We start from the raw sequence: 72,089 nt of genomic DNA on the forward strand, positions 1-72,089 counted from the left end.
GTATTGTGCAAATATTTCGCATCCAGCTTAACAGGAGAAGCATTAAAATGGTTTTAAGGTTTACCAAATAATACAATAACCTCCTTCAATCATTTGCAGACCACATTCTTGGGAGCATATATAAGTAATAATTCCTCACGACCTGGTATAGAAGATGTGTTTGGATTAAAACAAAGGATTGGCGAAAGTTTGAAACACTTGACTAAAAGATGGAGAACTATGTGTAACGAAATGGTTGTCCATGTAGATGAGAGATATCTCATATTATCATTTATCAATGCTATGTTTGCAACAAACCTATTGTATGTCCAAATTTCCAGAGTCAAGAATACGATTACAATGACGGAATTGCGAGAACTTCAAGAAGAATACATTGCTTTAGAGGAAAGGCAAAATGAAATGGAATCATATCCAGTTGCGAACACCAGTTCACAAACAACGAATGCAAGCTTATTACCCAAGCTAATAAACACAGTGGCGAATACTTCGCAAGTACAACAACAGAAGGTGACAAGTAACAATTAGCAGAAATTGGTAGCTATGGGGAGCCGAGATCAAGAAGAGTATGAAAGAGAAATAAATTTCTACAATCGTGGAGGAAATAACAATATTCAAAGGCTCGATCAACCGCAAGAAACTTATGGAGGTCAAAGACAAAACTATAATAAAGGACAAGGAAGTCACAAGGTAATATGGGAAGAAATTAAGATGCCACATTTAAATGCAAGTGTGGAGAAGATGTGGGAAGCTATAATATTGATGGAAAATATACCAACACCGTGGAACATGGGAACGTAACCACCTCCAAACCACAGGAGTCATGAATTTTGTTCTTATCATCATTTTCATGGACACACCACAAATGATTGCAGAAATGTAAAAAGAATTATTTTGAGAATGATAGATCAAGGAAAACTAAACGATTTTATGGTAGGGCATCCGCAATCTCAACCATTACCACCGCCACCAGAACATCACAAAGTGAATACGATGAAAAAGAAAGAAACATTCTTCATAGAAGTTGGTGCAAAAGAAAAAAATCTATTTTGTCACTCTGTCGTACATTCATATAAGACAATTGAATATTTTCATGATAATGTTTTGAGTAGAGTGTTCGCAAGAAATAATGATAGAAGAGAAATTATGAATATTGCGAAAATCTCGCCACTAGAGGAATGGCAGAAACAGATTATTTCTTTTACTGCAGAAGAAATTCCAGAAGGAGAAGAGGTGCATGACAATCCATTGGTAATAAAATTAGAAATTAATCCAAAACCGAAAGAAGATGAGGATGATGAAGCTGAAGATTCATGGGCAATCAATAGAATTCTAGTCGATACTGGAAGCTCTATGAACATCTTATTTTATCATACTTATAAAACCATGGGTGGAAGAGATGATGATCTTATACCATCAACATACAAGATATATGGTTTTAATGGTACTGCTAACAAGTCTAAAGGGGAGGTTACTATGCGAATCCCATTGAAGGGAATATCTTCTGAAATTTCATTCTGTGTCGTTTATGTAGAATCACCTTACAATGCGTTAATTGGTCGACCTTGGCTACATGGGATTCTAGGTGTAGCTTCAACTTTCCACCAGTGCATCAAATTCCCTCACCCCAATGGTGTAGGAATCATAAAGGGAGATTGGGTCGAAGGAAAGAGTTGTTACGAAACTGAGATAGAATCTTGCGAAGGAAGAGCAAACAAGAAGGAAAACTGGCGACACAAAATCAAAGATGTACAAAGAAGTGAGAGGTTGATGATGGATACAATTGAAAGGAAAGGAGAAGAGATGTTGCGAAATTAATGCTAGCTCAGAATAAAAATGATGAATGTACCACTACCAAGGAAGCGGTAACAGAAAATAATAAAGAAGCAGAGGATGACAAAGGTAATAAAAACAAGAAATGTATGAATGATTAAGTTGTTGCGATACTCTCGCAATAAGTAAAATTCTCAAAAATACATTTGATAGAACAACAAAATTGAGATTGCGAAATTCAAATACAATATAATGATTTGCGAGACTTTCGCAGAGATAATGAATTTTACAGAAAATAATCAGAGAGGAATGACAAAAGAGAAAGAGGCGAACCTTTATGGCGCACACCCTAGTTCGCGAATACAATTTCGCAAGAGGCAAATGTAAGACCTAAAGTACGTCATATAAGGGGGTACCTGTTGCATGGCTCAGGGAAAGGCTACACCACCCCCGGAACCTGAGTCATGGAGATTTGGGGTCAATGAAGCCCATCCGGGAGAGACACCTTGGATTCTCAACTTAAGCATATGAATTGGGTTGGGCGACTAAGGTAATAAGGACTCTCCCAAGGAGTGCAGATATGATCAAGGCGTCGAGGTACACGGTTGAGTCAAGAGTGCCAGTGACGTCTGAAGCGTACCTTGCCATTATTGACAAGTCTTGGCTTATACTGCACTCAGCCTGAAGAAAACCCCACTTAGGGTGCAGTCTTGTAACCTTGTATGGTATAAGTACGCCTCCTTGAAGGGGCGACCAAGGGGGAGATAAGGGTGGCACCCTCCATTAGGGAGTTGATAAGTGTCTTAAGACGCAAATGTCATGAGACTTTTTATTCGCAAGGATATTAAGACTTGCCATATTTGTGCAACAATCCTGAAGAGGCAATAATACAAAAGAAAAAGATAAGACGAGATCAATGGGTTTTTGCATGAAAGTGCAAAGACGTCCTGCGATTTCGTCGCAAGACGACAATGTCATGGGGCTTTATTTTCGCAAGAATATTTAGGCCTATCATATTTTCGCAACATTCCTGAAGAGGTCATAATACAAAAGAAAAAGTTAAGGCAAAATCAATGGGTTTTTGCATGAACGTGCAAGGACGTCCTGCGATTTTGTCGCAATGATAAGAGGTGACATAATAAGACCTTTAATTAGGAAGGCAAAATAAGACCACACATGAATGAGATTTTGAAAAGAAACAAAATTTACTTCGCACAAGATTGCAAAGTTATACAATAAGATTTTTTTTATGAAATCTCTCATTTGGATTCAAATAACAGAGGCAAGTATGGGAATGTATGAAATTAGAAAAGGTTATTTGCTTCCATATGATAGATTTACTCAAAGATTCAAGAATTAATGATTATATTGATTAACTGTATTGCAAAGAAGAATTGTTTTAATTAATGCAGGTCAAAATGAAAGAAACACAAATATACAGAAAGAAGAAATAAATGTACAAGTATTACAAAGAATCAAAGAAAGAAGTAAAGACTATTTCCTGGTTAATCCTTCATTATCTTCACCAGACTTGTTTCCTTCTTCGTCTGCGTCAGAATCTTCATCACCATCAGAACTTCCATCACTATCAGATTCTTCATCGTCAGCTTCACTATCAGAGATAATCAAACTGGGAGTATTCTGTGGGATTTCATCTAAAAGGAAAGGATAATCAGAATGTGGGATATTATGATCATCACAAACCATTTGGATGGTTTGATTGCGAAAATGCATAGCGTCATTCTTAAAATTCGCAACAGTGATCTTGATTTGATTCTTTAATCTAGAATACTTGTCGTTGCGAGAAGAAAGATTCTTTGCGAGTTCCTCCTTTTCAGCTTCAAGTTCTTCAATCTTTTCACGATATTTATTTTCAGAATATGCGAACAAAAGATAATCAATTATTAACTTGATGAAAATTCATAGAAGCAAAAGATTAGTAAAGAAGAGCAATTAGCAACCTTCTCTGTCAGAAATCATATCTCTAATCAAGGTTGTATGTTCAACTTGGAGACTAACATTTACGCCTAAATCTTTTATAGCATCATCTAAAATTTTCGCAGCCCAAACAAATTCATCCTCACTACTTATGAGAAGACGAGAACGAATTTGATTTTCCTTTTCGCATAGTTCGATATTCTTGCGGTTAGCTTCATTTCATTCAAGTTGAACTTCAAGGAGAGCTTCTTGGAATTTCGCCAAAGCCTTCGCGCCTTGATCAGAGATACGATCCTTATCATCTATGAGACCGCTAATTTTGGTTCTTAACTCATTGGTTTTCTCTTTGGAATCAATAAGGAGACGCTTAAATCTGTTGGCTAAGACTAAACTGGATCTATGATCAATTTCTAAGAGGCGAAATTTAGATCTAAGTTCATTTAGAGAAAGAGATGAAATTCTATCATTTGAGAAGCTATTTAAGGAATTGTTAAGACGTTCAAGAAGGGTATCATTATCCAAGGCATTAGGAAATGAGCGAAGAAGGGTAGCTTCATCAGAAAGACCATAAATGTCTGCAAAAAGGATCATTTAAATAAGATAAAACAACAGGATGAATGAATAAAGGGAAAAGAGAAAAGTAACATACCTTAAAGCTGATTATTAGCTTGCTGAAGACTAGAGATTTTGTTCTTATACGAAGAAGAATCAATTTCTAATTGTCTATTTTTCTCGCGAAGACCTTTAACTTCAGCTTCCAATTCTTCATTCTTTTTGCGAAATTGAAGATTCTTCTTTTCAAGATTTTCGCGTCTTCTCTCTAGATCTGAGGCAACAACAAAAGAAGCTTTTCCAGCTTGCGAAAAGATATAAAAAAAAATTAATGTAAAAAGAAATTTTGAGTTATAACAATGAAGAAGTAAAAGGATAAAAGTATACCAGACTATTGAGAGAATGCAAGAAGTCGGGAGTCAGTGATCTAGAAACTCCACGAAGAGAGCTATCACCATCTAGTAAAGGGACATCGCAAAGGGTAGCGAGAGCTTTGCAAGTATTTGCGAATTGGCTATCTCCCATTCCTTGTAGAGAATCATAAAAGAGGCCAGAAAGCTTAGCCATAGAAGATTCAGGTGGAGAATCTTCAGTTGCAGCAAAATCATCGTTGTCCTCATCACCCTTGTCACTTTCGGAATTTTCGTTAGGAGGAACATTTGAAGGAGAAGAAGAACGAACTTTCCTTTTATTTGGAGGAGGACCAGTTGATTTTTCCTTGCGAAGAGCACCTTTACCTTTATAACCAATCTTCGCAACATCGGCAGATTCTTCTACTTCAGCAATAATCTTCACACACAGACATAAATAAGAAATGGAAGCATGGAAGTACCAGTACACTATTTAAAATCAAAAGAGAAAGTTGAAGAAAATTTAAAATCATAAGAGAAAATTTCTTACCTCATCCGTGTAGGAGCGAAGAGCTAACAGAGTACTAGATTTCCTAGTCCTGTTATAACTATCTTTCAGTTTTTGGATCTGCGGAATGCCGCAAGAGTTAGCGAACAGAATAATAAAAATCAATAAAGAAATTTAAAGTGAGTTATATGAGAAGAAACATACCTCTTTCTCCTTTTCGGGCCAAGAGAAAACCCAAGGTTGATATGCAGCGAGATTCGCAGGAAGAACATTTGACCCAGCAATGTAGGGTCCCTTTAGCATTAAAGGAAAAACACACCATTTATCATCTTTAGATTGGCGAGGAGTCGTGTTTTTACCAGAATGCCAGTCAATATCCTACATGAGAACTTTTGCTTCATCAATGTTATCTTTCCTTTTTAAACGAATACCCCAGCGAGTATTCTCTTTCTCCATGGAAATAAGTTCATAGTTCTCAAAGAAATTCGCTACTGTGTATTTCTCAGCAACTATCTCTAGATCTGCGAATTTAGGATCCCTAAGTTCTTTGGAGTAAAGAGATCCTCTATCAGCACCACGATTAGCGAATTCTAACATCAGACGGATGCAATCCCCACTCAGTTGGAAGATAGCTCGCGAAAATCCCGAGTGAGCGAGAATTTCATAAAATAAAGGAAGCTCTGGGTTATAAAGAGGAATAGGGAGACCTGCGAGAATCTGACCTAGAGAAATTATGATTGATTGATCATCACAATACTGATCAGAGAAAAGATTGACAGAAAGAATTGATTTGGCATTTTCACCAGGAATGGTGGAGAGTATGAAACCTTTATCAGCAAGATATTTTTGGACATCTTGTAAATTCTTTTCATATCTATGACCACTTGGAGCCATGTTTGAATATAGAGTATGGGAATGAATACAAAATAAGAGGATCGTAAGAGGAAAAGGTTACAACAGCAGAACTTGCAGAAGAATAACAGAATTGCAGAGACGAGAGAATAACAATAGAAGAGAAAGTAAAAAGAAAAATAGAAAGAAGAGTGAGAAGAGTATATAAAGGAGATTTTTTTTACTCGAAGAAATAAACACCATTAAGACTAAGAGACGTGAGTCATAGACACATTTTTGTGTCTAATTTGTCTCGATTCTATATATTGATAGTGCTCATTTTTGTACTTATTATGGTGTTTTATGTGTGTGTAGGTATTTTTTGCCAATAAACATTTTTGGAAAAATCTGCTCGAAAAGTTGCGCGGGGCACCCCCGGAGGACATTTGCTATTCATACTCTCACCATGGATAAGGGGTGACCTAATTACTAAGGGGCATCCCTGCAGGGCAACTACTATTCGCACTCCCACTCTGGATAGGGGGAGACCACTTTCTTCTCAAAAATTCAAAAAAATTGGCGGGAAAAAAGTCCAACGTAGGAACCAGAGTTAGGGTTGGATTTCTAGGGTGTTTCAGGGAGATTCAATCGCTGATTTTTGCTTGGATGGACTTGAATCAACTAAACAGGCCTGGTATGGGTGATTGAATCGATCAAATTGGGCTGGATAATTCGGAAGAAGGAAACAGAGGTTGAGTTGTACACGGAAACTGTATGGAATTATTTTAGGAATTTCAGGGAGACTAAAGGCGTGATATTGTTTCCTAAGATGAGATTCTATCTAAGGAAGAGTTTCAGATGATTTGGAAGTCTTAGAAACGCGCAAGGAAGTCGGCAGAGAAGATTATTGCCGTGGCTTGCACGAAAAGAAAAAGAGAAATTTAATCGCTATTTTTAGGTTTGTGAGTAGTATAAAAGGTGTGTTCGAGTCCCAGGGAGGGTTACGAAGTTATTGGAGCAGTCGCAGATAAGTTTGTAACACTACAGAGCTGAGAAGATCAAGTTGCAGGAAAACCCGTGTTTCTGCTGCTGCTGCTGAAGAACAAGCGTTGCAAATAAGAACAGCGTCTCAAATTCGTAATGCTGCTACAGTGATTTCTTTGTAACTGTCGTCCATTGTTTTTGCAACACCACTACACCGTTGCAAACAATCAGTGTTATAGTTTTTCATCTTTTAATCAACTTTTGAACCATAAACAAATATTTTGAGCAAGTGATTAATATGAGGAGCTAAACCCCATTGCTGAGGCGATAGAGGAAGCTATTTTTCCAACAAGAAGTTGTATATTCTATTTTATTTATTTATTTGAAATTATTTTATGATTATTTTTCTTGGTTGAAAATTGTTTGAATGATTCTAGTTAAGCAATTGTTATTTCTTTTGATAGAGCATACTTGGACCTAGGTTTTTGATGTTCTATGCTTCGGATTTACACTTGTTATTTTGAGAATCTACTTATTGCAATAGTTAGAATCAAAATGAACGAGAAAATTGCATAAATATAAATATTGGGATTAAATCACTTTGAACTTGGAAAATAATGGAATCTTAGCCTCAGTGTTCTTTTAATATTGATATCATCTTTGGTTGAGTTTGCTACAATTTTTAGTTTGTTTTCTATTTTAGTTTTAGAATTTAAGTCTATATTTTATCCTTCGCAAGTCTGAGAATCGAACCACTTTTACCACTATCTATAAAATACATCAATTTTTGGCGCCGCCGACGCGGATTTGTATTAGGTTTTAGGTTTTAGATTTATTTTATTTCTTTTAGAATTTTTATTCTCTTTTACGCCTTTGGTACTTTTTGATTCTTTTCAGATTGGAGCGAAGCTACAAGGAAAGAAAAAGTACTATAAAAGGAAAGCATCGCCAAAGAAGGAAAGAAAAGAGGAATCCAAAAGGAGTGAAGAAGAAGATTTTGTATATAGTTATTTTGTTTTATTTTTAGAAACTGTAAATAGGGTTTTATTTTTTGTAATTTTTCTTTTTCTTTTTGGACACTTTTTGGACTTTATTTTTGGACTGGGACATTATTATTTTTAAACCCTAAGGAAGGGTTGGTTTAAATAAAAACTGTGTGCAGAGAAGGACGATTACGATATTTCCTCGTCCCCTCGGGTTCGTACATGACATAGGAGTCGTGGCCCGAGTCGACTTCAGCGGTTCTTCGCACGTCTGGTACGGGAGGTAAGTTTTTCGAAACACCCGCGAATCCCCTATCAGCGGGTTTACTGTATTCTTTCGTTTGCATATATGTTGAGGACTTGAAAACGACTGCTTTAATTTCCTAGTAAAGGGCAAGGACTGGCCATACAAGATAAGGGTTCGGATTTCATCACCGTTCTCTTCTTGCCCGTCTTAGGAAAACGAAACCAAACGCGAACCTAGGCCTAAAATTTTGACTAGAACGAGACCGATAGGTTAACGAGCTTAATAGGAAAGTCGTTCGAAAAATATTGGTTACTCTTTTGAGCATACTTCTAAGTTCATGATGGTTTCTGTGAGTTGAATGCGTGACTGCGCCGCCTTGTAACCGGTGAGGCCTTGGGTATCAAAGCTCCACTGAGCTTCTCTCGCCTCGATTCAACTTACTTTGACTCAGATTGTTCCAGAGGGGTTTTCTCAGATTGTAACGAGTTCCTTTTCGAAAGAATAGAAGCTGGTCTAGAAACAATCTAAGTGGAACCATCATGCTTTTTGTTTGCTAGAAAATTAGGTTTGATTTGGTTGAGTCAACCTTGTTTTGTGATTGCATAGAATCCCAAATATCCCGATAGTGCCAGAAATGGCAACTTTAAAAGCTTTGTTGAACCCTACTAGGACTACTCGTCCCTCCTGTATCAGATTAGATGAAACTGAAGCAAATTATGAACTTAGGCATGGGACCCTACAGATGCTCCCAATCTTTTTAGGGAAAGAAAATGAAAACCCATACTTCCATGTTAGGGACTTTGAAGAAATTTGTAGTACCCTAAAAATTAGAAACCTTGATGATGATGCTTTGAAACTCAGGTTATTCCCCTTTTCCTTAAAAGATAAAGCCAAGTCGTGGTTGTATAGTTTGGCTTCCGAATAAATCGAAACATATGAACAACTTACATCTGCCTTTTTGAAAAAGTTTTTCCCTAGGCACAAAACATCGTCTATTAGGACGCAAATCTGCACATTTTCTCAACAGGAGGGAGAGTCTTTGTATAGGTATTTGGAAAGGTTCAATGACTTATTATTCCAATGTCCTCATCATGATTTAGAAAAGGTTAGGCTAGTTCAAATCCTTTATGAGGGTTTAGATTATTCGATAACAACCATGGTTGAGTCTCTATGCACTGGTGGTTTTGAAAACCAAACTGTTGATGCGGCGATGGAATTTTTGAATGAAATCGCCGAAAAGACCCAGCAATGGGAATATAGTAGGGAACCCAAGAAAACAATTCTTCTAGGTAGAGGAAACGTTAATATGGTAGAAGGAGGCTATGAATCAGATGCCAAAATTGTTGCTATAGCAAAAAGGTTAGAAGCCTTAGAATTGGGTCATACTAATGGTATAATAGAGCCTTTTTGGGAAGGCCAGAATAATGAAGAGCAAACCAATTCTCTCTATAATAACACTAGGTTTGATAACCGTCAGAAGTTTGACCCATATTCAGAAACCTATAATCCTGGTTGGAGAAACCATCCGAACCTTTCATGGTCTAAGGGCCAGAGTCTAGGTCAGTTTAGTAATTCTAATGCTCCCCCATATTTTGGTTACACTAAGAATTCATCATGCCCAGAAAATAAAACGACTAGCTTAGAGAAATCTATTAAGATGTTATCAAAGACTCAGGATATGTTAGCACAGAGCCAAATTAGTTTTCAGCAGGAAACCAAGCAGAACTTTCAAAATAATGCTCAGAGCCTTGCTAATCTAGAACTTCAGGTCGGCCAAATAGCTAAGACCTTAAGTGAGAGAGATAACGGAAGGCTCCATAGTCAGACTACCCCCAACCCTAGATGAGTTCATGAAGTAGGTGCAAAACCATTTAATCAAGTGAATTCTGTCACAACTCTCAGGAGTGGTAAAACGGTAGACAATAGGGTAGCCAAGCCTAATAGTGGACATACTGTAGATCCACCTTCTAGTTCCCAAGATGAGCCCCAGAAGGAGCCACTAACTGAAGAAACCGATAAAATTTCTAGTGATGCCAATGTGGTTCCCGACTGGTCTCATTTTGTACCCAAAGCCCCATATCCACAGTTGTTAGCTCCAACAAAGAGAGAGTCGACTTTCAACGAAATATTAGAGATATTTAAGCAGGTAAACATTAACATCCCTTTATTAGAAGCAATTAGGAAAATGCCTGCTTATGCCAAGTTCCTTAAGGACCTTTGTACACGAAAGCGTAAGCTTAATGTCCATAAGAAAGCCTTTTTAGCTGGTCAGGTAAGTTCAATCCTTCTGAACCAAACATCCCCTAAGTATAAAGATCCTGGATGCCCCACCATATCTTGCGTGATCGGTGATTATTCAGTAGATAAGGCATTGCTTGTCTTAGGAGCTAGTGTGAACTTACTCCCTTATCATGTACACAACCAACTAGGTCTTGGAAAGTTGAAACCGACTAAAATGACATTGCAATTAGCTGATAGGTCTGTCAAAGTACCTCGTGGTGTCATAGAGGATGTTCTGATTGAGGTTGATAAATTTATTTATCCAGTGGATTTCGTTGTTCTAGATACTCAGCCTGTTCAGGATCCTAGTGCTCAAATACCGGTGATTTTAGGTTGCCCATTTTTAGCCACAGCTAACGCTGTCATCAACTGTAGGACCGGACTTATGAACATCTCCTTTGGTAATATGACCACTGAACTAAATGTCTTTAATGTTAATATACAACCTTCTGACGATTTAGAGGAAGTGAATATGATTAGCACTTTAGTTCAGGATCTAACTCAGGATAATTGGGACGACACTTTATTTGGTGATTCCTTAGATGAACTTGAAGAGAAAATTCTCTTTAAGTCAGTTAGGTGACCAAACTTTTGAACTAGAAGAAGCTCTTGAGTATTTTAAAGACTCTGAGGATCCAGAAATTCAAGCAATAGTTAGAGGTTTGTCCGAGAATACTGACTACCCTAAGTTTGGGGGTAGTAATGGTCAATTATCCCCATTAGAAGTCCCTAACTTGGGATTCGAGCCTAGTGTACCTGAGGTATTACTTGAGTCACTTCCGACTCTGCAACCGGATCCTTCTGATATTGTCCAGGAGGAAATTCTAAAGACTTGTTGTTCGAATGAGTCAATTTGTCAAGACACTCATATGAAGCCCAAATGGGCACAACAAAAAAACCCAGTTGTCTTGCAGGAAACCTTGGATGAGGATGTGCTATGTCTGTTCATTTTTATGATCTGGTGCAGTTGTCTGATAATTGTGGCAATTTTATTTGCTTTTGTTGACCCACAGTTGTTTCGACTATTGATATATTATTTGAAAGGTAATTAGCCATTTTGTGGTATTTGACGTCTGGCTGAAGACTTTAAATTTAGCACTTTTTGGGAGGTAACCCAATCTCATGCAACATGGTAATATCTTTCCTTATCTCTTTTGCTTCAAATGGTAACCGTTTCTCCTTGTTCATGCTTTTAATTTTATCTTTAGAACATTGAGGACAATGTTAGATTTAAGTTTGGGGGTATGGGAGAAACTTTTTAGTTGCAGTATGAATAAATAAACTCCAGAACCTAGAAATTTATGCCTATTGAGGATTGCACTAACTAATCTAAGTGGATGGAAGCATTTTGATCGTAGGAGTTGAGGAACCAATCTGATTAGATGGAAACATCTAGAAGAGTCTATTCATAAAAGAACATAGCTCAGGTGTTAGAAATAACATGATAGTTTCACCATATCTCGTTGAGTCCTTTTCACTTCTATTTTTATTTTATTTTGTTTTAAAACCATGTTTCTCTAAGTGATAGGTGGGGCCCACTATTCAAGTTGTTACCAATGCTAGAGTGAATTAGAGTGATTGAGTTACAAAAAAAAAAAAAAGACCAGACCAATTAGACCAAACGGATCAAAAATAAATAAAATAAAAAAAATTAGTGAATAAAGTCGACCACTGGTTCCCTTGTATATGCCAGTTGTATTGAACTAGAATTAGGATTATCGATCGCTGGTTCCCTTGTATATGCCAGTTGTGTTGATATTAGTCAGACCAGTATCTCAATCCATTAGGATAGGTTCATTTTGGCGGAGGCCTTCAGACAGATATGGGAAACGCCGTTCACTTAGTAAACATCAAAACCATCTATGTTTTTCTATATCCATCTTCTTGATCTATCCATGTGATTAGTTTTGACTCAGGATATTGATGTCCATAGTGCGACTATCTGAGTAGAGCTCTGTCACTTATATATGAATTTTAGTATGCTTGAGTGCAAACTCGTGTACAACAATTGGAATTTCGCATCAGGGTACTTCCTCTTATAGTCAATAAGTATGCCAACCAAGGAGATTCTTTAGTGCCTTCCAAGGTTCTGCGTGGATAGCTAGGATCTGGAGTGTAAAGGTTTTGTGGGTATATCTCTTGTAAGCCCTCCCGAGACTATAACTCGGCCACTAGGGCCACCTAGGGGTTTAAAGGCTTATTGCATACGCTAAATGCAATCGACGATGCCTGCGACAGTGAGTTAGGATTTTTTTTTATTTTATTTTGCTCGAGGACTAGCAAATAATAGGTTTAGGGGTATTTGATAGACACGTTTTTGTGTCTAATTTGTCTCGATTCTATATATTGATAGTGCTCATTTTTGTACTTATTATGGTGTTTTATGTGTGTAGGTATTTTTGTCCAATAAATTTTTTTGGAAAAATCTGCTCGAAAAGTTGCGCGGGGCACCCCCGGAGGACATTTGCTATTCAGACTCTCACCATGGATAAGGGGTGACCTAATTACTAAGGGGCATCCCTGCAGGGCATCTACTATTCGCACTCCCACTCTGGATAGGGGGAGACCACTTTCTTCTCAAAATTCAAAAAAATTGGCAGGAAAAAAGTCCAGCGTAGGAACCAGAGTTAGGGTTGGATTTCTAGGGTGTTGTAGGGAGATTCAATCGCTGATTTTTGCTTGGATGGACTTGAATCAACTAAACAGGCCTGGTATGGGTGATTGAATCGATGAAATTGGGCTGGATAATCCGGAAGAAGGAAATAGAGGTTGAGTTGTACACGGAAACTGTATGGAATTATTTTAGGAATTTCAGGGAGACTAAAGGCGTGATATTGTTTCCTAAGATGAGATTCTATCTAAGGAAGACTTTCGGATGATTTGGAGGTCTTAGAAACGCGTAAGGAAGTCGGCAGAGAAGATTATTGTCGTGGCTTGCACGAAAAGAAAAAGAGAAATTTAATCGCTATTTTTAGGTTTCTGAGCAGTATAAAATGTGTGTTCGAGTCCCAAGGAGGGTTACGAAGTTATTGGAGCAGTCGCAGAGAAGTTTGTAACACTACAGAGATGAGAAGATCAAGTTGCAGGAAAACCCGTGTTTCTGCTGCTGCTGCTGAAGAACAAGCGTTGCAAATAAGAACAACGTCTCAAATTCGTAACGTTGCTACAGTGATTTCTTTGTAACAGTCGTCCATTGTTTTTGCAATGCCACTACACCGTTGCAAACAATCAGTGTTATAGTTTTTCATCTTTTAATCAACTTTTGAACCATAAACAAATATTTTGAGCAAGTGATTAATATGAGGAGCTAAACCCCATTGTTGAGGCGATAGAGGAAGCTATTTTTCCAACAAGAAGTGGTATATTCTATTTTATTTATTTATTTGCAATTATTTTATGATTATTTGGCTTGGTTGAAAATTGTTTGAATGATTCTTGTTAAGCAATTGTTATTTCTTTTGATAGAGCATACTTGGACCTAGGTTTTTGATGTTCTATGCTTCGGATTTACACTTGTTATTTTGAGAATCTACTTATTGCAATAGTTAGAATCAAATTGAACGAGAAAATTGCATAAATATAAATATCGGGATTAAATCACTTTGAACTTGGAAAATAGTGGAATCTTAGCCTCAGTGTTCTTTTGATATTGATATCATCTTTGGTTGAGTTTGCTACAATTTTTAGTTTGTTTTCTATTTTAGTTTTAGAATTTAAGTTTATATTTTATCATTCGCAAGTCTGAGAATCGAACCACTTTTACCACTATCTATAAAATACATCAGTGAGCGGTTGAAAAATAGCGGTTACAGAAGACGTGTCAAGAAACAAATGGACGAAAGAATACGTGTGATAAATACAGAATATGAAAAGATGAGCAGCTGCGACATTTCTCACATCGTTCTCTACTTTGCAGAGAAGATATGAGAAGAGGCAAGATGTAGGATCAAAATCCGCAATGACAATGTTTCAGCGAAATTATCAATGACACAGCACAACAGCCCCGCAGAACAATTTCAGAAATGATAAAATAAATGACGTCAACTAAGATCACGAGAAAGATATGATAGTCCTGCGAAAATTAGAGAGTTTGCGAAATTAACATTTGTAAGGTTGCGAGAATGTCGCAAACCATACCCGAAAATAAAGGACAGATTAGCTGTCATCCACTATGTATTTCCTTATAAATAGTCGTTCGAGTTGTAAAGAAAAGGGGGAGATCTTTTTTGAGAAAGAAATAAGTAAAGAGGAGAGAGAAAATTTAGAGCAAAGATCATTCTTGAGTTCTTTATCTTTTCTTGTAAGAACATCCAAAGATTAATCAATAAAATTAAGAATATAAATTTAAAATGAGTTGATTAATAATGAAATTACATGAAGAGTGTAATGTAGGATTTCCTGCAACTACACCTAACATCATATTGGATGTCAGTATCTACTGCACCTCCCGCTGTAGTAACAGACATCTTTTCCTAACACCACGGATAAGCAATCAATTTACCATTATATAAATTCATTCTCTACACGATATAACATTCACTCTCAATCCGGTCAAAATTTTCAGTCGGTTTATTTTGAGAACTATACATACTTAAGTGTAAAGCCATGGTCTAGAAAAAACAAAGTAAATTCAGCGACAAACACATAAATAAGTGTAAAGCAAAGAAATAATTAGTAATTTATTATTTACAGAATTGAAATAACCATGAAAAACCCATGGAATTGGTTCTCCAATTCTAAAATAAACACACAAATAAGTATAAAACAACGAAATAACTAGTAATTTATTACTTCCAGAATTGAAATAACCATGAAAAATCCATAGATTCAGATATTGGACGAGTGTTAAAATAAGTTTAAGGAAAAGATTTTACCAGTGCCGAAAACCCAAAACCCTAGACAGAATCCAAACAAAAAGCAAAAGTTAGGAAAACATACAAAAAAAACCTGAAATTAGAGTTGCGGTCGCGGTAGGGATGGAGTTTAGCTTACGTTTAATGAACTCAATGGGTGAAAGCACGTATGTCGCCGTATAATTTGCACCAATCGCACTAGGTTTGAAGCTCTCCATTGGGAGATACTCGCCCAATATTTGAAGAGAGAGAAACAGGATGGTAAAATGCAGTACCAGGTATATTTATATGGGCCATTGAACCGCGACATACGTGCGACATATTTTTTGGGACACATTCGTCATTCGCTAATTAGATACTACCCGGCTCCGGTATATTGGAAAATTGGGGGTAGTTTATATAAGTATTTGGAAGCCGTGGTATTGAGTATAAATATACCCCTAGATGTGCCTTCCAAACACAATTCTACCATGATAATCTTGAATCACTATATAAATTACGAACAATTAAATTGTCCCTAACTGAAATTCATCAAGTATGAACAAATGTTCATTAAGCTTAGTCATATATTTCGAGAAGTTCCTTAACTTGGTAATTAGTTCTCGACTCGAAATTTTCGATATGCTTACGATAGTCTAATTAGTTGTGCGACATCGTCTCATATATAGAAAGATGAATATAAATTGAGAAATAGGTGGTTCAGTCTTCACTTACCTTTTGTTGAATAAGTTCTCCAAAAGCTGCGGTTGATCTTCGCCTTCAAGCGGTAGAACGCAATGATGACTGCCATGATGTCCGTTTCTCAACTACATCTTCTATTCTAATCCGAGACTTGGGTAATTGTAGACTATAAATCAAGATATAATTTTGACAACTAAATTTGAAAACAAACTTGAGATAGCAACACTTGTGAGTTCGACCGAGCGATGCTCTTAACACATGGCACCGCGAGACATTAGAGGAACCTATTCAGAAGTTTTCCTAACACCATAAGAAACTGAACGTGAAGTAGTCCGTGAAACACTACTATGGACTAAAGCTTTACAATTGAAGCACATGTTGAGTTAGTCATAAAAAAATCTATAACCGAAGACGTATCCTGTACAAAATGGCACCACGGGAACATTATCAAGAAAATAAGCATATTAGTCTTTATTTCGATCATTGCATTTTTTTTCTTATATTATTAGTAGAAACGACAATCAAGTTGTCGATAAAATCTCTAAACTAGTTAAAGATTTCTTATGGCAATTTCCCTTCAGCTATATGTAATTATGTACGCCCTTAAGCAATCTTTCTCCAATGGACGGCCTATTAGGGGTGAGCGTTTTCTCCGTAATCCGCGAATTTAACCGGGATCAACCGTATTTGTGCGGATGGATGCCCGGACCGTTCGTTAATGGGTTGGACGTGGATGAAATTTTTGAAATGCAATAGATTGCGGATTAGATCCCGATGCAACCTTGAAAATCCGTTGGACATCATACCCGTTAAATTAAGGGTATTCATATAGTTTCTAGAAAATATATGAATAGTTTTAGAATTTTTAGGTGTTTGCTTGGAGTGTTGTCCATGACACTTTTATATTTATATACATATATAAAATGTGTATGTTCTATAAGAAGTCATCTATATATGTTTTAGATTATCCGCACCCAATCAAGGTTTTATCAAAGCCTACCACTTAAGACAACAACTAGAAAGCCCATGTATGAAATAAACAGTCAGATTTTGAATCGAAAAGATACGACGATACGGGTGCCTGTCGTTGTAGATACGTCCTTACAGAAATAATAACCGTCGAATTCAAACCCCTTCCCAAAGGGAGGGAAAGTAACCGCCTACTTTACAAATTCTATATAATTGGGAAGTTTGATTCTTCAGAGTTTTCGCTCTCAACACCCTTTGATTAAAATGGATAGGAGAGAAAATATTGATAATAATCAGAGTCATCCTCTTCTTACTTCTTCTCCTGATCAAGAACATGCAGAACCTACAAATCTAGAAAATGAAGAAAGCATGTCAAGAAGTCAGGATCATGCAGAAGAAGGGGTGTTAGTAATCTCTCAAGGGAATGGGGATGTAGGTTTCCCGACAAGGTCACCAGGTCCTGTTGAACCAAATTCTTCAAGACCTGATGTAAATGTCGAAGATGGATTGGGTCAATCGACTACCGCGATACCAGAAGGTGATGTTGCAGTCGGTTTGCCTAGGTGTTTTGTCCAAGGTGAATCATCAAGTGCACCAACACCAGGAAATGTTGCCGAGATTGATCAAGCAAGTTTGGTTTTTCACCCCGGTCTTTCTTCAAAATCGGGTAAAAAGACCAGAAAGAATAAGAAAGTTCAAGGCATCAGAATTGGTATGGAGGGTCAGCCAAGTAACCCATTACCAGACCTGAATCGCTTTCCATTTTGTTATGAATGTAAAAAGGAATTTTTTTCATGGAAAGCTGTACATGGGCACATGCGGACGCATCCAGAGCGTGAATGGCGTGGTACTGTTCCACCACCCAATGTTGCACGGCCATCTATTCCAGTAGCAGCACATGAAAACAGGGAATCACCAGCACCGGAAACTAATCAAGGTTTACTGTTGCTATCATTCGCTAATAGCCGTGGTGTGCTGGTATCTTCTGCAAACAATTCACAAGAGCAAGAGCCTCAGGGTCAAGACATGTGAATGAGAACTCGGCATCGAGTTCTAATGCGCGATATGAGTGCTCTGTTTGCAAGAAGGTGTTCCCCACTCACCAAGGGTTGGGTGGTCATCGTGCAAGCCACAAGAGTGTGAAGGGTTGTCATGCTGTCGACAACACTGCTGCAGAACATCAGTCTGCAGAAAGAAATGGCTCTGATGCAACGGGTACTGGAAATATCTTTGGATGCCACATCTGTTTGAGGCGTTTCGCGAGTGGGAAAGCACTGGGTGGCCATATGAGGCGGCATCCAGAGAGAAGGGAAGAAGCGTCGTCGTCAGTGCAGGACTCAAACGTAGATTCTACGTCTTTGAGACGAATTGGCTTGGTGGTGGATTTAAACCTTCCCCTTCCTCCTAATCTCCCCCTTCCTCCTTATTTGCCTTTGCCTACAGAGAACGACGAAGATTCATCAGCATCATCTTCATCTTCATCTTCATCTTCATCATCACCATCACCATCTCCCGATGCCAGTTTGGACCTGCACTTGTGAGTTTGACGAAAGCAAGACTCGCTTATTATATGTTTAATTTAAGGGTGTGTATATGTGATACTATATATCTATCTATCTATCATCTCCCATTCTATCAATTTGTGACTGTTTGTTACAGTTGATGTGTGCATGTTTTAATAAATGGGAGGAGCGTAACAATGTAATGAAATGTGGGAAACCTTATTCTCTGTAATGTATTGTTATTTATTTATTATTATTAATTAATAATTATCTATAATCTTTTGATTTTTTTTTTTGTGTTTTTGAACATCATGTAGTAGCGTTTTGATTTTCGTGTTCTCATTGTTTTCTTTGTAATTCTTTTTTTTTCTTCTCTTGATTGCAGTAATGTAGTGATATCGGATAACAAGAAATAAATAATGTTATCTACTTATCACGGGTTTTGTTATGCACAAAATAATACCCGGTCATTGCATCCCGAAGATGCAGAAATAAATATAAAAATAGGATAGATGTTTTCTTGCATTACAGATCGCAAAACTTTACTCCCAATAAATGCGCATTTGTTAAATTTATGTTAATTTCTCCAATGCAAATTTATACCATTTTTTTTGCTTTTTCTTTTGATGCATCGAAAAGACTTTTTTTTCTTATTGGTTCACCAAGTCGGCACCACTCTCTATTTCGTCCGTTTCTAATATAGTTTCCTCCTTTTCTGCGCATGGCACTTCATTGTTAAGTTTAACACACAATACTATAAAAATACACTGGACAGTTTCATAAGAAATTTATTTACCACAGTATAAAAAGCAACTAAAAGTCTGATACTTGATTTAAAAATTAATAATGCAAGTAGTACTTTAAGAGAAAAAAAACGTCAACGTGAACGCCATACTCCAATCAATCCAGAAACTTTGTTTCGATCTTCTTATCCCCCTCTCTGGAAATATCTCCTTTCTGGAAAACTTCGTAGCTGCTTCACATCTATAGTTAGACCATGGATCCTTACAGGGTGCAATAATCTACACTTTCATTTCAATTTATTTATGTTTTTTTTCTTTTTGTTTCTGTACCCTGATTAGCTACTTGTAATAAGATAAGATCATTATTTTCTTTCTATTTTTGGTTCTTAGTTGAATTTGATTCATCAAAATTGATTTTGATTGCTTCACTTTCTGTGTATTGGAATTTGATCTACTGATTCTGTCTGGGTATAATGATCTTATAGTGTAATATATTTTTCTTGTGCTTGGTTGGAGCAGCATCGCCCATCAAGCGCTCATAATTCGCCTTTCATGACCACAAATTCCGGGGCACCGGTCTATAACAACAACTCATCTCTCACTGTTGGACCCAGAGGTAACTGATTTTGTCTATTATTGGGTTTTCTCATTTTTGAGCTTTATTGGTAAAATTGAGGGAATCTTTAGCTGATACATTTTTGTTTTATGGTAGAATTCACTTAGCTTGTTCAATCCACAACTACTTTACAGGATTATGCTTGCTAGTTGCATTTCGAAACTCGTATGTTGTTTTAATTGGGGTAGTCTATTGACATCTTTTGATTTTGTTGACGGCATTACTAATTAGGGCAGTGACTTTCGGTGTGTTGTTACTAGTAGTATGCACGACCTGTATGTGGTGAATAATGGATGTACTCACCCAAACCATAGTGTAGGTATTTTGCGATTTTTTTCATTTGAGCATTACTTCAAGTTCAACAATCAAAGAGTTAAATTCTACTACTCTTTGCTTTTGGCAGGTCCAATTCTTCTCGAGGAATACCATTTAGTAGAAAAGCTTGCTAATTTTGATCGTGAGCGTATCCCAGAGCGTGTTGTTCATGCTAGGGGAGCCAGTGCCAAGGGTTTCTTCGAGGTCACCCATGATATTTCTCACCTTACATGTGCTGATTTCCTTAGAGCACCAGGGGTCCAAACCCCAGTCATTGTTAGGTTCTCTACTGTTATCCATGAGCGTGGTAGCCCCGAAACTCTGAGAGATCCTCGTGGTTTTGCTGTGAAGTTTTACACCAGAGAGGTAATTGTCATTGTTTAGTTGAGTTTTCTTCTGTCACTGTCATACTTGTACACTTGTTCTTCTGGTAAATGCCAAATATCAATTGTTCATTAAACAAGTATCAATAATTCATTACATGGAAAGAAAGTCTTGCATATCCGTGTCTTGTGATTGCAGTCTGTAAATCTCAACTTTTCTGTATTTACAATATAAATAGTAGATTTGATATCTGCTATTTATATTGATGTGATCCAAAATGTTTGTAATCATTGCTCGACATTTGACTCTTTTGCTGATGTTGTTGTTGACCTCAGGGTAATTTTGATCTAGTTGGAAACAATTTCCCAGTCTTCTTCATCCGTGATGGAATGAAATTCCCTGACATGGTTCATGCTCTGAAGCCCAACCCAAAGTCCCATATTCAGGAGAAATGGAGAATCCTCGACTTTTTCTCCCATCATCCAGAGAGCTTGCACATGTTTACGTTTCTGTTCGACGATATTGGTGTCCCACAGGACTACAGACACATGGAAGGTTCTGGTGTTCATGCATATACTCTCATTAACAAGGCTGGAAAATCACTATATGTGAAGTTTCACTGGAAACCAACTTGTGGGGTTAAGTCACTGTTGGAAGATGAGTGCATCAAAGTTGGAGGTGCCAATCACAGTCATGCTACTCAGGATCTCTATGACTCGATCAATGCAGGAAACTATCCTGAGTGGAAACTTTTTATCCAGACAATGGATCCGGATCACGAACACAAGTTTGACTTTGACCCTCTTGATGTCACCAAGACATGGCCGGAGGATATTATCCCTCTACAGCCAGTTGGACGACTGGTGTTGAACAAGAATATCGATAACTTCTTTGCGGAAAACGAGCAACTTGCTTTCTGCCCTGCTGTTATCGTCCCAGGTATCTACTATTCTGACGATAAGATGCTCCAGACTCGTATATTTTCCTATGCCGATACCCAAAGGTATCGTCTTGGTCCAAACTACTTGCAGCTTCCAGCAAACGCTCCCAAGTGTGCTCACCATAACAATCATCATGATGGTGCCATGAATTTTATGCATAGGGATGAGGAGGTAGTCTTTCTTCCTAAGTCAATCTTCTTATGAATTATGACCAGCTAGGTCAATATTAGCTTATTTCAATGTCCTTATTGGATTATTCCCTGATGAGTAAGTTTGTTTCTAGGTGAATTACTTCCCTTCTAGGTACGACAGTGTTCGCCATGCAGATGCTTATCCTATTCCATCGACAATATGCTCAGGGAAACGTGATAGGGTTAGTTTCTTGTTTGCTAAGAAATGGCAGAACTCCACTTATTGGTCTTTTATTGATTAACATCTGTTCAATAGATAGGTATCTGAAACATTTAATCTGCTAGCTAATACTTATTCCTCTTGTTTTCGCAGTGCATTATTGAGAAGGAGAACAACTTCAAGCAACCTGGTGAAAGATACCGGTCCTTTACACCTGAAAGGTATCTAAGTTCACTTCTTTGACATAAACTTTATGAACTATTAAATGTGAGCTTTCTTTTTTACCAGCTTGTTTTTATTCTTTCTCAGGCAAGAGAGGTTTATATGCCGATGAATTGATGCTTTATCCGATCCAAAGGTCATCCACGAAATCCGCAGCATCTGGGTGTCCTACTGGTCTCAAGTACGAAACTCAAACTTTAGTCTTGTTATTATTTAGCAGATTTAACCTCAGTATAAACAGATATGTAATTTGACAAGCTAGTGAAGAAGATTACGTGTCATCTTATTACTGTAAATTTTACTGACATGTATGCTATCTTGTGGTATTGTGGTAATTTACAGGCTGACAAGTCTTTAGGTCAGAAGCTTGCTTCTCGGCTCAGCGTGAAGCCAAGCATTTGAAACTGGAATGCACGAAGAATGTTGTAAATGAATGCATGAGCATAAAAGAAGGGTGTTCAATTTTATGATCTTGTATTTTGTGTTCTGTAATCTTGCTTTTATTACGAATGATTTATCAGATGATAGTCATGATTAGTCATGTGGTAAATTTGAATTACGAAGAACTCTTGTATTCAACTTATAATAAATGAAGCCATCTGAAAAGTTGCAGTATATTTATTCCTTGCTATTTTTTTTCTTCTGGCAAGTATGAAAGGAATTGAGTGCTCTAATGCAACACACTGCGCAACAGTGGCAAACTCTTTTGCAGGTACACCTCTTTCTTTGCCGGCTGCAGGGAAGTTTTAGGAGTCATATGGGTGCTTTGCTTTGGAGATTGATAGTTATATACGATTGCAGTTCACAAAGAGTGACAGCATGACTCCAAGAAAATTGATGCAGTAATTCTGTCAGAACTGTAATATTGGACAAAGAAAACATTCCTTTTCTTTCCTATACCGGTACAATTACAAGGCTTTGCTGAAATCAGGATTTGAAACCAGTCACTTTGCATGAAATTCCATTGATATCTGTCTTTCATTCGACAAAAGAGATAAAAAAATTAGCGGGACAACGATATAAATCCATTAAAAATTCAAAGTAGCTTCTTTTTCTTCTCCAAGTTATGCTGAACTCGTTGGAAATTCAAGACCACCCATATCAAGTGCCATAAAGAGATATCCGGCCAAAGGGCTGCAGGTGAATACAAATACGTGTGCGCAGATTGCCATAGAAGAAAATTGCTAAGTCGCTTTGCACCTGAAGTACGGATTAAAATGTCAGGTTCAGGGGTCACAGCCATGTACATATGTTTCTCTAGGTCTGATAACATAGCTGCACACTCGTGATCATTCTCACGACTACAATCAACCGATCTAATTTCATCACTACCACAGCCACTTGAGTCCAATCCTTGTAATTTACACCACTTGTTTTTATATGATTTTTGCACGGCGTTGACGACCTCATCAGTGGAAGAATATGCTATGCAGATAACTAACACTAGGTTGTTGTTCATTGCAGTGGCTGTCATTGCTCTCTCAGCTGCTGCCCTGGTAGTAGCATTTAAGAGCTTCAAGTTTCCTATGAAATGTAACCGAACCCCAAATTTACTTACAATGCTACCTTCCATGAGTAATTCCTCAATCTTCTCCTCCATCAGAGTCATCATGTATTGAACTTCCTTTGGTTCTCGGTTGAAATTATCGACACTGAAGGCGTATACCGTCACATACTTCACCCTTAGCTCGTAACAGTACTTCAACATTGACATAAGAGCAAAGAGTCCAATTCTGTGGCGAGCCCCTTCTTTCAGTTTATGTTTCCGAGCGTACCTCCGGTTTCCATCCATGATGAAGGCAATATGAGTAGGGATCGGACCTACAGAAACCACGCTGAAGATGAACTTCCGGAATACACGAAAACAATTTTCAAAGAACCCACCTAAAATCATCTTAATTCTCTGCATATTTACCGACGCCGGAGAAATTTAAAATCAGATATCAATCAATCAACTGTTTAAGGAAAATAAAAGTCAGTCAGTATCAATATGCATGATTTAATCTACATGCATGGAAAAGGAGGTCCTTCAAAACCTGCAGACATCTTAATAAACAACGTAAAAATGTGTAGCTGGCAACTGGCTACAAAGAAGAAAAGATCAAAGAAATTTATCTTACGTAAATGAAGTTTGTTTCTACTTGACGAGATTCCTGTTTTTTTCAATTGGGTGGATATGATATTGGGGCTCTGAACTAATTACAAGAAATATGCTATATTGGAGGAAAGTTCAGATGAGCTTTTAGAGTGTCATGCACTTTGAATTTGCAATTTTTAAGGAGAGCATGAAAACTTACAGAGAATGGATAACCAACACCCCTTTTTTGTTCAGTACAGTCATGAATATTGAACTGCTTAAATTAAACTACCTGTACGTTTGACAAGGTTGTTTTAACATGTCTAACTTTGATATATTCTTTAAACAAAGTAAATAAATAAGTATATAGTACTTTTTTTGGGCTTTCAAAAGAAGACACAATTGGGAGATGTTCACAAAAAAAAAAAAAAAAAAAAAAAAAAAAGAAAAAAAAAAAAAAAACTAAAAATAAAGTAATTTGAAGAACCCTTGTCCAAATAAATTCGGTAATGGCTAAACCTTGATAAATTATCATAACTAAAGCAATGCCGACGGCAACGCATTCATACTTCGAGCAATACCGATTTCTGCTGTCGGTATTGTACTCAACAATCAAGCAATGCCGGATGTTTATGTGTGATTTCAATTTGATCATCCTCTTCGTCTTTCTCTCGTTGATTTGGCAGTTGAGAAGAAGAGGGCGTACATGATTTTTTTTATTTTTTTTTTAATTGGATAAAGGGCACTGTAGTCATTTCATCACTAACAAAATTAACCCCTTAGCCTACATCATGCCCCATATAATTTATGGAGGTATCCCCAAATGCGGGTTCTTTAAAAACCCATAAGTTATTAATTTACTTCATTAAGATTGAGGTTCAAAAGATACATAGTGGTGGAGAATCGCAATTACACCAACTGGAATCATGATAACATGATGATTCGAGTACATCATAATAATACAACATAAAAAATTCAAAATATAATGTATCCCGATTTTTGAATTACAACAATTATATAAAATAGCTGATCAAGGAGATAAATGATGTAACCAAACATGGTCTTCTCTTTAAACTTTAATCATTTAATAACTTCTTCTTCATTAAGATATAATCCTTCATAAAAAGAATGATCTGATCCAAATATCATCATAATTACAATCCATTCCCGTACCATTGATCAACTTTGTAAAAATTCTGATCATCTTCGCGCCAGAGTTGGTCGTCTTCGAAAATATACTAGAATATACCATCGGACTCCATTAGAAAACCGAAAGGGCAAAAATAAATCGATGTGATAGCGAATCGAAACATCATATGACAAAGACTTGTCATGATATTATTTATTGAAAACATAAAGGGAATACATAAAATCATACCTAATTTCGCAAAAAAGAATGATACGACTTTATTTATTTAAACGAGATCTAGTAATACTATCTAAATTTTCCGGGAAGATTTGAAAGATGAAGAAAAATAGGATTAATTTTCTGGGGAAAACGGTTTTAGCAGAAAAAGAGAGAGAAAGTTTTAAGTATATAATGCTAGATGACCGCCCACTTGCCACAACGAGGGATTGACTTGAACAATTGTAATGAAATTTTTAATAAATTACAGTAAGTTTATGGTGAAATTGGAAGACTTTAAATTTTTTTGATAGAATTTGGCTTAGGTTTGATGAAACTAAACTTCAATCAAAACTTCTGAAATGTTGGTTATGGAATTCATCAAACTCAACAGTCATCTGAAGAAATTGTATTGAAATTTCGAGTATATTTCAGTGAGTTTTTAGTAAAATTTGAAAATTTTGGAGGACTTTTTGTTAGAAAAATTGGCTTAGGTGAAGCAGTAGTAAAAACTTGTAATTTAGGGGTGGGCGGGGTGGAGTAGATATTCTACTTTAATTTAAAAGAAACCATCTCTAACCATTATAAATAGTGCTAGAATTAATAATTAATAACGAGATAAAATGAAATTATATGTATTTTGCTCAATTATTAATTGAGTAGTTTTTATGAAGAGGGAAACACTGATCGTTCTGCAACTCAATGAAAATTATGTTAGACATATGAATATGTTGACCTTATGATAAGATCCTCTAGCTACACCTTCGAAACAATAAAACTCTTAGTCAATGCCTCTGAAATACAACTATCTTAACAAAACTCGAATAATATTTTTTAAAGTTTTTTTCAAGTTGAATCTAATAAATGAAGATTGTGAAGAACCAAAAAAACATAGTCGTGTTTTATATGAAAGAAAGAAGAGAGATATATCTGCTACGCACATTTGTACAAAAGATTATGAGAAGGACAGGAAATTTTCCAAACTATAATAGATTCTAACAGAAAAAGAACTAACTAACTAACTCAAGTCGAAATGGGATGGATAAAAGACACTCAATTTTTCATGTTAAAAGTCAAAACGGGAAGAATACAATTCTTTAACATGAGAATCAATAACTAACAAATGTAATAGAGATTGATAGAGTTAGAGTAATCCAATTCATGAATTAAATGGAACTTAGCAAAAACATGCTTCATTTAATTATAATATATGATTTGAGGTAAATGTGATTTGAGCTAAGATTATTACTACAAATACTTGGGGTTTTATGCATAAAAATATGATTTCCCTTCAACAATTGACCTACTCACATAACCTCAATTGCATCCTGAAAAAGAGACTTGTATTTAGTAGATGACTTGTCAACAACTATCTGCTTCTTAGAAGATCAGGAAATTGGATAGAACAGAAACACACTTGTCATCAGACTTACAATCCGGATCAACATCTTTGGAAGGATTGAAACAATCAAACCTCTCTTGAGAAGAAATCTAAATCCAATGTTCCCTTAGGATATCTCATAATCCGTTTTACAACAACCTTGTGTGTTATAGTTGCATAATCTAGACAACACACCCAAGCATAACAATATAGAAGGAAGTAAGAAAAAGTAGAGGAAATATTTATTTTTAAACGAAAATAAAACTCGAAGCTTGAGTCAGGATGAGTTAATGAGAGATAATGTCTGAGGATCGGCTCCCAACTCGGTGCATTAATCATTTTTTCTCTTCGATTTCATCGCAAATTCTTCAAAAAATCTATGCAAATAATTAGTTCTTCAGGTATATTTTAGTTTGTTCTAGTAATTATGAGCAATAACTAGTAAATTTAGTTGTAATAAGATGGAGTTTGATGAGATCCATGAATCAAATAGGGTTTCATCGATAGTAGATATTTCAGATTCTTCAACAACAACAAAAACAGGCTTCAATTACCTTAATTGATGATCAAAATAGTGATCGTATGTTGTATGGAGATTCTCATTGATTGGTCACCTTGATTTTATTCGTATCAAGTTTGTGGATGCTTCAATAATTTTAAAAAATCAATGAAATCTTGTTGGTCAATGCCAACTCATTCCTTTAGGAAAAAGGTTTTTCAGAATCAAATTATATACTGAAGAGGATAAGCAATACACCAAATCTGAGAGATAAGAAGTTTTTGATCAAGTTTTGAGAATCAGAAATTTGATTCCAAGTTTTAGGCCATAAAGTCAAAGAATATCATTAGCAATGGCTTGGGTTTCTTTTCCTGGGTTAAGTCTAAAATACTGGGATGAAAAAACTTTGTTCGCAATCAGTGAAGCCATTGGAAATCCTGTTAAGGTTCATGAATCTATATTGAAATATGAAAGTGGGTATTTTAGCTAAAGTTCTTATTGAAATTGATTTGTCAAAATCTATTCTGAAAACGCAGGGGATACCAAATACACCCAACTTTTTGGTTCGCAACCTGCATAGACAAAACTTAACACAATCGCAAGAAGACCAACTTAATGATCCTTGACAATATGTATAGAGTTAATATCTCAACATATACTCAATCAGTATGTATATAGACACAAGGTCCGGGAACCTGATTGTTAAGCAGAGTACTTGGACGATCTCAAAAATCAATATCCAAGATCAATCTAGTCGTATCTAAATAATTCAATCGGAATTTTTCCAAGTTGTTAAACTTGTTATCTATCTTTCAAGATACGAATTCTATAAGAAATTAGTCTCGTGATCGATTAAAATTAAGTAGACTTATCTACGTAGATTGAATACGTACAAACCTGTGTATACCCAATTATAAAGATAAACGATATAATGCGGAAAAGGAAAAACACAAGACACCAGAAATTTTGTTAACATGGAAACCGCAGTAGCAGAAAAACCCCGGGACCTCGTCCAGGTTGAACACCACACTGCATTAAGCCGCTATAGACACTAGCCTACTATCATACTTCGGACTGGAATGTAGTTGAGACCAAATCCACCTCAAAGAGATTTAGTTATGGTCGCGCTCCTTATGTCTCTTGAACCTCACAAGGTTCTATGTACTTAATTTCCTTAACTGACGTCCTTTACAATGTAAGAGTTTCTTCAGCCAAAGTGAAGACTTTTGATACCAATCTGCCTCTAACAGATAAGCCTATTTGATTTCCATTTAGATCAGCAAGCTAGCAAACAGGGTCGGCCCTGAGACTTTGCTTCCCAGAAGCAAAAGTAAAAATGTTGCCCCATATGATACACGTTTTTTTTTACCTTCTTTATTCATTCATATATAATATACCAATTAAAACTCATTATGTTTTCAATTTCATCACGAAAGAGAGTAATTTGTTCCATGATCTCTTGTAGATTTAAGAAGAATCTGAAGTAGGAGTTACCAAATCTATAGGAAAAACCAAGGTCAGGTCAAAGAATTTATTAAAAGAACTTAGATTGAGTCTATAAAATTTGGAAGAATAGGAGATGCTGGGCAGTAAAAGTTGTTTAGGAAGCACTAGCTGGAGTAGATAAATCTGCTGAAGATGTCGAGGCGGGAGATGATAAATTTGCTGAAGAGGACGAGGCCTTGCCATTCCAATTTGGAGAAACAACCCAATTTGAATCTTCTAATTATTGTATCTTAGTAACCAATAATTTAGAACTGGAGCGCCATTTTTTAGGAAGATGACATTACCAATAGTGACAATCATGACCAATGGTGACTGATGAAGCTATCGACACCAGTATTGCAGCACAACCATAATCATCATATTCTTTGGATCATTTCAGAACATAAATCGTAATTTTTATATTTATATAAATTATAATCTGTTAGAGCATAGCTCGGTCAACCTCGCATGCGTTGCTATCTCAAGCATGTTTGTCAATGTTTGTAGGATCAGAATCTCGCAACAATAATGCCTCAGTGAAATTATCAACAACACAACAGTGTCGCAAAACAATTTCTGAAATGACAATGATAAACGACGTCAGCTAAAATCATGAGAAAAATGTGATGGTCCTGCAAAAAGTAGAGAGTTTGCGAGATTAACATTTGTAAGGTTGCAAGAATGTCGCAAGCCATATCCGAAAATAAAGGATAGATTAGCTGTCATCCACTATGTAATTCCCTATAGATAGCCGTTCCAATGTAAATGAAAGGAGAGATCTTTTTCGGAGTGAGAAGCAAGTAAATAGGAGAGAGAAAATCTAGAGCAGTGGTTATTCTTGATTCATTTATCTTTTCTTGTAAGATTGTTAAAAGATTGATCAATAAAATTATGATTGTTAATCTAAAATGAGTTGAATGTTAATGAAATCTTATGAGGGGTGTAGTGTAGGATTTCCTGCAACTACATAATGGCTCTAAAAACAGGGAACATTGAAGATTATTCTAGAAAAAATTGAAGATTAATATTGAGATTTGTGAAGATTTGGAGTGATTGATTAAGAATTTTACATAATTTCTTGCAATTCGTTAACATTGAAGAAATGGCTAGAAGAAGAAATACATAAGAACAACCAACTACTGTTGGAAGAAGCAAGAGAATTGCTGGAAGATAAAGAAGTGAAATGGGAGAATCTACTAGAATGAGAAATAATGGAGAAAATCAAATTCAACCACCAGTTCAACAAACACTAGTACAAGGAAGGAATATAGATTATGATAGGGTGAGTATACACACTTGGCAATTAAATTCCGCAGAAGAAGTAGAAGAAGAGCAGCAAACCAGAAACCATAGACAGGTAGAGAGAAATCAAGAAGCATATGAAGGAATAATTCATGGAGATGAGGAAATTGGAGCGTTAGAAACGTTGAGACGAAGAATACATGAAGAAAGAAGAGCTAAGGCAGAAGAACGTGCAAATCTAACAAGGCAAAAATCACGAATTGAGGATGGAAAATATGAGACTACAGAGTAGAAGATCGAGAAGTATTACAAAATCATATTCAAGATCGATTAGAAGAGAGATGAGGCAAAACTCACCCACAACTAATGCTGGAAACGATATTCAAGAAGAAATATCAAATCCTAATGAAGAATATCGCGAAAATAGAGAAAGAATTGATGATCGTTACGTTCCACAAAATGAAACTTTTGATGAAAGGAAAAATGGTAGAAATCAAGAGAATGGACAACGTCAGGGAAGAAATGATCAAAACGGCGAAGGAAATCGAGAGGAAGGAAGGAGAATTTTACATGAGAGAGAAACTCAAAGAAATCAACAAACGATTGAAGAAGAAATTGAAAGACATTATGCTGAACAAGCACGTTTAATTTGCGAACGTGAAAGATTGAGAGCGGAAATGGAAGAACAAGAGCTTCAGGAGACAATTCGCCAGAACAGTCACGACAATCGAGAAAGAAGGCGCACACAAAACCGAAATAACGGTAATATCAATGAAGAGTATGATAGAGTACAGAGGATGGCTGAAAGACAGCGAATGGAATTAATAAGAAATGAACAAAATCATGAAAGGGAAAATGAGAGACATCATCATATGCGAATTCAAGATGGAGATGAAGAAGAGACTGCAAAAGAAGACGAGATGAGGATAATGAAGAAGAAATGCAAAATTTCGCGAGAGAAGAAAGACATGAACGCAGAAGAAGGGAGGCGAAATTAAAAAGACCAATGGATCAAAATTCAGGTGTAAATAAACAAATCTTGGAAGAAGTAGAAGAAATGAGAGGAATGCTAAATAATAGAGGAGAAGTAGGCAGAAGACAATTGGATGAAGCTATAGAAGAAGCTGCGAAAACTCCATTTACAAGGGAAGTACAACTAGGAGGAATACCTCCGAAATGCAATTTTCCCGCATTAACCAGCATTTTTGACGGAACAACTTATGCAATTCAACACATTAAAGCCTACGTGAGGTGTATGTTGCAATGGGAAAATCATGATGTTGTATTATGCAAATATTTTGCATCCAGCTTAACAGGGGAGGCGTTAAAATGGTTCGAAGGTCTACCAAAGAATACAATAACATCCTTCAATCATTTGCAGACTACATTCCTGGGGGCATATATAAGTAATAATTCTTCGCGACCTGGTATTAAAGACGTGTTTGGATTAAAACAAAGGATTGGCGAAAGTTTGAAGCACCTAACTAAAAGATGGAGGACTATGTGTAGCGAAATGGCTGGCCGTGTGGATGAGAGATATCTTATCTTATCATTTACCAATGCTATGATTGCAATCAACCTATTGTACATCCAAATTTTCAGAGTCAAGAATACGATCACAATGACTGAATTACGAGAACTTCAAGAAGAATATATTGCTCTAGAGGAAAGGCAAAATGAAATGGAATCATACCCAGTTGCGAACACCAGTTCACAAACAACGAATGCAAGCTTATTACTCAAACTAATAAATACAGTGGCGAACAATTCGCAAGTACAACAAGAGAAGGTGACGGGTAACAATCAACAGAAACTGGTGGTTATGGGAAGCCGAGATCAAGAGGAGTATGAAAGAGAAAGAAATTTCTACAATCGTGGTGGAAATAACAAAATTCAAAGACTCGATCAGCCACAAGAAACTTATGGAGGTCAAAGACAAAACTATAATAGAGGATAAGGTGGCCACGAGGTAGTATGAGAGGAAATCAAGATGCCACCTCTAAATGCAAGTGTGGAGAAAATATGGGAAGCTATAATTTTTATGGAGAATATACCAACACCATGGAACATGGGAACAAAACCACCTTCAAACCACAGAAATCATGAGTTTTGTTCTTATCATCATTTTCATGGACATACTACAAATGATTGCAGAAATGTAAAAAGAATTATTTTGAGAATGATAGATCAAGGAAAACTAAACCACTTTTTGGTAGGGCACCCACAATCTCAACCATTTCCACCACCACCAGAGCATCACAAAGTAAACACGATGAAAAGAAGGAAACATTCTTCATAGAAGTTGGTGCAAAAGCAAAGAATCTATTCTGTCACTCTATCGTACATTCATACAAGACAATTGAAGATTTTCATGACAATGTTTTGAGTAGAGTATTCGCTAGAGATAATGATGGAAGAGAAATTATGAATATTGCAAAAATCTCGCCACTAGAGGAATGGCAGAAACAAATTATTTCTTTTACCGCAGAAGAAATCCCCAAAGATGAAGAGGTACATGATAATCCATTGGTAGTAAAATTAGAAATTAATCCAAAACCGAAAGAAGATGAGGATGATGAAGCTGAAGATTCATGGGCAATTAATAGGATTCTAATCGATACTGGAAGCTCTGTGAACATCTTATTTTATCATACTTATAAAACTATGGGAGGAAGAGATGACGATCTTATACCATCAACATATAAGATATATGGTTTTAATGGTACTGCCAACAAGCCTAAAGGGGAGGTTACTATGCGAATTCCATTGAAGGGAATATCTTCTGAAATCCTATTCTGTGTCGTTGATGTAGAATCACCCTACAATGCATTAATTGATCGACCTTGGCTACATGGGATTCTAGGTGTAGCTTCAACTTTCCATCAGTGCATCAAATTTCCTCACCCCAGCGGTGTAGGAATCATAAAGGGAGATTGGGTTGAAGGAAATAGGTGTTACGAAACTGAGGTGGAATCCTGCGAAGGAAGAGAAAACAAGAAGGCAAGTTGGCGACAAAAAATCAAAGAGACAAAAAGAAGTGAGAAATTGATGGTGGATGCAATCGAACGAAAAGAAGAAGAGATATTGTGAAACTAATGCTAGCTCAGAATAAAAAATGATGAACATACCACTACCAAGGAAGCAGTAGCAGAAAATAACAAAGAAGCAGAGAATGGCAAAGGTAATAAAAATAAGAAATGTATGAATGATTAATTTGTTGCGACACTCTCGCAATAAGTAAAATTCTCAAAAATACATTTTATTGAATGACAAAATTGAGATTGCGAAATGCAAATACGATATGATGATGTGCGAGAATCTCGCAGAGATAATGAATTCTACAAAAGACAATCAGAGAACAATGACAAAAAAGAAAGGGGAAAACCTTTATGGCGTACACCCTAGTTCGCGACTACAATTTCGCAAGAGGCAAATGTAAGACCTAAAGTACGTCATATAAGGGGGTACCTGTTGCATGGCTCAGGGAAAGGCTACACCGCCACCAGATGCTGAGTCATGGAGATTTGGGGTCAATAAAGCCCATCCGGGAGAGGCACCTTGGATTCTCAGCTTAAGCATATGACTTAGGTTGGGCGACTAAGGTAATAAGGACTCTCCCAAGGAGTGCAGAATCTGATCAAGGCGCGAGGTACACGGTTGAGTCAAGAGTGCCAGGGGAGTTTGAAGCGTACCTTGCCATTCTTGACAATTCTTGGCTTATACTGCACTCGGCCCGAAGAAAACCCCACTTAGGATGCAGTCTCGTAACCATAAACCCTATAGGTAAAAGGGATAAGAGTCTGCGAAAACAACTGGTTGTTGTTAAGACCGGATGGGAGGATCCAACCTTGTATGGTATAGGTACGCCTCCTTGAAGGGGCAACCAGGGGGAAGATAAGGGCGGCACCCTCCATTAGGGAGCTGATAAGTGTCTTAAGACGCAAATGTCATGAGGCTTTTTACTCACAAGGGTATTAAGGCTTGTCATATTTGTGCGACAATCCTAAAGAGGCAATAATACAAAAGAAAAAGATAAGACGAGATCAATGGGTTTTCGCATGAAAGTGCGAAGACGTCCTGCGATTTCGTCGCAAGACGGCAATGTCATGGGGATTTATTTTAGCAAGAATATTTAGGCAGGTCATATTGTCGCAACATTCATGAAGAGGCCATAATACAAAAGAAAAAGTTAAGGCAAGATCAATGGGTTTTTGCATGAAAGTGCAAGAACGTCCTGCGATTTTGTCGCAATGACAAGAGGTGGCATAATAAGACCTTTAATTAGGAAGGCAAAATAAGACCACACACGAATGAGATTTTGAAAAGAATCAAAATTCACTTCGCATAAGATTGCGAAATTATACATAAACAACTGCGAAGTTGAGGCACAAAATAAGAAAAATCTGCAAAATCTCTCATTTGGATACTAATAACAGAGGCAAGTATGGGAATGAATGAAATTAGAAAATGTTATTTGTCTCCATATGATATATTTATGCAAAAATTCAAAAATTAATGATTATATTGATTAACTGTATTGCAAGGAAGAATTGTTTTAATGTATGCAAGTCAAAATGAAAGAAACTCATATATTAAGGAATATGGGGAATCAAAAAGAATTCGCAAATATACAGAAAGAAGGAATAAATGTACAAATATTACAGAAGATCAAAGAAAGAATCAAAGACTACTACTTAGCTGATCCTCCATCATCTTCATCAGACTTGTTCCCTTCTTCGTCTGCATCAGAACTTTCATCTCCATCAGAACCTTCATCACCATCAGATTCTTCATCATCAGCTTCGCTATCAGAAATAATCAGATTGGGAATGTTCTTTGGGATCTCCTCCAAGAGACAAGGATAATCAGAATGAGGAATACTATGGTCATCACAGACGATTTGGATAGTTTGATTGCCAAAATGCATAGCATCATTCTTAAAGTTCTCAACAGTGATCTTGATTTGATTCTTTAATCTAGAATACTTGTCCTTGCGAGAAGAAAGATTCTTTGCGAGTTCCTCTTTTTCATCTTCAAGTTCCTCAATCCTTTCGCGATATCTACTTTCAGAATCTGCAGGCAAAAGGCAATCAATTAATAACTTGATGAAAATTCATAAGAAACAAAAGATTAATGAAGAAGAACAGTTAATAACCTTCTCTGTCAGAAATCATATCTCTAATCAAGGCTGTATGCTCAACTTGGAGACTAACATTTACAACTAAATCTTTTCTGGCATCGTCTAAGATTTTCGCATCCCAAGCGAATTCATCCTCATTACTTATAAGAAAACGAGAACGAAATTGGTTTTCTCTTTCGCAGAGCTCGATGTTCTTGCGGTTAGCTTCATCTCGTTCAAGTTGAACTTCAAGAAGGGTCTCTTGGAATTTCGCCAAAGCCTTAGCACCTTGATCAGAGATGCGATCCTTATCATCTATGAGACCGCTAATTTTGGTTCTCAACTCATTGATTTTCTCTTTAGAATTAAGAAGGAGACGCTTAAATCGGTTGGCTAAGCCTAAACTAGATCTATGGTCAATTTCTAAGAGGCGAAATTTGGATCTTAGTTCATTCAGAGAAAGAGATGAAATTTTATCATTTGAGAAACTATTTAAAGATTTATTAAGACGCTCAAGAAGGGTATCATTATCCAAGGCATTAGGAAATGAACGAAGAATGGTAGCTTCATCAGAAAGACCATAAATGTCTGCAAAAAGGATCAATTAAATAAGATAAAACAACAGGATGAATGAATGAAGGGAAAGGAGAAAAGTAACATACCATAGAGTTAATTATTAGCTTGCTAAAGACTAGAGATTTTATTCTTATACGAAGAAGAATCAATTTCTAGTTGTTTGTTCTTATCGCGAAGACATTTGATTTCAGATTCCAGTTCCTCATTCTTTGTATGAAATTGAAGATTTTCTTTTCAAGAATTTCGCGTCTCCTCTCCAGATCTGAGGCAACACGAAAGAAGCTTTTCCAGCCTGCGAGAAAATATAAAAAGTATTAAAATAGAAAGAGATTTTGAGTTACAATAAAAGAAGAAGTAAAAGGATGAAAGCATACCAGACTATTAAGAGAATGCAGGAAATTGGGAGTCACTGATCTAGAAACTCCACGAAGAGAATTATCACCATCCAATAAAGGAACATCGCAAATTGTAGCGAGAGCTTTGCAGGTATTAGCGAATTGACTATCTCCCATTCCTTGCAAAGAATCAGAAAAGAGGCCAGAGAGCTTAGCCATAGAAGATTCAGATGGAGAATCTTCATTTGCAGCAAGGTCATCATTATCCTCATCATCCTCATCACTCTCGGATTTTCATGAGAAGGAATATTTGAAGGAGAGGAAGAACGGATTTTTCTCTTCTTTGAAGGAGGAGCAGTTGGTTTTTCCCTGCGAAGAGCACCTTTGCCTTTATCACCAGTCTTCGCAACATTGGCAGGCTCTTCTATTTCAGCAATAATCTTCACACACAGATAGAAATAGAAGAAATAGAGGCAACAATATACTGTTTAAAATCATAAGAGAATATTTCTTACCTCATCTGTGTATGAGCGAAGAGCTAACAAGGTACTAGCCTTCCCAGTCCTGTGATAGCTATCTTTCAGTTTCTGGATCTGTAGAATTCGCAAGAATCAGCGAACAAAAGAATAAAAAATAAAGAAATAAAGTGAGCGAAACTGGAAGAAACATACCTCTTTCTCCTTCTCGGGCCAAGAGAATACCCAAGGTTGATAGGTAGCGAGATTCTCAGGAAGAACATTTGACCCAGCAATGTAAGGTCCTTTAGCATCAAGGGAAAAACACACCATTTATCATCTTTGGATTGGCGAGGAGTTGTGTTCTTACCAGAATGCCAATCAATGTCTTGCATGAGTATTTTAGCTTCATCAATGTTATCTTTCCTTTTCAACGAATACCCAGCGAGTATTCTCTTTCTTCATGGAGATCAATTCATAATTTTCAAAGAAACTCGCTACTGTGTATTTCTCAGCAATTATCTCCAAGTCTGCGAATTTAGGATCCGTAAGTTCTTTGGAGTACATAGATCCTTTACCAGCACCACGGTTAACGAACTCTAGCATCAGACGGATGCAATCCCCACTCAATTGGAAGATAGCTCGCGAAAATCCCGAGTGAGCGAGAATTTCATAGAACAGAGGAATATATGGGTCATAAAGAGGAATGGGGAGACCTGCGAGAATTTGACCTAGCGAAATTATGATTGATTGATCATCACAATATTGATCAGAGAAAAGTTTGATAGAAAGAATTGACTTGGCACTTTCACCAGGAATGGTAGAAAGTGTGAAACCTTTCTCAGCAAGATGTTTTTGGACGTCTTTTAAGTTTTTCTCATGTTTGTGGACACTTGGAGGAATATCTGAATATAGAGTATGGGAATGAATAAAAAGTAAGAAAAATAAAGAAGGAAGAATTACAGTAGTAGAACTTACGGAAGAACAAAAAAAGTTGCAGAGATGAGGAAGTAAAAAGAGAAGAGAAAGTAAAAATAAAATGGAAAGAGAGTAAGAAGAATATATAAAGAAGATTTTTTTTACTCGAAGAAATAAACACCATTAATGCGAAAAGACGTGAGCGGTTGAAAAGCAGCGGTTACAGAAGACGTGTCAAGAAATAAATGGAAGAAAGGATACGTGTGATAAATGCAGAATATGAAGAGATGGACAGTTGCGACATTTCTCACATCATTCTCTACTTCGCAGAGAAGATATGAGAAGAGGCAAGATGTAGGATCAGAATCTCGCAACAATAATTCCTCAGCGAAATTATCAACAACACAACACAACAGTGTCGCAGAACAATTTCTGAAATGACAATGATAAACGACGTCAGCTAAAATCATGAGAAAAATGTGATGGTCCTGCGAAAATTAGAGAGTTTGCGAGATTAACATTTGTAAGGTTGCGAGAATGTCGCAAGACATATCCGAAAATAAAGGATAGATTAGCTGTCATCCACTATGTAATTCCCTATAAATAGTCGTTCCATTGTAAAGGAAAGGAGAGATCTTTTTCGGAGTAAGAAGCAAGTAAATAGGAGAGAGAAAATCTAGAGCAGTGGTTATTCTTGATTCCTTTATCTTTTCTTGTAAGATTGTTAAAAGATTGATCAATGAAATTAAGATTTTTAATCTAAAATGAGTTGAATGTTAATGAAATCTTGTAAGGGGTGTAGTGTAGGATTTCCTGCAACTACAATGTTAGTGATCAAAACTATGAGTCTTGATTTCTATCCTACACAGCTAAGTCTCCGACTAGGATAAAAAAGTGTAGTTGAGCTCAAGGACTTCATGGCGATTCATCATACAACGACGAAGATCTATACAAGGAACCGTGGAACTTCATCAACAAAAAGGTATGTGGAGACTTGAACTTATCTATCATTCAAAAGTCTATCTATTCTATCTCCTACTTCTTATGAGACAAAAGTCTATGCTATATAGACTAAATCATACACACTTGACATTTCGAGCTGAGCATTCATTGCTTATCTTTTATCTCGAAATCGTGTGTTGGTAAAGCGTTTCGCTTTGATCAAGTTTATCTTCACCTAGTGACGAAAGTCATGAAAAGTTTTAATCACTTTGAGAATTGCTCTGACGTGAATCGATTTGTGAATAACGGCTACATAGCGTCCTCTGAGAATGTCTCAATGATTGAAATGAGAGTTTAGATTACATAACCATGTATTCCTTGAACCGAAGTTTTCGAACTTTGTTGATCAAGAGAAATCGGGAGGATTGTGGAATTGGATTGCTAAGTCCGAGAACCCAGTCCGCAGACTCAGTCCGCGTACTGTCGGAAGTTCTCGACCGAGAATTTCTACTGGATTTTCCAAAACTCGTTTGCGTGCTAAGTCCGCAAACCCAGTCCGCGAACTGGCGGAAGTTCTCTTTCCGAGAATTTCTGCTGAGTTTGGAAAACTCAACCGATTAACTTAAGTCTGCGAACTTGTTTGTGAACTTAAGAGGTTATGATCTAAAGATGTGCTCTGAACATGAAACATTAAATTACTAAGGAATGATTTATGCAAACTGTGGCTATAATGTTCATGAGCCAATTCAATCGAATCGAATCATCTTTTTTTCAATTGTGTCTTGTGTAGTTACATAAGATCTCATAGCAATTGAACAACTCTCTAACTAGTTCATTTGAGTCAATTGAACTAGTTATGGTGAAGAAGAACAAGGTTAATATGAAATTCTCATATGGTTAACCTTTTGGGTTACTATGTTGAACCAACATATACGTACACGTTTGGGCATGGTTATCACGAACCCAATAAACATATACCCAAGTGTGTGTGACAAGCTAAGTTTTCGATCTAACGGTTGAGAAATATTAGCTTGAATCTAAATCAGGTTTTCATCTAATGGTGAATAAGGATTGCTTTGTAACTAAGGCAAAACCCTGATTTGAAGGCTATATATAGGAGACATCTAGCATTGGGCAAAACTAATCCCCACACATCTGTGTGATACTAGTGCGCTCGATAGAGTCGATTCTCCTTTAACCTTTGGTTTTCTTCTCTAAAACCAGGTTAACGACTTAAAGTCTTCATTGGGATTGTGAAGCCAGACCGACACTACTTTATCGTAGTTGTGTGATCTGATCTTGCATCTTCTATCGTACGAGTACAATCGATTGATTGGCTTGAGATCGTGAGAGTTCTCCGATAGGCAAGATAAAAAAGTCACAAACATCTTCGTCTCACTGTTTGTGATTCCTCGAAAAACATCCTGTGTAGTCAGAAAGGATTGTACAGAGGTGATTGATTAATCTAGGCTATTCTTCGGGAATATAAGACCGGATTATCAATTGGTTCCTGTTCACCTTGATTTTATATCTTAAGACGGAACAAAATCTAGGGTTTATCTGTGGGAGACAGATTTATCCTTCGATAAAATTTTCTGTGTGAGACAGATCTGTTTATTATCAAGTCTGTGATTTTTGGTTACATCAACTCTTGGTTGTGGGTGAGATCAGCTAAGGGAATCAAGTGCGTAGTATCCTGCTGGGATCAGAGGCGTAGGAGTACAAATGTACTTGGATCGGTGGGAGACTGATTGGGGTTCAACAATAGTCCAGTCCGAAGTTAGCTTGTAGTAGGCTAGTGTCTGTAGCGGCTTAATACAGTGTGTATTCAATCTGGACTAGATCCCGTGGTTTTTCTGCATTTGCGGTTTCCTCGTTAACAAAATTTCTGGTGTCTGTGTTATTTCTTTTCCGCATTATATTTTATATAATTGAAATAATACAGGTTGTGCGTTCGTGATCATCAATTGGAAATCCAACCTTTGGTTCACTAGTACAGAAATGGCCTTTAGCCACGCCAAATATAAATTTCCCTGTCACGCCTTTTTGGTTTTGGCGTGTCTATAGGGTATACTTCTACTCTATAGACACGCCATGTTCAATGGGCGTGTTCATATAAGTGCTTTCAGCCACGCTATGGCTAGTAGTGTGTCAAAATTTCAACTGTTAAGTCACGTTAACTTCAAATTTTTGATTGGGAGTGTTTATAGACCAGTCTATGGCCACATTAGGTAGTTGTGGCATGTCCAAAGGTTAGTCATGCCATTTAAGGTGTGGTTTTAAAGTTGGTTCATTAGACATGCCAGTATATGCGTGTCCATAGTGTACGATTGATTGACACGCCAAATTCAAAGTGTGGCCAAAAGTTCTTCTTTGGACACGCCAGTATATGTGTGTCCATATTGTACGATTTAAAGAAACGCCAGTATATGCGTGTCCATAGTGTAGGACATATAGACACTCCAAACTGAAAGTGTGGCCAAAAAGTTCTTCTTTGGACACGCTAGTATATGTGTGTCCATAGTGTGCATTCTATAGACACGCCGATTTTATAGCGTGGCTAAAAAGTTCGTTTTGAAAAATTTAATAAAAAGCTTTCGCCCATATTCAAACGCATGACCTCGAAGAGGTTAGATAACGTACCAATCCACCAAGCTACCCATCTTTAGATGTTTATGATAAGTGTTTTGAAAATACTAGACTGGTTGAACTATTCAACATTTAAATTAACACGCCAAACTGAAAGTGTGGCCAAAAAGTGCTTCTTTGGACACGCTAGTATATGTGTGTCCATAGTGTGCGTTCTATAGATACGCCGGTTTTATAGCGTGGCTAAAAAGTTCGTTTTGAAAAAATTAATAAAAAGCTTTCGCCCATATTCGAACGCATGACCTCAAAGAAGTTAGATAACGTACCAATCCACCAAACTGCCCATCTTTAGATGTTTATGATTAGTGTTTTGAAAATACTACACTGGTCCAACTACTCAACATTTAAATAAACACGCCAAATTGAAAGTGTGGCCAGACTGCAATGGTGCCTCCCAACTGATGCTGCCATTTCTTAATCTGCATGCAACATAAAATGTTAATTAGACCTCAAAGATAAAATTCAAAGTTTGGTAGTGTAATTATGGTTTTAATGAATATTAGGTGTTGAAAATAGGTCTTTGTAGTGTATTTATGGTTTGAAAGGGTGAAATCAGACGCATGGCTTTGAAGAGGCGTGGTAAACAAAGCGACATGACTCTTAACCAAGCGTCTTAATGGGAATGAATAGGTATGGTGGTGGCTTCAAAAGGTGGTTTGTGAGGGTAATTAGAAATTTCAAGGTAAAAAATTATAGCATTTTCACCAGAATAGGAAAGGTTTAGTGGAAATAAGAAATGACCGGAGAATCTTCTCCAAGTGCAGAGGGTGGTAGATTTCCAGGCGAGTCTTCACGAACATCAACTGTTGCATCTCCAGATTCACCAGAATATGAGTTAGCCAAATCACTTCTTTCTTCGATGACATTAGAGGTATTGCAGAAGTTGCAAAGCAAAGTTCAATCTGAGATTGGTAGGCAGTTGCAGTTGCAGATCCAGCAGAGGGAAGAAGAGCAAGCTGTTCGAAGAAATGAACAAGAGGAGAGAAGGATTGAGAGGGTATATGGTGTATGGCTGCCAAAGTATTATGATAGGCGAGAGAGGAAAGATTAGGAGTGGGAGGAAAGGCAAGCAGAGAGAGATGCCAGAGATGCCAAAGCACCCAAGTATGGAAGCATGACTGAAGATGATGCTGAGTCATCTGATGGGTTTGAGGCAGATGGTGAAGATGATGGTGACATGAGTCCGATGATGTTTATGGAAGTAGTGAAGGAAATGGGGATGGAGAAATTGTTTATGATGATAATCATCTGAAGAGGAGATTTTCTTATGAGCTTGCCAATCCCAAAATCTTCTCGTGAACCATGAATGAGGGTGAGCCAATACGCTTGAGTGTAAGTGTGAGAGCTTATTATGCAGATGATGATGAATACGGGAATGGTGATTCGGATTCCAGTGGAACTTCTCCTGCTCCATCAGACAGCGAGGATAGCGAGCGGGGTGGCGATGGAAGACAGGATGATTTGTGGTGAGAACCACAGTGTTACCAGAATGAGCCAAGTTTTTAGGATGAGTATAAAGCCTGAAAACAGTTAACAAATTTTTTATGAAAAGGCTTTTCTGGTGATTTCCCTGTCTTCCAGTCTTCTTGAATCTGATGCTGATGATATTAGTAAGTTTCTTTTTGCTTCTCCCCAATGCTCGGTCGGCTTTAATTTCAGTTTGGTAAGTTTGTGTTATAATGTTGTCTTTGATATTAAAGGAGGGATGGTTGGTAGTTTTGAATGTTTTTTGGGTTACAGTTAGGGTCACTGTGTGGAAAGAAGTTTGGTGAATGGTACTTTTCTGGTTGTACTTGGAATTTAAGTGTTGGGTATTATGATGTTTAGTTTGAATGAATTGTGAACTCTTGTAAGGATTGATGGAATTTTGGGAATGTATAGAAGTAATGTTGGTGCTATCACTGTTATTTTTTCTAAGAGCTTTCGAGAATGTTATGCTCTTTGTTAAAGTTTATGGTATTGTGATAAAATGGATTATTATTTATTACTGTGAATTTCTGTATAAAAAGATTGGATGATGTATAGAATGTAATTGGTAATGAACTCAGACTAGACAAAGAAGAATTGAAGAACAGGACTCATGAAGGAGGGGAAGAACACTACCAGGACTCATGAATTGAAAAAACTTGATATAATGCTCAATGAGCTGATGAATGTTAAAGGAATGTTCGTAGTATTGGACTTGTTTTTGTTGTTGCCTTCTTGTTTGCTGTTGAATCCATTAAAACACTTAAGCACCAAAATAGTTTAATGGATTCAACAACAAACAAGAAACAACAACAAAACTAAGTCCAAGCTAGATAACGTACCAACCCACCAAGCTGCCCATCTTTATATGTTTATGATTAGTGTTTTGGAAATACTAGACTGTTTGAACTGCTCATCATTTAAATAAACACGCCAAATTGAAAGTGTGGCCAAAAGTACACCCAACACCCTCAAGACTAATTCCCTAGCTTTTTATGGAATAGAAATCCGACTTCCATGTTCTGCAAGTTATTGGGTTCTCCAAAACTATTTCTGCAAATCTTCTAAACACCTATAATCAAAATTTCTTTGGTAATCCGTTGAATTGGAATGCTATAAATAACTTGGGAGTCTGCAATTTGGTTTCTAAAAGATCCTACTCTTGGACTATGTGCTGTCAAAATTGCCTCTCAGCTACCACACTGGATTTATGGTAAGATTTTTCATTGCTCTCTCAAGCATTCCTGTACTAATATGTTATTCTACTAGTTGGAGTAGTTCATATGAATGCCCAGATAAAACTATTAACCCCATAAAACAATTTCAAACCTTCATGATAACCCCCTTTCAAATTCCCCCTGCTATTTACTATAGTCACCATATCAAGCTCAAAACCAAAATTAAACACAACAGCCACTCAACCAATCATAATACAATAACCCAGAACCACATATACATTCAATTGAACATCATTGTCTTTAAAACCAACACTATCAAATCCAAAATCAGCACCACTAGCATTAACTGTTTATCCATGAGAAACATATGCAATATTCACCCAAAAAACATTTACAGGAATACTTACTTTACCATCTGGAAGGGGATGGTTGAATACTGGTCAAGCTCCTGGTGCAACCCCAGAGGTCCCCACACCACTTCCAACAACCTTCTTGTTAGCTCCACTCCCTTCTGGTGCAGCCCTCCTCCTTGGCACATAATAGTTTCCCCTAGGAGGAGGCATAGACACTACTACATCCTCAGGAATCTCATTAGAATCAGTTATCTCCCCTTGTCCGAAGATTGCAATATCATAAGCATCCACTGCCAACTGTCGCATCACTGGTGCCAGCATGAAGATATTGGGGAAGACTACCACATCATTGGGGAGACCATGAGTGTCATTCTCCCGAATCTTAGCTTTGCATGCAACTGGAACTGGTGCAAAATAGAACACCTGTCTAGCACCACCAAAAACCACATGCTCCTCCCCTATAAGCACCACACCTTCATTAATCACAAACTGGCCTTTGTCAGGATGAACGACATACACCACCCACCCTTCATCAGCCCCTTGGAGTTGAGGAAGTTGAGGTTCCAACGCATAATCACTGACACTATCATGCATAACAACCATATCCTATTTGACTTCTCCAACACCTCCAATACCAACTTGGATGTTTGGCTTTGGTTCCTCACTGCTGCTACTGCTTATCTCTACTACCTGTCAAATTGGAGAAATGGGGGAATCCCAATCAATAACACCATCACAGTTACTAATAAAGCCAATTACAACTATGAAATTCACTTTCAACACCTTGAACCCAACAATTCTTCCATGATTATCAAAAATCAATACCTGGTTTTCTTGCATATTCATCTTAGCCTTCTTTTCCTCTGGTCTACCCATGGATTCCTGATTTGTAGACATGGCTGGGCGATCATTCAAATTCAGATATGCATTATAACCTCGCTTAGACATAGCTTCAACAATTGGAACACTGACGGGATTTTGCGGAGATGGAATGTGGAAGTTACAGAGTTACAGAATTGGAAATTAAAATTGTTCTCTTCCCAACATGCCATATGGACGAGAAGACTAACAGTTAACACATCTCACCCATCCATTTTCAATCCTCGAGATCAATTAGTTGAGATATCGTGGAGGCACATGCCTACTAAGTGCATGCAAAGACCTATTGAACGCTACCCCAACTTATTGGCCGTTCAGAGGCGACAGCAAACACTTGGCAGATATTTGGCAAGCGGACTCTCTAAGCTGGCTACCCGTGACCCGAAGTCGAAATCCAGTACCGAACCACAGATGCCCTCAACTATTTTCGTCAGAGACGGGCTTGAAGTGGCAAGTAGAAGCCCAATTACCTTAAAACTTCTAGAAGAAGACGCTGTCATCCTTCTGAACAAGCCCATCCTTCTGAATTTTCAGTAGTATTAAACTTGTGATGGATGTAGGTCTGAAGGGTTTGAAGAAATTTTTGATTTCAGTAGTAATGGATTGAATACAGTAGATGTACTAACAAGCAATGTTCTTGGTGAATGATTTTCAAATTCCAATGATTGTAAAGTAGAGATTGGTAGGAATGACTGAATTAGTGAATCAATAGGGTATATAAAATGCCGGTTAAGATGGTAATTGGGTATTACTCCAGATTATAAAATATTGTTGGAGTAAGATTAATTCAAAGACTATTTTAGGCCCAATTCCAAAAAAAAAATATCTATGTGCAAGCCTAGTATAATCCTAACATGACAGAACATTAATTCAACAATTAGTATAGCCAAATCCAAACTCATCCAACAATAATGCTAAAACCCGTCTGCATACAAAACCCCACCATGATTTAAGAATCAATTTTTTTGCAACAACCCATACATTAATTCTCTAGATAACAAGAAAATCCAAAGTGCGTACTTAAATTTGATAACAAAAACCAAAAAATGTTCTAACCTAATCGTTCATCTATTAGCAAACACAAACAACTACATTCTATCACCTGGCTCGCTTAGTCCTTGGAAATGGTTGCTTAGATGCAGTCGTTTGAGAAGCAGGGACTACTGTTGGTGATGGTGCTGGTGCTTTCCTTGCAGTTCTACCCTTAATGTCGTCCCGATAGTAATCATCCCTGGATTCCTTTTGCAGGTCAAGTTGATCTACCTTAGGCAATTTATACTCATTCCGACAAATAACTGCCGTACTGAATTCCTCGTCGACCTCATCACCAACAACATATTTCCAGCTTTGGGTAGGTGCACCTAACACAATAGACTTTTTTTTTTATTTTCCTGGTCTGGCACATAAAATACCTGCTTAGCTTGGGATGCTACAATGAAAGGATCATCCTTGTATCCCAACTTATCAAGCTCAACCAAAATGTAGCCAAGTTTGTCTTTTGAAACCCCTGCTTTGGTAACCCATTTACACCTGAAAAGTGGCACTTTCAGCGTATGATATGTCAGCACCCATATCTCTTGTAAAACACCGTAATAACCCGCCTCATTAAGGCTAATCCCCGATTTTCTAATGTGCGTGTCAGTTGCCTGTACATAAACCCCGATATTCTGGTTAATGGAACCATCATGAGATTTTGTGCGAAACATGTATCCATTGATGTGATATGATTCGTATGTCTCTACTTGTGGATCCTGTGGGTTTGATAGCCACCTTAAGTCCTTATTGAAGTTTTCCATAGAGTCTGCCCACTCACTATCAACCTGAAATACATTATAAAGATTAGCCTCCGTCTCAACGCAAAAGTTTCATACCAAGAGTGACATTTTCTGCAAACTCTTACCACTTTTTGTAACCATTTGCGAACTCTTCACGATGTTTTTGATCTAGCTGTCTATCATTCATACCAAGATATTTCTCCTTCAAAAAATCCTGGTGTCGGCTGGACAGTGCAATGATTAATGTTATTATCTTTACAGAAATCCGGACATAATAAAAAACTAAACAAAAAATGAGGTTATTTGGTTAGATCTAGTTATACTTACTCAATGTAAGGTTCAACTTTAGGAGAATTCCGCAACACATAGAAATGCGCTTTATCAAACAACTCCTTATCAACACGAGGTAACTTAGGTTTTGAGATTGGTTTTCCCCTGAAAGAATAAGAATCTTCGCCAGTGTCAGATGTGTTGAATTTGTCTGGTGGAATTCCGACTGTATCATTCATGCATTGTTGGTGCTCGTGGATAACCTCAACTGTCTCTTCCGCAAGGTTCCCTTCAGCAATGCTTCCTCCAGGTTTGTTTCTGTTTCGCACATGCCCTTTAATGACCTTCATGTACCTTTCAAATGGATACATCCATCGAAAGAATACAGGACCACACATTTGCACTTCCCTGGTAAGATGCATAGTTAAATGAACCATGATGTCGAAAAAGGATGGAGGAAAGTATTTCTCGAGCAAGCACAACGTCACAACGAGTTCGGAATGCAATTTTTCTAGATCTGCCACCTTGATTTCTTTGCTAGATATTGCCCTTAAAAAGAAACAAAACCTGATAATAACATATCTTGTTGGCTGCGACATAATTTTTCATGGGCAGAAAATGCTGCATTAGCATGTGATAATCATGCGATTTCAGTCCGATAAGCTTTCGATCTTTTCGATTCACCAGGGTTGAAAAGTTTGAACAATATCCTTGTGGAACCTTTATCTCGGATAATGTTGCACAGAACTTGTCCTTTTCCTCCGGGCTCAATGAGTGACATGCTGCCTTTAGTGTATATCCCCCTTTGCCATTTTACCGAGGTTGCAACTCGTCTCTAATACCCATCTCCTTCAGGTCCATTCAAGCAGCAAGGTGGTCTTTTGACTTAAATTCATTTTTCAACAATGTTCCAACGATACTCTCGCATACATTCTTTTCGACGTGCATGAAATCTATGCAATGGTGGACAACATGATACCATGAAATCTATGTCCATGCCACTAACACATTCCTTGGGTTATCTATATAGCTTTTAATTTTTTCTTGTAGTTGTGTTTTTTTTTTTTTTTTTTGTATTTGGATTTTATTCTATGTACAATTATTCCTTGGGTTATTTATGTAGCTTTTTTTTTCTCTTGTAGTTGTGTTTTTTTTTTGGGTAATTTGCGTTACCTCCCCCAGTGAAGATCATAATTTGAGTTACCTCCCCTACAGATCTTAAATTAGCATAACCTCCTCTCGTCAAGAATTCCGTCCAAAGGCAGTTAGCTGAGTCACCAGTTTATACAGCTAGACAAAACTAAACACGTGGCACTTAGCTTCCCAAAATACCCTCATCTTCGTCATTTTTCTTATTCCTTGTAAATATCCAGTATTCCTTGTAAATATCCTGTATCACTACCTGATGCTGTATCTTGGCTCAAATTGAACAACAACACCATCTTGTAAAACAAAGAACATCAACTAAGCCTACACATATTCAATCTCATACTCAGGTTCAACCAACTCATCCTACACAGATTCAATCATACGAAGATTCAATCTCCTACACAGATTCAATCAACTCATCCTACACAGATTCAATCATACGCAAATTCAATCTCCTACACAGATCGAACCTATCAATTTTTCTCTATTGAACTCAAATAAACCTTATACCCATGAAAATCAAAAACAATAATATCTTTAATTGTTACAGATCGGAACCCTAATTTCATTTACTTATTCAATCACCACCATTACGACACAGAAAACTTGATTCAAAGTGAACCCATGTTTTGATTCAATCTCTGCAGCGTCTCTGTCTCAATTTCATCTCTGAATCTATCAATTACCCTTGATTATCACCAACATCAACACTCGTTCTTCAACTTTGCTATTATGCACTCTTACTGTACTCGAGAACCTGAATTTAGGGGTTTGTGTTGTATTGGAGGAGAAGATGATAGGGTTTTGCTGGAATCGAAGAACTGAAATCGAATTGAGGGTTTGAGATGTTGTATTGACTAGGGTTTTTAGTTTTGAGACATGGAAGAGGAATTGCTACTGCCGATTGCAAACATGGGTCATGTTGAGATACTTGAAATCAAATAGGTGTCGGATTGAATTTCAGAAACTAGAAATTGGGTTGTTGGTGTAATTCAGAGAGAAGACGGATTATTTTCGAGCTGCAGTTGGTGATGGGAACTAGTGGTGTTGCTTAAGATCTGATGATGGAGGTGGTTATGAATCTGTTGAACATGAGAATAACAGTGTTGTAGTTGCAGGAAATCCTACATTACACCCCTCATATGATTTCATTGTTGATCAGCTCATTTTTAGGTTTACACTCTTAATTTTATTGATTAATTTTTGAATGTTCTTACAAGAAAGATAAAGAAGTCAAGAATGATCTCTACTCTGAACTTTCTCTCTCCTATTTACTTGTTTCTTACTAAAAAAGATCTCTCTCTCCTTTACAACTCGGATGACTATTTATAAGGAAATACATAGTGGATGAAAGCTAATATGTCCTTTATTTTCGGATATCGTTTGCGACATTCTCGCAACCTTACAAATGTTAACTTCGCAAGCTCTCTAATTTTCGCAAGACTATCACATCTTTCTCATGATCCTTGCTGACGTCGTTTCTGAAATTGTTGTGCGACGCTATTGTGCAATAGCATTGATAATTTCGCTGAGACATAATTGTTGTGAGATTCTGATCCTACATCTTGCCTCTTCTCATATCTTCTCTGCAAAGTAGAGAATGATGTGAGAAATGCTGCAACTGCTTATCTTCTCATATTCTGCATTTATCACACGTATTCTTTCTTCCATTTATTTCTCGACACGTCTTTTGTAACCGTTACTTTTTAACCGCTTAAATCTTTCCGTATTAACCGTGTTTATTTTCTCGAAGAAAAATTCCCTCTATATATATTTCTTTTCACTCTCTTCTTCTTTCCTTTTATTCTCTCTACAATTTCATCGTTCTTCTGCAAATTCCATTATTGCAACTTTTCTTCTTTCCTATTCAATCTTTTTAAGTTCTTCTTCATCTTCAAACTAGATCTTCATAGTTTGTGATATTCTTCGAGACAATATCCCTGCTATCATTTTTCATGGATTCATCCAGGTTAGTCTTCTCTTTTCTTCCTTATGAGTTTTGCTGAAATTGATATATTTGAAATTAATCTTGTTTATTTCCTTATGTGATGTTGTTTATGTGATTCCCATACTCTTGTTATTTCAGCAAAAGCGGCTCCAACACTAAATTTACAGTTCAGAACCCTAACAATCCCAAATCACAGCATAAAGTTGTCGCACATAAAAGAAAGTCTGCGAATGAGAAGGTAGTAAGAAACACTATCTTTTTCTAATAACAATATTGTTGCCTCAATTTCAGCAAAACTCATAAGGAAGAAAAGAGAAGACTAACCTGGATGAATCCATGAAAAATGATAGCAGAGAGATTGTCTCGAAGAAGATCACGAACTATGAAGATCTAGTTTGAAGATGACGAAGAACTTAAAAAGATTGAAGAGGAAAGAAGAAAAGTTGAAATAACGGAATTTGCAGAAGAGCGATGAAGTTGCAGAGAGAATAAAAGGAAAGAAGAAGAGAGTGAAAAGAAATATATATAAAGGGAATTTTCCCTCTGTTTCTTATCTAGATTGTAATTCGCAGGGTGATAAAGATCTTCATAAACCTCACAAGAAATCTCGCCACCTCAAGACTGTTCCAACTTCTGTTCCCTTCCACCTACTCATTTCTTCCAAATCTCCTGCGACATCTTCGCAAGATAAACCTTTATCTCCAATTCGTGAAGATGCTGCCTCTGATTTCATTTCTTCCAAATCTCCTGCGACATCTTCACAAGATAAAACTTTATCTCCAACTCGCGAAAATACTGCCTCTGATTTCATTTCTCTATTTGATCTTTCTATGATTGAAATTCCCCTTGTGGACCCTTCTGCGAATGAAACCTCTTCTCTTCCCATTGAGAATGTTTCTCAACCTTCTATTTCTACTAGTTCTCTACCCAAGTCTCTTCCTTTGTCGAAAGAAACCGTGGAAGGGATAGATATTGCTTTCAAGGTTTTATATGAGATTCTGGATGATGGAAAGAAGTCATCTACTGATCCCATTAAGTCTAATGTTTGCGAAATTCTGAGCAAGCATTTGGGTTCTGACAAAGCTGCTTCGCAGACAACTTTAGAAAAAGAATGTAATGCTCTTCGTCTTGAAAATCAGAAACTTCAGAATGTTTTGCTGGATCATGACAATCTTCGCAAGAAGAATGATGAATTAAGAGGTATGATTTCCTCATTTATGTCTTTAATTTGCCTTTTCGATGGTTTTATCCTTCCCATGTTTAATTATCCTTTAAATCCCTCTTTCGCATGTTAAGCAATAAATCAAAAACGAGTAATGGAGAGATATCAATTTGAATCTGCTTTTGAAGAAGCCTGTGTTGATAAAGAAGTCTTAATGGATCAATATAACCAATTAGATAACCTCTATTCATATTATCTTGATCAAATAAATAATCTTACCAATGAAAATACCCAATTAGTTCAAAGACAAGATCTATTAAGTAATGAAGTATCTCGTCTTTCTTATTCTTTAACTAAAGCTAATTTAGGGATGGAAACTTTATCAGATGAGAATAAAACCTTATCTCAAGAGAAGCGAGTTTATTTAAACAAGATGGCGATATCTTCGCAACAACTTAATATTCTCCAAAAAGTATGTGCTGACCAAGAGAAATCTCTTCGCTCTTTAAGAAATGAACTTAAAGAAGTAACAAAATCATCTATCGCTGAAAGAGATACACTCATTCAAGGTAGAATAGTTTTGAGTGTGAAGGCAAATCAGCTTAAAGAACAATATTCCAAATTAGAAGAATCTTATTCTTCTCTTGCGAAGAAAAATGCCTTCCTTGTTTCTGAAGAGAAAAATCTTCAGTCTTGACTTAAAAGTTTAGTTGGAGATAAATTTGATGACGCAATGGACCATTGGGAGAATAGTTGTCTATCCTTGATTCAACACCTTATTTCGCAAAAGGAAGGTAGTCATAATAGTTTGACTGCCTTAATTATCTTTTCTTTGTCATATCTCTCTGAATTCCTTATTTTAACAAAATTTTTTATTCTATTTTTCGCAGAGTCTGAGAAGAATCTTCATTCCTCTATTTCTGACTTGGAGGCTAAATATGCTAAAATTCGCAAAGAGAAAGCCTTGCTCGTCTCTGCCCTTACTGGTTCTCGCGATCGAGCAGAAAGAAGACTTGATTATCTTGCTTATTTTAAAGATATTCAAGATAGGAATCATCAAACAGCACTTCTTCGCCAAGTTCATCTCCGGGATAAAGTCCTTGTAAATGACATCTTACTGTCCAACTCTCTTCCTCCTACATCAATTGATCCTCTAGAAGTAGATGATGATGAAGTTCCTCGTCCTGCTGATAGTGATTATGATTACGAAAGCGGTGCAGAGGATAATTTCCTGGAAGATGAAGAAGAGGTTCCTTCTAAAGAAGTATCTGCTGATGTTAATCAGAATGAGAAAGAAATTTCTCCTGAAGAAGTAATTGCTGGCGATAATCAAAATGCTAGTCATGGCGAAGATCAAAGCCGAAATGAAGGAGGAGCTTGCGAGAATGTTGGCGAAGAATTTCTGTCATCTCCTGCTACTGATATTAATATTGAAGCTTGAGCTTCTTTTCTAGCTTTGTTTTCTTGAACTGTCTTATTTTTATCACTTTTGAGAGCTACATTTTTCAATAACTTTGAAGTCAACTTTTCCTTTTAAAATTTTGTTGATAAGAAAGATAATGCTTCTTGTATATCGATTCCCATACTTGCCTCTCATTATCTTTCTTGCACAAAATAATCTGTTGTGAATACTTATCATTAATTTGTTTTATCATATGGTCTTATTTTGCCTTCCTAATTAAAGGTCTTATTATGCCATCTCTTGTCATTGCGACAAAATCGCAGGAAGTCCTTGCATTTTCATACAAAAACCCATTGATCTTGTCTTAACCTTTTCCTTTGTATTATGGCCTCTTCAGGAATGTTGCGACAATATGAAAGGCCTAAATATTCTTGCGAAAATAAACCCCCATGACATTGTCGTCTTGCGACGAAATCGCAGGACGCTTTCGCACTTTCATGCGAAAACCCATTGGTCTCGTCTTATCTTTTTCTTTTGTATTATTGCCTCTTCAGGATTGTTGCACAAATATGACAAGCCTTAATATTCTTGCGAATAAAAAGTCTCATGACATTTGCGTCTTAATACACTTACATCTCCCTAATGGAGGGTGCCGCCCTTATCTCCCCCTGGTTGCCCCTTCAAGGAGGCGTACTTCTACCATACAAGGTTAGCACCTCCCATCCAGTATTAACAACAACCAGTTGTTTTCGCAGCCTCTTATCCCTTTTGCCTATATAGCTTATGGTTACGAGACTGCACCCTAAGTGGGGTTTTCTTCAGGCCGAGTGCAGTATAAGCCAAGACTTGTCAAGAATGGCAAGGACGCTTCAAACGCCCCCGGCACCCTTGACTCAACCGTGTACCTCGGCGCCTTGATAAGATTTTGCACTCCTTGAGAGAGTCCTTATTACCTTAGTCGCCCAACCTAAGTCATATGCTTAAGTTGAGAATCCAAGGTGCCTCTCCAGGATGGGCTTTATTGACCCCAAATCTCCATGAATCAGGTTCCGGTGGCGGTGTAGCCTTTCCCTGAGCCATGTAACAGGTACCCCCTAATATGACGTACTTTAGGTCTTACATTTGCCTCTTGCGAAATTTTATTCGCGAACTAGGGTGTACGCCATAAAGGTTCGCCCCTTTCTTTTATGTCATTGTTCTGTGGTTATCTCTGCGACAATTTCGTACATCATGATCTTCTTTTGATATGAGTAATCTGCAATTATTTTTCAGAATTCATAACTTCTCAAAGCTTCTTACTGATAATATCTTTTCAAATACAACCTGTTCCATGGTCTGTCTAATCTATGACCAACATCTCTCCTTCTGGATCCATTAATCTATAAGCTCCTGTTCCAACTATCTCCTTAATGATGTAAGGTCCATCCCATTTTTTCGCTAATTTTCCACCATTTTCTCGCTGATATATTGGTGTTTCTCGCAGAACTAAATCTCCTGGTTGAAATTCACGTATTTTGACACGTTTATTATATTCTCGAGCTAATCTTCGCTGATAATTCTCCATATGTTGTAAAGCTTTTTCTCTTTTTTCTTCTAATTCATCAAGTTTGTTTAAAATTAAACCCGCACTAAGATTTTTCTCCCAAGCTTCTCTTTTTGTTGTCGGAATAACAACTTCTGTTGGTAACACCGCTTCAACTCCGTATGTTAAACAAAAAGGTGACATTCCAGTAGCTTCTCTTCTAGTTGTATTATAAGCCCATACTGCATTATGTACTTGTTCGCACCATGATCTGTGATGTCCTTCCAATTTCTTCTTTAATATATCTGCAATTGTTTTTTTGTTGCTTCTACTTGCCCATTAGCTTGTGGATACAAAGGAGTGGACTTTCCACATTTTATCTTGAATGCATTAAGTAACATTTCTATATTCTGCCCCTCAAACTGTTTCCCATTATCAGATACCAACTGTGCAGGAATTCCAAATCTGCAAATGATATTTTCGAATATGAATGTAAAGATATCTTTGTCGCGAATATGTTGTACTGCCTTCACTTCTGTCCATTTTGTGAAATAATCTGTTGCGACTATTAAGTATCTTCTTTGTCCAGTTCCTGGTAAAAATGGCCCCACAATGTCTAAGCCCCATTTTCCAAAGGGCCACACACTGGTTGAAGATGACAATGGTGCTCCTGGTGCATGTATTTTCTTTCCATGTCGCTGACAATCTTCGCAACGTCTTGATATTTTTTTGCATCTTCATGCATGTATGGCCAGTAATAACCTTGCATTTTTGCTCTATGTGCCAAAGATCTTCCTCCACTATGATTGCCAGCATCTCCACTATGTAACATTTTCAGCACCTTTTCTCCTTCCTCTCGTGTCAAACATCTGAGTGATGGTCCACTAAAGGATTTTCGGTATAGCAACCCATCTCTTAATTCATAATTCGTTGCTCGGCTTTTTAACTTGTGTGTTTCCAATCTATTTCTTGGTGTTTCTCCTTTCGCCAAATATGCATGAAGTTCCATTCTCCAGTCTGCGACATTGTTTATTTGTTCTTCTTTTTCATTATCTATTATCATCACATCCACATCTTCCTCTTCTTTATTTATTGATGGTGACAGAAGTGTTTGTATTTTTATGCATCTCGCAGTTGGATCTGTCATCATGCTTGAGATGAAAGCAAAAGCGTCTGCGAGTCTATTATCCTTTCTTGAAATGTGCCTCCATTTTATCTTTGGGATTTTCGCTGATAATTCTTCAACCAGCTTCTTGTATTTCTTCAAGGATGGTTCATTTGTAGTATACTCTCCTTTTATTTGGCGAATAACTAGCTGCGAATCACTAGTGATCCTGGCATTTTCTAGTTTCATTTCTATTGCGAATTTTAAGCATGTATCACAGCTTCATATTCTGTTTCATTATTAGTGGATGCAAATTCCAATCTGAATGAAAAAGCCATCTTTATTCCTTCTGGCGAAATTAAAACAATTCCAACTCCATTTCCTTCTCCATTTGATGATCCATCTACCAATATTTCCCATCTATTTGGTTCTGTTAATAAATCTTTTGGATCTCCATGTTCTTCTTCTACATCCATCATTTCTTCTACTGCTTCATCTTCTTCTAAAGGAAATTCTGCCAAGAAATCCGCAACAACTTGTGATTTTGGTGAAGACAAAATTTCATATTTAATATCAAAGTGGCCTACTTGTGCATTCCATCTCTCTACCCTCCTTCCTGATCTTTTAGAATTCTTCATCACTGATTCAATTGGTACTTTTGTTAATACCTTTATCTTGTGTGCTTGAAAGTATATGCGGAGCTTAAATGATGCATACTAATGCTAAGATTAACTTTTCAATCTTTGAGTAATTCTTCTCAGCAGTATTAAAAGTTTTGCTAATGTAATAAATGGGTTTCTCCACTCCTGCGTCTACTCGCAATAACACAACACTTAATGCATGCGACGTTGTCGCAAGGTAAATCAATAATTCTTCTCCTGGTTCTGCCTTTTGTAAAATAGTTGTATTCATAAGATGTTCTTTGATTCCTTGAAAAGCCTTTTCACATTCATCACTCCATTTAAATTTTGCACCCTTCTTGAGTATATCGAAAAAATATTTGCATTTGTCTGATGATCGCGAAATGAATCTCCCCAGCGAAGCTAGAAGCCCATTCAACTTCTGTACATCTTTTATTGTTGCTGGTGTTGGCATGTCACGAACTGCTTGCACTTTTTCTGGATCAACCTGTATTCCTTCCTTTGATACAATGTAGCCTAAAATTTTCCCGATGCAACTCCAATAGTACACTTCTCAGGATTCAATTTAATGTTATACTGCCGCATTTGTTCAAAAATCTCCCTCAAGTCTTGTACATGGTCTTTAGCTTCTTTACCTTTACTAACATGTCGTCCACGTATACTTCTAATGTTTTTGTATCCATTTTGCGAACACCTTCTCTACCATTCTTTGATATGTCGCTCCCGCATTTCGCAAACCAAATGGCATTTTCGTGTAACAATATAAACCTCTAGGGGCAAAGAAAGCAGTATGTTCTTGATCTTCTTCAGCGAGAGGATTTGGTTATACCCTTTGTACCCATCTAAAGATGATACCCTATCATTTCCCGCTGCGATTCCACCATTTGAGGAATATCGGTAACGGAAAACTATCTTTGGGGCAAGCTTTGTTCAAATCAGTGAAATCTATGCAAATCCTGATTCCCTTGTTTTTCTTTGGGACAATGACCATATTCGCTATCCATTCTGGGTATTTAGCTTCTCTTATAATTCCTGCCTCAAGCATTTTCTGTAATTCTTCTTCTATTTGGGAATGGTAAGTTGTTGCATTTTTCTTATTCTCTGTTTAAATGGTCTCACATTTTTGTTAATCTCCAATTTGTGGCAAGCAATTGATGGATCTATTCCTGGTATCTCATCCATGTTTCCTGCGAAAATATCTTTATATTCTCGCAACAAGTTGACAGTTCTTTCTTCTTCTTCTATATCCATTTTGGTTCCAATTCTCAACATTAGAGGCTCCTCTACAGTCCCAACATTTATTTCTTTTGTTGGTTCTGCGGCAGTGTAACTGGGTTTAGGTTCTCCCATTGGTGTTGGTTCTTTTTGCTTTTATGGGTCCTTCCCCTTCTTCCGAAATTTCGCTGGGTATTCCTTTTCCTTCTTTTGCCCTTATCATATAACTCTAAATTCTTCTTCCTTCTTTGCTTCCTTTGCCAATTTTCTGCGAAATTGTTTCTTTTTTGCTTGTTTTCATAATGTTTACTTCAATTTGATGACATAATTTCGCATTGTCAACATCTCCTCTATTTCACCTATTCCATTTGGAGTGGGGAATTTAATACATTGATGCAACGTTGATACCACAACTTTTATCGCATGTATCCATGATCTTCCTAATAACATATTATGGCGATTCCATATCCACCACACAATGTTACATATGTTTCGATTTCTCCAAGTGGAATTCGTACCACTATTTCTCCTTTAGGTTTTGTTGTGGATTTTCCAAAGCCGTGAACAAAATATGGAACTGGACATTTCTTCATCTTTAAATCCCATTCCCCGGAATGCATGATAAAATATTATATCAACTGAACTTCCTGTATCGATTAAAGTTCTGTTCAACATCCATTCTCCTGTGGATTTTATTGTTGTATCCTTCTCTTTTCGTGTAATAGGCACTGTGATGACCAACGGATGTATGGTTCAAATTTTTTTTGGTATTTCTTCCGCCATGAATGCAATTTTTTGCTTTTCCCAATCTTTCAAGGGTGATATTTTTTCTACCGCTATAACTTTCTTTCCTTCAAAATTTCGTTTATGTATTCTTCCTTTGAGTTTTCATGAATTCATTATCAAGCTTTTTGTTATCATATTACACTCCAATCTTTTGCCATTTTCATTAATTCTATCATCTTTCTTTAACTGATTCACTGATTTATTTAATCACTTTCTTGAGTTGAATATTCTCAATCAACAATCTTCAACTTTCGATCTTCAATTCCCTGTTTCTAGCGCCATTATGTAGTTGCAGGAAATCCTACACTACACCCCTCATATGATTTCATTGTTGATCAGCTCATTTTTAGGTTTACACTCTTAATTTTATTGATTAATTTTTGAATGTTCTTACAAGAAAGATAAAGAAGTCAAGAATGTTTTCTACTCTGAACTTTCTCTCTCCTATTTACTTGTTTCCTACTCAAAAAGATCTCTCTCTCCTTTACAACTCGAATGACTATTTATAAGGAAATACATAGTGGATGACAGCTAATCTGTCCTTTATTTTCGGATATGGTTTGCGACATTCTCGCAACCTTACAAATGTTAACTTCGCAAGCTCTCTAATTTTCGCAAGACTATCACATCTTTCTCATGATCCTTGCTGACGTCGTTTCTGAAATTGTTCTGCGACGCTATTGTGCAATACCATTGATAATTTCGCTGAGACATAATTGTTGCGAGATTCTGATCCTACAAATGTGAAATTGTGAAGCTGCTGCTGTCAATAGGAAGATTCAATGGTGTTTTTGTAGTAGCAGAATGATTGAACTTCTTAGATGAAAGATTATCTTGGTGTTACTGAAACTCGATCGAACTCTAACATCATTCGCTGCTGCTGCAAGTGAAATTAAGAACATATCTCATGTAGAAGATGAGGGTAATGTTGTCATTTCATTTAACTCATAATGGATCTGCCACGTGTGCACGTCTTAGGTGGCAAATAACAAAATCTTTGGACGAAATTCTTGACGAGAGGAGGTTATGCTAATTTAAGATCTGTAGGGGAGGTAACTCAAATTATGATCTTCACCGGAGGAGGTAACGCAAATTACCCTTTTTTTTGGTGTTTGGATTATTTTCTATGTTGAAATGTACAATTTAATTAGTTTGGGTCATTGTTTGACTATCCAACCTTTGGTTTTTTCCTTTTTTTGCGTTACACCTATGGTCCAGCCGTCCGGGCGCCCACCCCAACCGGCCTAGGTAATTAGTCGAAAAGTAGAAAAATTATTTGGGTATTTCCTAAGAGATCAGGATTTATTTTAGTTTGTTATGTTCGGAATGTATATTAGATTAAAAAGGAAATTAGATAAACATGAAAATATTCATTCCATGTCTCATTATATTGCTACAATATCTCATTTTTTAGTAATATGGAAATTGAAATATTCGATGTAAATACCAAAGAATATTGATTTAAGATGGAAAACCTACAAAAATTAGCCGTCTATATATATATATATATATATAAGCTTTACTCGTATCTGCTTGTAGTAGCATTATACAATAACAAAATCCTATAAGTTTTTTTTTTATAATCTTTCATCAGTATAATAGTGATGGATATGTTGTCAGAATTAACTATCGAGATACTTCAGCGCATCCAAACTGCAGAAAGCGTTTTAGCAAGCAAATGTGTATGCAAAGAATGGAATACTATCCTTGGGGACAAAAGAATTGGATTACTTTTTGGTGTCACACCAATAGTGGGGAAATATAAAGTTACCCAACTCTTTTATAGAGAGGAAGATTTCAGCCGGATCGTAACAGCCAACAATCACGACGCCCGGAATGATGGAACCCATGTTGATTGGACTATGTTGCACCCAATAGTTGGATCTTGCAATGGTCTGGTATGTTTTTATGTTTCACACCACGACATACAAGATCCTGCATATATTATGAATCCAGAAACTGGTGAGAACCTCCATCTACCAGAACTATGCATCCCAATTGCACCGGATCCAGTAATTTCGTGGTATCCACGGTACAACATAATAGGGGGTTTCGAATACTGTCAACGTACCAATGAGTACAAGGTAGTTCGAATTCTCATGGATGGTAAATTTCAAATACACACTCTAGGAGACAAGAGGAGATGGAGGAACATATTAAAGGAGATTTTTTATACTTTTCGGAGTTCAAGTGTGTACGCACATGGTTGTATTTTTTGGAAGGAGTGCTCTCAGCAGGATATTGGCATAATATCTTTCAATTTGGACACTGAGACTTTCCATAAACATTCGCCACCCCCGCATCATATTCCTGGGAGTGAATTTCAGATAAATACTTACCCATCACTTGGGATGGTCATGTTTGGAGTTCACATTTTATTTTACTACATCCATGAGGGGATTAGACCGCCCCGGATAGATTTCTGGGCTCCCATTTCCGAAGAAAATATTCATGCATGGGCACCTGACGGGGAATGAAATTGGAATTATAAGATAAGCATTTACTTTGAAGATGATGAATGGCCGACTTATAACCCGATAGCCTTTGTAAATAACAAGGACCTCTTATTTTGGAAGAATAGGCGTTTATTGCGTTACAATACACTCACCAGAACTTGGACGGAAATTTGGGGGGGGAACAACGGTGGGAAACAAGGGTTGCAATTATTCCTCACATGAGAAGCGATGTCTCTTTGAAGAATTTTGGTGGATAATCGGAAACGTATACTCATGATGTCCATGCCACTAACACATTCCTTGGCTTATCTATGTAGCTTTTTTTCTTGTTGTTGTGATTTTTTTTTTTTTTTTTGGTATTAGGATTTTTTTCTATGCTGAAATGTACAATTTATTACTTGGGTTATCACTTTTTTTTTTCTTGTATTAAACAAAAGGCCACACGGGGCAACTTCATTAGAAAAATAATCAATCGTCACACAGGAAAATGGTTGGTATCCTAGCGACAAGCTGGGCACCAACACCATTTTGAATCGCTACACCAAGTCTATGAAAAATAAAATTGTTTATTCTAGTAGTAACATCATGACTAGCGAGCAAGACGGTTCCTTTTTTTTTTGGCGTTTGGATTTTGTTCTATATATATATAGTGTTGCCGCTAAATGTTGGGTCATTGTTTAACTTGCCAACCTTTGTTTTTTTCCTTTTTTTGCTTTACACCTATAGTCAAGCCGGCCGACCCACCCCAACCGACCTAGGTAATTAGTTGAAAAGTAGAAAAATTATTTGGGTATTTCCTAAGAGAACGCGTAAATTAAATTAAAAAGGAAATTAGATAAATATGAAAATATTCATTCAATATCTCATGAGATCGCGTATATTATTTTTTATGTTCGTAATGTATATTAGATTAAAAAGGAAATTAGATAAACATGAAAATATTCGTTCCATACTACAATATTCGGTGTGAATAGGTGTTTTAAGATAATGATGGAAAACCTAAAAAATTAGGGTTTTGCTTACAAATATATATAAATTCCACCAAGCATAGAAAAAATTAACATAGAGTATTAAGAGGAAAATGAGTTCTGCTAAGAGGGATTGTAGAGATGAAACTGAAGAGAGGATCCAAAAATGTCCTCGACTGATGGTTGGTCCTCGTAAATTGAGGATTATCATTACCGTGGACGGAGTAGCTACTATTTCTGGTGTTCCTCTCGACGCTGTAATTAGTTCTGTTGCCAGTAGTGTTGACACTGATGATGTTCCTATTTATGCTGATGTTATTCATGGTGTTCCTCTGGACGTTGTAATCAGTAGTATTGAGAATGCCGATGTTCCTGCTTATTTTGATGTTCCTACTGTGAATGATGATGCTCCTGCTCCTATTATTGATGAACATCCCGATGTTCCGTACATGGCAGAGGATCTTAACAAGCATGTGGAGCCTGATGAAGCAGAAATTTCCAAATCTGAGGATGACAATGCGCCCAAGCCTACTGGTTGGAGTGATCAAGTTCACCTCAACATTGCGAGAAGAGCTGTTTGAAGATGCGAGATGGTTCATTTGATATGTTTTATTTTTTTCTTTTTGATGATAGGGTTTGATTTATGGAATTTATTTTGCGTACGCTTTGAAAGTTGTTTTCATTTCTTGTTTCGTTTGCTAATTTTGTCATTTAGAAGAAGGTGATGTTTAAGAATTCTTTTATTACTTAGGTATTGGAATCATGAAATAAATCAGATAATTATTTACAAGTTCATAGACTTTAAGAATGCAATATACTCTTGCAAATTTATTTATTTATGAGGTGTGCATTCTTAAGCAAAAATAAATATAATTAGCTGAAATAACGGAGGAAATGTAGAAACATACAGTTGTTCCCCCCTGTAAACAATAAGAATCAATTTGTCACTTAGGTCTGATCTTATTATCTCTTTGCCAATACTTTTAACAAAAATACGAGTTTGAACAAGTAAAGTGCTATTGAAAGTAAAGTAGTGCTATACGACGATGTTAATGATAGTGATCTTTGCGTGGATTTGGATGAGAATGAGGAACCAGACTAATATGACAAAGAACCAGACTAATCTGACAAAGAACCTGACTCATCTAACAAGTTCTTTGCTTTTTTAAACAGGGTTTTTGATGTGTGAACTTTTATTTTACGTATTTTTTAAGTACTGCACTAGATGCATGCTTTTTACGCTGATAGATAGGTTGAATTTATGTGATGAATGACTCACGCTGAAATTTTATGTTTTCTGGAAATGATGAACATGAAAATGGATGGGTTTAGTTTATTTATCTTTAGTAGCTTACTGTATGATTAGAAGAATACGTTTCCTACATAGATGCCACTAATAATTCATACGTTACCTCCCTAAACCAAGAATAATACAGGAGACAACCCAGCTTAATTTTATTAAGGAAAATATTATTCGAAATAGGAAAGTAATTTTTTCTATGGCCTCTTCTCGAGTTGGTTAGAGATAGGAAACTAAATTTCGAAAATTTTGGGAAACAATTTTGTCATAACTGTCTACGATATATTCTCTCATAAAATAAAGGAAACTAACCATATTGGTTACACATCAAAAATTTGGAAATAAAAAAAGAAAAACACCAATAATCTTTTGTTTGGCGTGCGATGAAAATGAATTTTACTGGGCGGGATGACTTCAAAAGGAAAATCAATTCCCGCCTGATGGGTTGGTTAAACTCCAAAAAGAAAAAGAAATATGAGTTCGATCTACTTTTCAGTTTTATAATCGATTCATTCTCTTTGAAATCATAATTCTGCTACTATCTCTAATCTTTACAAGGAACCTACCTCTTTAGACTCGATCTTGTTGTTGGTATTATTTCCGAAACCGAATATTAAATTGATGTTAGATTTTTTTCGATCTCATGGAATCAGATGTTAGATCTTATAGGTTTACTAGTTAAAGCATGATTAGGGTTTTATTCTATTTACTTCTTATAGGTTTACTAGTTAGAAAATGATTAGGGTTTTTATTCTATTTTACTATCTCTAATTTTACAAGGAACCTACCTTTTCAGACTCGATCTTTGTTGTTGGTAGTATTTATACAACCCATTATCGAATGAATATTACTGATGTTAGATTTTTTGTTTCGATCTCATGGAATCAGATGTTAGATGTTATAGGTTTACTAGTTAAAGCATGACTAGGGTTTTTATTCGGCTGTATCAAAGAACAAGTTATTGACGATGAGAGGTGATTATTTTGTTACAACAATACTGTTTTAGGCTTAAGTTACATGCATGAACTATTATAGATTTAGGTAGGTCTTTCTTCATGTTACTTAGTTATGCTTTACTAGTTAGTTAGGTTTTACAAAACTTAACGATGCTAATTGTTTTCTCGGTTTTGTTATTGTTTGGGTTGGATTTAGATATAACTCTACATTGATGGACGATGTGTGTCAATCATATATATATAAGGCTTCTCAAGATTTAATCATGAGTCTCTGTTACTTGGCGAGCCTGTAACATCTGCATTTTAAGTTGCCACTTTGAATGATACCATGTTTGCTGTGGGCCAATTTGACTACCATCTTCAAGCTAAAAATGGGATATCATTATGTGGTGCTTTAGTACTCTTGGCTTTTTGTAACAAAAAGTTATATAAGACCGTTTAACCGGTACCTTTCGCTTTGTGGATAACACAATATTCATGAGGATTTTTTTGTGTTGCACTGATGTTTTAGCCTCAAGTACATGCATCAATGAGTTCATGTTTTTTTTTTTCATAGATAATAGAAAAGAGGTGTAACACATGTAGCATATCCCGGTTAGGTTTAGCTAATATTTTCCAAAATAATCTCAAATTCAACTGAGATGAATGTACCTACACAACTTTTGTCATGGCAGAAGATGATTACAACGTGCCCGCAGAGGAGACCAATGGGATAATGAGGTGGATTCTGATGGTGGCCACAGAATTGAATTCAGTAGTTACCTAGGCTTTAACCCGTGACATGGTTGGCATAAAACATTTATGTTGGAAGGAAGTCCCTGAACAAAAAACAAAATAGGTGGGAGGAAATTCTGGTATGCATATGCGATTATCAATCGTCGTTTTGTTGTCGAACTGTGAGTTTGTGATGAACATACACTAGTTGTTATTGCAGTTTCATTATGAGGTGCCCCATGAATATAAACGAGAGGTCATGAAGCGTCTAGCTGCTCAGCTACGGGACTTCAGAAGGAAATTGTACAATAATCATGTAAAACCCTTCCTGGAAAGACCGGACAAACTAAAAACTTTCCCCAGAAAGTACGAAACGGTAATGGACCAAGAAAACTGGGACGAATACTTAAGTATGTACTAGAATCTCCTAGATTTAAGGTATGGAATACACAATGCTTTTTCTAATTTGTGTTTCGTTCTTATTGTCTATCCCATCATACTAATGAAATTATTTTTATTCCCTCTGCAAGAAAAATTTGGAGAAGGGAAAAGAGGCAATATCACAATCCAAGTTCCCACATCGGACGAGACGAGGAGGATACTCGGGATTAAAACTAAAATTATTAAGTCTGTTGTCTTAAACCAGTTACATGATCTTAAGACCATATGTTTGAAATATGATATCAACTATATGAATCACGGATGGTAGGGTATATTTTGGAGAACCTTGTATATTTTTTACCTATTCAATTCATCAGTGTCTTCGCATTCACGGTCTAAGAAGCAGTCTCCTAATCTTATGCAGAACTCTAACAGTAATTCCCAACTAAATCCTTCAATATCTTTAGAGAAGTCGTGCACATCTATGGCAGAACCTCTGGCTAAGACATCTATTGGAGTATGTTTTTTATGTATTTTCTTTTCTTCATAAATCATATTGCTAATCCTAGCATCTTCTTTTTATATGATGTTCATATACCGTATCTATATTGCTAATCCTATCATCTTCTTTTTATATGATGTTAATCAAGTATTTATATTGTTTTACATAAATCGTGTATTCAGTTTGATTAAAGAATAAGTATGAGATAGAAATATATTAACACCTAAATGGAACATGAATGCCAGTTTAAATTAGAAAATTGATATTTGGTTACGGATTTTATTATGAGTGTCAGCTGTGAAAAATGGCGCGGACTTCAGTGAAGTTGGCTTTATTACATTGTTGGAAAAATGACTTTTGTCTGTCTCTTGTTGAGAATTCACATGACAGACGAATTCGCCTTGGATTTAATATATATATATAATACATTTAATCTTGTAGGATCAGAATCTCGCAACAACTATGTTTCAGTGAAATTATCAATGGCACAACATTTAAGCGTCGCAAAACAACTCCAGAAATGATAAATAAACGACGTCAGCTAAGAACACGAGAAAGGTATGATAGTCCTGCGAAAATGAATATTTGTAAGGTTGCGAGAATGTCGCAAACCATATCCGAAAATAAAGGACAGACTAGCTGTCATCCACTATGTATTTCCTTATAAATAGTCATTCGAGTTGTAAAGAAAGGAGAGAGATCTTTTTTGAGTAAGAATCAAGTAAATAGGAGAGAGAAAGTCCAAAGCAGAGATCATTCTTGACTTCTTTATCTTTCTTGTAAGAACATTCAAAAATTAATCAATAAAATTAAGAGTGTAAACCTAAAAATGAGTTGATCAACAATAAAATCATATGAGGGGTGTAGTGTAGGATTTCCTGCAACTACATAATGGCGCTAGAAACAGGGACTGAAGATCGAAAGTTGAAGATTGTTGATTGAGAATATTCAAATCAAGAAAGTGATTAAATAAATCAGTGAATCAGTTGGAAGAAAGATGAATAGAATTAATGGAAATGGCAAAAGATTGGAGTGTAATATGATAACAAAAAGCTTGATTAATGAATTCCATGAAAACATCAAAGGAAGAATACATAAACGAAATTTTGAAGGAAAGAAAGTTATGGCGGAAGAAAAAACATCACCCTTGAAAGATTGGGAAAAGCAAAAAATTACATTCATGGCGAAAGAAATACCAAAAGAAAATTTGAACCACACATCTCCGTTGGTCATTACAGTGCCTGTTACACGAAAAGAGAAGGAGACAACAATAAAATCCACAGGAGAATGGATGTTGAACAAAACTTTAATTAATACAGGAAGTCCAGTTAATATAATATTTTATCACGCATTCCAGGGAATGGGATTTAAAGATGAAGAAATGTCCAATTCAACATATTTTGTTCACGGCTTCGGAAAATCCACAACAAAACCTAAAGGAGAGATAATGGTACGAATTCCACTTGGAGAAATCGAAACACATGTAACATTGTGCGTGGTGGATATGGAATCTCCATATAATATGTTATTAGGAAGATCATGGATACATGCGATAAAAGCTGTGGTATCAACATTGCATCAATGTATTAAATTCCCCACTCCAAATGGAATAAGTGAAATCAGAGGAGATATTGACAATGCGAAATTATGTCATCAAATTGAGGTAAAACATTATGAAGAACAAGCAAAAAAGAAACAATTTCGCAGAAAATTGGAAAAAGAAGCAAAGAAGGAAGAAGAATTTAGAGTATATATGATAAGGGAAAAAGAAGGCAAAGGAATACCCAACGAAGTCTCGGAAGAAGAGGAAGAACCCATAAAAGCAATAAAAGAACCAACGCCAATGGGAGAACCTAAATCCAGTTACACTGCCGCAGAACCAACAAAATAAATAAATGTTGGGACTCTGGAGGAGCCTCTAATATTGAGAATTGGAACTAAAATGGATATAGAAGAAGAAGAAAGAACTGTCAACTTGTTGCGAGAATATAAAGATATTTTCGCAGGAAACATGGATGAGATACCAGGAATAGATCCATTAATTGCTTGCCACAAATTAGGGATTAACAAAAATGTGAGACCGTTTAAACAGAGAATAAGAAAAATCGCAACAACTTACCATTCCCAAATAGAAGAAGAATTACAGAAAATGCTGGAGGCAGGAATTATAAGAGAAGCTAAATACCCAGAATGGATAGCGAATATGGTCATTGTCCCAAAGAAAAATAAGGGAATCAGGATTTGCATAGATTTCACTGATTTGAACAAAGCTTTCCCCAAAGATAGTTTTCCGTTACCCGATATTCCTCAAATGGTGGAACCTGTAGCGGGAAATGATAGGGTATCATCTTTAGATGGGTACAAAGGGTATAACCAAATTCCTCTCGCTGAAGAAGATTAAGAACATACTGCTTTCTTTGCCCCAAGAGGTTTATATTGTTTCACGAAAATGCCATTTGGTTTGCGAAATGCGGAAGCGACATATCAAAGAATGGTAGAGAAGGTGTTCGCAAAATGGATGCATAAAACATTAGAAGTATACGTGGACGACATGTTAGTAAAGAGTAAAGAAGCTAAAGACCATGTACAAGACTTGAGGGAGATTTTTGAACAAATGCGGCAGTATAAAATTAAATTGAATCCTTAAAAGTGTACTATTGGAGTTGCATCGGAAAATTTTTTAGGCTATATTGTATCAAAGGAAGGAATACAGGTTGATCCAGAAAAAGTGCAAGCAGTTCGTGACATGCCAACACCAGCAACAATAAAAGATGTACAAAAGTTGAATGGGCTTCTAGCTTCGCTGGGGAGATTCATTTCGCGATCATCAGACAAATGCAAATATTTTTTCGATATACTCAAGAAGGGTGCGAAATTTAAATGGAGTGATGAATGTGAAAAGGCTTTTCAAGGAATCAAAGAACATCTTATGAATACAACTATTTTACAAAAGGCAGAACCAGGAGAAGAATTATTGATTTACCTTGCGACAACGTCGCATGCATTAAGTGTTGTGTTATTGCGAGTAGACGCAGGAGTGGAGAAACCCATTTATTACATTAGCAAAACTTTTAATACTGCTGAGAAGAATTACTCAAAGATTGAAAATTAATCTTAGCATTGGTTATGCATCATTTAAGCTCCGCATATACTTTCAAGCACACAAGATAAAGGTATTAACAAAAGTCCAATTGAATCAGTGATGAAGAATTCTAAAAGATCAGGAAGGGTAGAGAGATGGAATGCACAAGTAGGCCACTTTGATATTAAATATGAAATTTTCTTCACCAAAATCACAAGTTGTTGCGGATTTCTTGGCAGAATTTCCTTTAGAAGAAGATGAAGCAGTAGAAGAAATGATGGATGTAGAAGAAGAACATGGAGATCCAAAAGATTTATTAACAGAACCAAATAGATGGGAAATATTGGTAGATGGATCATCAAATGGAGAAGGAAATGGAGTTGGAATTGTTTTAATTTCGCCAGAAGGAATAAAGATGGCTTTTTCATTCAGATTGGAATTTGCATCCACTAATAATGAAACAGAATATGAAGCTGTGATACATGTTAAAATTCGCAATAAATGAAACTAGAAAATGCCAGGATCACTAGTGATTCGCAGCTAGTTATTCGCCAAATAAAAGGAGAGTATACTACAAATGAACCATCCTTGAAGAAATACAAGAAGCTGGTTGAAGAATTATCAGCGAAAATCCCAAAGATAAAATGGAGGCACATTTCAAGAAAGGATAATAGACTCGCAGACGCTTTTGCTTTCATCTCAAGCATGATGACAGATCCAACTGCGAGATGCATAAAAATACAAACACTTCTGTCACCATCAATAAATAAAGAAGAGGAAGATGTGGATGTGATGATAATAGATAATGAAAAAGAAGAACAAATAAACAATGTCGCAGACTGGAGAATGGAACTTCATGCATATTTGGCGAAAGGAGAAACACCAAGAAATAGATTGGAAACACACAAGTTAAAAACGAGCAACGAATTATGAATTAAGAGATGGGTTGCTATACCGAAAATCCTTTAGTGGACCATCACTCAGATGTTTGACACGAGAGGAAGGAGAAAAGGTGCTGAAAATGTTACATAGTGGAGATGCTGGCAATCATAGTGGAGGAAGATCTTTGGCACATAGAGCAAAAATGCAAGGTTATTATTGGCCATACATGCATGAAGATGCAAAACAAATATCAAGACGTTGCGAAGATTGTCAGCGACATGGAAAGAAAATACATGCACCAGGAGCACCATTGTCATCTTCAACCAGTGTGGCCCTTTGGAAAATGGGGCTTAGACATTGTGGGGCCATTTTTACCAGGAACTGGACAAAGAAGATACTTAATAGTCGCAACAGATTATTTCACAAAATGGACAGAAGTGAAGGCAGTACAACATATTCGCGACAAAGATATCTTTACATTCATATTCGAAAATATCATTTGCAGATTTGGAATTCCTGCACAGTTGGTATCTGATAATGGGAAACAGTTTGAGGGGCAGAATATAGAAATGTTACTTAATGCATTCAAGATAAAATGTGGAAAGTCCACTCCTTTGTATCCACAAGCTAATGGGCAAGTAGAAGCAACAAATAAAACAATTGCAGATATATTAAAGAAGAAATTGGAAGGACATCACAGATCATGGTGCGAACAAGTACATAATGCAGTATGGGCTTATAATACAACTAGAAGAGAAGCTACTGGAATGTCACCTTTTTGTTTAACATACGGAGTTGAAGCGGTGTTACCAACAGAAGTTGTTATTCCGACAACAAAAAGAGAAGCTTGGGAGAAAAATCTTAGTGCGGGTTTAATTTTAAACAAACTTGATGAATTAGAAGAAAAAGAGAAAAAGCTTTACAACATATGGAGAATTATCAGCGAAGATTAGCTCGAGAATATAATAAACGTGTCAAATACGTGAATTTCAACCAGGAGATTTAGTTCTGCGAGAAACACCAATATATCAGCGAGAAAATGGTGGAAAATTAGCGAAAAAATGGGATGGACCTTACATCATTAAGGAGATAGTTGGAACAGGAGCTTATAGATTAATGGATCCAGAAGGAAGAGATGTTGGTCATAGATTAGACAGACCATGGAACAGGTTGTATTTGAAAAGATATTATCAGTAAGAAGCTTTGAGAAGTTATGAATTCTGAAAGAATAATTGCAGAATTACTCATATCAAAAGAAGATCATGATGTGCGAAATTGTCGCAGAGATAACCAAGAACAATGACATAAAAGAAAGGGGCGAACCTTTATGGCGTACACCCTAGTTCGCGAATAAAATTTCAAGAGGCAAATGTAAGACCTAAAGTACGTCATATTAGGGGGTACCTGTTACATGGCTCAGGGAAAGGCTACACCGCCACCGGAACCTGAGTCATGGAGATTTGGGGTCAATAAAGCCCATCCGGGAGAGGCACCTTGGATTCTCAACTTAAGCATATGACTTAGGTTGGGCGACTAAGGTAATAAGGACTCTCAAGGAGTGCAGAATCTGATCAAGGCGCCGAGGTACACGGTTGAGTCAAGGGTCCGGGGGCGTTTGAAGCGTCCTTGCCATTCTTGACAAGTCTTGGCTTATACTGCACTCGGCCTGAAGAAAACCCCACTTAGGGTGCAGTCTCGTAACCATAAGCCCTATAGGAAAAGGGATAAGAGGCTGCGAAAACAACTGGTTGTTGTTAAGACTGGATGGGAGGAGCTAACCTTGTATGGTAGAAGTACGCCTCCTTGAAGGGGCAACCAGGGGGGAGATAAGGGCGGCACCCTCCATTAGGGAGCTGATAAGTGTCTTAAGACGCAAATGTCATGAGGTTTTATTCGCAAGGATATTAAGGCTTGTCATATTTGTGCAACAATCCTGAAGAGGCAATAATACAAAAGAAAAAGATAAGACGAGATCAATGGGTTTTCGCATGAAAGTGCGAAGACGTCCTGCGATTTCGTCGCAAGACGGCAATGTCATGGGGCTTTATTTTCGCAAGAATATTTAGGCCTGTCATATTGTCGCAACATTCCTGAAGAGGCCATAATACAAAAGAAAAGTTAAGACAAGATCAATGGGTTTTTGTATGAAATGCAAGGACGTCCTGCGATTTTGTCGCAATGACAAGAGATGGCATAATAAGACCTTTAATTAGGAAGGAAAAATAAGACCATATGATAAAACAAATTAATGATAAGCATTCAACAGATTATTTTGTGCAAGAAAGATAATGAGAGGCAAGTATGGGAATCGATATACAAGAAGCATTATCTTTCTTATCAACAAAATATTAAAAGGAAAAGTTGACTTCAAAGTTATTGAAAAATGTAGCTCTCAAAAGTGATAAAAATAAGACAGTTCAAGAAAACAAAGCTAGAAAGAAGCTCAAGCTTCAATATTAATATCAGTAGCAGGAGATGACAGAAATTCTTCGCCAACATTCTCGCAAGCTTCTCCTTCATTTCGGCTTTGATCTTCGCCATGACTAGCATTTTGATTATCGCCAGCAATTACTTCTTCAGGAGAAATTTCTTTCTCATTCTGATTAACACCAGCAGATACTTCTTTAGAAGGAACCTCTTCTTCATCTTCCAGGAAATTATCCTCTGCACCGCTTTCGTAATCATAATCACTATCAGCAGGACGAGGAACTTCATCATCATCTACTTCTAGAGGATCAATTGATGTAGGAGGAAGAGAGTTGGAAGTAAGATGTCATTTACAAGGACTTCAGCCCGGAGATGAACTTGGCGAAGAAGTGCTCTTTGATGATTCCTATCTTGAATATCTTAAAATAAGCAAGATAATCAAGTCTTCTTTCTGCTCGATCGCGAGAACCAGTAAGGGTAGAGACGAGCAAGGCATTCTCTTTGCGAATTTTAGCATATTTAGCCTCCAAGTCAGAAATAGAGGAATGATTCTTCTCAGACTCTGCGAAAAATAGAATACAAAATT

At 36.7% G+C, this 72,089-nt stretch overlaps 3 protein-coding genes across 3 annotated transcripts; 2 read left to right on the plus strand and 1 right to left on the minus strand.

Annotated features, from left to right (window-relative positions):
* The first annotated feature begins 17,210 nt into the window (after positions 1-17,210).
* On the plus strand, positions 17,211-18,689 carry LOC113333201 (zinc finger protein ZAT3-like). The gene is made up of 2 exons (XM_026579717.1): positions 17,211-17,834; positions 17,912-18,689. Exons 1-2 carry the CDS (start codon positions 17,211-17,213, stop codon positions 18,485-18,487), a joined length of 1,200 nt encoding a protein of 399 aa, XP_026435502.1. The 3' UTR covers positions 18,488-18,689.
* A 596-nt stretch (positions 18,690-19,285) lies between these two features.
* On the plus strand, positions 19,286-22,577 carry LOC113333046 (catalase isozyme 1-like). Its single transcript, XM_026579541.1, has 8 exons — positions 19,286-19,460; positions 19,711-19,807; positions 20,211-20,488; positions 20,782-21,558; positions 21,671-21,760; positions 21,892-21,959; positions 22,048-22,141; positions 22,303-22,577. The coding sequence occupies exons 1-7, from the start codon at positions 19,446-19,448 to the stop codon at positions 22,070-22,072; spliced, it is 1,350 nt and encodes a 449-aa protein (XP_026435326.1). The 5' UTR covers positions 19,286-19,445; the 3' UTR covers positions 22,073-22,141; positions 22,303-22,577.
* A 215-nt stretch (positions 22,578-22,792) lies between these two features.
* On the minus strand, positions 22,793-24,087 carry LOC113332682 (dehydrodolichyl diphosphate synthase 6-like). The gene has a single exon (XM_026579201.1). The coding sequence runs from the start codon at positions 23,867-23,869 to the stop codon at positions 22,997-22,999; it is 873 nt and encodes a 290-aa protein (XP_026434986.1). The 5' UTR covers positions 23,870-24,087; the 3' UTR covers positions 22,793-22,996.
* Between the last annotated feature and the right edge of the window lie 48,002 nt (positions 24,088-72,089).

This window comes from Papaver somniferum, unplaced genomic scaffold (assembly GCF_003573695.1).
Source record: "Papaver somniferum cultivar HN1 unplaced genomic scaffold, ASM357369v1 unplaced-scaffold_132, whole genome shotgun sequence".
NCBI classification, from domain to species: Eukaryota; Viridiplantae; Streptophyta; class Magnoliopsida; order Ranunculales; family Papaveraceae; genus Papaver; species Papaver somniferum.

Excerpts from the sequence above, each read along its gene's own strand:
- LOC113333201 (XM_026579717.1), top strand. The coding sequence starts at position 17,211 with ATGGATAGGAGAGAAAATATTGATAATAATCAGAGTCATCCTCTTCTT. Across the intron at positions 17,835-17,911 it reads TTGCACGGCCATCTATTCCA|CCGTGGTGTGCTGGTATCTT; the intron begins GTAGCAGCACAT and ends ATTCGCTAATAG.
- LOC113333046 (XM_026579541.1), top strand. Across the intron at positions 19,808-20,210 it reads TCTCACTGTTGGACCCAGAG|GTCCAATTCTTCTCGAGGAA; the intron begins GTAACTGATTTT and ends TGCTTTTGGCAG. Across the intron at positions 21,960-22,047 it reads CGGTCCTTTACACCTGAAAG|GCAAGAGAGGTTTATATGCC; the intron begins GTATCTAAGTTC and ends ATTCTTTCTCAG.
- LOC113332682 (XM_026579201.1), bottom strand. The coding sequence starts at position 23,869 with ATGCAGAGAATTAAGATGATTTTAGGTGGGTTCTTTGAAAATTGTTTT.